Here is a 72089-nt window from a genome sequence, read left to right as displayed (position 1 = left end):
GGAGAGAGTGAATGGAGTGTTCAAGACATTTTATAAAAAATTATATGAAGCTCAACCCCCGGATGGGAGGGAGAGAATGATGGGCTTCTTGGATCGGCTGGAATTTCCCAAGGTGGAAGAGCAGGAAAGGGTGGGACTGGGAGCACAGATCGAGGTAGAAGAAGTGGTGAAAGGAATTAGGAGCATGCAGGCGGGAAAGGCCCCGGGACCGGATGGATTCCCAGTCGAATTCTATAGAAAATATGTGGACTTGCTCGCCCCGGTATTGACGAGGACCTTTAATGAGGCAAAGGAAAGGGGACAACTGCCCCCGACTATGTCTGAAGCAACGATATCGCTTCTCTTAAAGAAGGAAAAGGACCCGCTACAATGCGGGTCCTATAGACCTATTTCCCTCCTAAATGTAGATGCCAAGATCCTGGCCAAGGTAATGGCAATGAGAATAGAGGAATGTGTCCCGGGGGTGGTCCACGAGGACCAAACTGGGTTTGTGAAGGGGAGACAGCTCAACACGAATATACGGAGGCTGTTAGGGGTAATGATGATGGCCCCACCAGAGGGGGAAACGGAGATAGTAGTGGCGATGGATGCCGAGAAAGCATTTGATAGAGTGGAGTGGGATTATTTGTGGGAGGTGTTGAGGAGATTTGGTTTTGGAGAGGGGTATGTTAGATGGGTGCAGCTGTTGTATAGGGCCCCAATGGCGAGCGTGGTCACGAATGGACGGGGATCTGCATATTTTCGGCTCCATAGAGGGACAAGGCAGGGATGCCCTCTGTCCCCATTATTGTTTGCACTGGCGATTGAGCCCCTGGCGATAGCGTTGAGGGGTTCCAAGAAGTGGAGGGGTAACTTAGAGGAGGAGAAGAACACCGGGTATCTTTGTATGCGGACGATTTGCTACTATACGTGGCAGACCCGGCGGAGGGGATGCCAGAAATAATGCGGATACTTGGGGAGTTTGGGGATTTTTCAGGGTATAAATTGAACATGGGGAAAAGTGAGTTGTTTGTGGTGCATCCAGGGGAGCAGAGTAGAGAAATAGAGGACCTACCGTTGAGGAAGGTAACAAGGTTACCTGGGGATCCAGTTAGCCAAGAATTGGGGCACATTGCATAGATTAAATTTAATGCGGTTGGTGGAACAAATGGAGGAGGATTTCAAGAGATGGGATATGGTATCCCTGTCACTGGCAGGGAGGGTGCAGGCGGTTAAGATGGTGGCCCTCCCGAGATTCCTCTTTGTGTTTCAGTGCCTCCTGGTGGTGATCACGAAGGCTTTTTTTAAAAGGATTGAAAAGAGCATCATGGGTTTTGTGTGGGCCGGGAAGACCCCGAGAGTTAGGAAGGGATTCTTGCAGCGTAGCAGGGATAGGGGGGGGGGGGGGGGGCTGGCACTACCGAGCCTAAGTGAGTATTATTGGGCCTCTAATATTTCAATGGTGAGTAAGTGGATGGGAGAGGAGGAGGGAGCGGCGTGGAAGAGATTAGAGAGGGCGTCCTGTAGGGGGACTAGCCTACAGGCTATGGTGACAGCCCCATTGCCGTTCTCACCGAGGAACTACACCATAAGCCCGGTGGTGGTGGCTACACTGAAGATTTGGGGACAGGGGAGACGGCATAGGGGAAAGACTGGAGCCTTGGGGGGGGGGGGGGGGGTCCCCGATAAGAAACAACCATAGGTTTGCCCCGGGGGGAATGGATGGGGGATATGGAATGTGGCAAAGAGCAGGAATAACGCAACTGAAAGATCTGTTTGTGGATGGGAAGTTCGCGAGTCTGGGAGCGCTGACCAAGAAATATGGGTTGCCCCAAGGGAATGCATTCAGGTATATGCAACTGAGGGCTTTTGCGAGGCAACAGGTGAGGGAGTTCCCGCAGCTCCCGACACAAGAGGTGCAGGACAGAGTGAACTCAAAGACATGGGTGGGGGATGGTAAGGTGTCAGATATATATAGGGAAATGAGGGACGAAGGGGAGACTATGGTAGATGAACTAAAAGGGAAATGGGAAGAAGAGCTGGGGGAGGAGATCGAGGAGGGGCTGTGGGCAGATGCCCTGAGCAGGGTAAACTCGTCGTCCTCGTGTGTCAGGCTAAGCCTGATTCAGTTTAAGGTATTACACAGGGCGCATATGACTGGAGCACGGCTCAGTAAATTTTTGGGGGTGGAGGATAGGTGTGCGAGGTGCTCGAGAAGCCCAGCGAATCATACCCATATGTTTTGGTCATGCCCGACACTACAGGGGTTTTGGATGGGGGTGACAAAGGTGCTTTCAAAAGTAGTAGGGGTCCGGGTCGAACCAAGCTGGGGGTTGGCTATATTTGGGGTTGCACAAGAGCCGGGAGTGCAGGAGGCGAGAGAGGCCGATGTTTTGGCCTTTGCGTCCCTAGTAGCCCGGCGCAGGATATTGCTAATGTGGAAAGAAGCCAAGCCCCCGGGGGTGGAGACCTGGATAAATGACATGGCGGGGTTTATAAAGCTAGAGCGGATTAAGTTCGTCCTAAGGGGGTCGGCTCAAGGGTTCACCAGGCGGTGGCAACCGTTCGTCGAATACCTCGCAGAAAGATAGATGGAATGGAAAAAAGAAGGCAGCAGCAGCAGCCCAGGATCGGGGGGGTGGGGGGGTGGGGGGGAGGGGGGGGGAGGAGGAACCAGAAAAGGGCTCTCAGGGTTGTTAATATATACTGTATAATATGTATAGGTCGTTGCTACAGATAATTATATATTGGACTGTTAAATTATATTTTTGGAGAGTGTTACTTGTGATAAGGCAGTTGCCAATTAGGGTTAGTTTTCATTTTTGTTATTTATTATTGATTCATTCATTTTTTGTTTATAAAATAGGTCATTGTTATTTGTGTTGTTATAATATTGTGTAAAGGATGCACAATGTACTGTGTTGGTTGACCAAAAATTTTCAATAAAATATTTACAAAAAAAAAAACTGTGGAAATGAAATTCACGATGGCGCTGATTATGTTTTCAAATATCCTTTCAACATGGCACTAGTAACATATGTGACCTTTCACAGAATGTTGCGAGGACCTGCATTTGCCAGCTACTGAATTCAATTGATCCTGGGCATCAGAGCTTATTCATTTTGACAAATCCCTCGAAAAGGTGGGAGAGGTCCATTAGATTCTATAGGTTTAGTGGTTTCCCAAAAATGATAGGGCTGCCGTTGGAACACATATTACATTAAAGGCAGCAGGAAGTGACACTGTTTAATTCAGCAATAGGAAGGGCATTCATTCTTTAGATGTGATGATCGTGTGAGATGCACAAATATGTATCCTCAACGTAAATGCAATCAGCCGGGGAAGTGTCAGACTAATTTGTCCTTGAAATCTCAATGTTACAACAGTCCATGACAACACCACCAGTAATTAAAGGCGATAAGGGATACCCATTGAGACGATGGCTTATGGCGCTATTCCATAGGACCAACAATGAAGCCCTTGAGCGACACCATATGCTCATGTAGCAACCATAAAGTGGTGGAAAGGACAATTCGTGCTTTGAAATCATGTTATCCATGCCTGGACAGGATGGGGGTCACGTTATAGCATGTATTGGTGATGGAATATAGGACCTGGGAGCATAAGTAAGCCATCTGGCCTCTCTACCCTGCTCCACCATTCAATAAGATAGTGGCTGGTATTTTTGTGTGGACTCAGCTGCATTTACCTACCAGTTCACCATAACCCTTAATTCCTTTACTGTTCAAAACTCTACCCATCTTTGCTTTTAATACATTCAACAACGTAGCCTCAACTACTTCATGGGCAAGGAATTACACAGATTCACAAACCTTTGGGTGAAGACGTTCGTCCTCAGCTCAGTCCGAAATATGCTTCCCCTTATTTTGGGGCTATGCCCCCTAGTTCTGGTTTCAACCACCAATGGAAACAACCTCCCTGCTCCTAGCTCATCCATTCCCTTCACTGTTTCTTTAATACCCCCGTCTCTCGTTCTTCTAAATTCCAATGCGTGTGATCCGAGTCTATTCAGTCTTTCCTCATAAAGCAATCCGATCTACTCCGGAATAAACCTAGCAAATGTCCTCTGAACCCTTTCCAGCACCGGTGCATCCTTTCTTAAGTAAGGAGACTATAGCTGCACAGAGCATTACAGGTGTGGCCTCACCATCACCCTATCAAGCTGCAACATAACCTCCCTATTTTCAAACTCCATCCCTCTAGCAATGAAGGACAAAAGCCTGTTTGTCTTCTTAATTACCTGCAAACCAACTTAATGGGAATAATGTACAAGAATACCCAGGACCTTCTGCACAGCAGCCTGCTACATTTTGTGCCATTTAAATAACAGTCCACTTTGCTGTCATTCCTACCAAAACGGATGACCTTACATTTACCAACATTGTACTCCAGCTGCCAGACCTTTGTCCACTCTAAGTATGTATTCCATCCGCAGACTTCTAGCGTCGGCTGTACACTTTATTCTGCCACTCATCAGAATGTCATCTGCGAACTTTGATACATTTCACTTGGGCCCTAATTCCAAATCATCACTGCAAATTGTAAAAAAAAAAAAGTGTGGTCCCAACACTGATCCCTAAAGCACACCACTAGCCACTGATCGCAAACCAGGAAAACACCAATTTTCCCCCACGATTTGCCTTCTATAAGTTAATCAGTCCTCGATCCATGCCAATCCATTACCTGTAACGGCATGCACCCTTATCCTATGAACTTGTCTTGTGTGCAGCACCTTGTCAAATCCAGTAAATTAGCAAAAAATGACTTGCCTTTCATGAATCCATGCTGTGTCTGCCCAATGGGACAATGTCTATCCAAATGTCTCGCTATTTCTTCCTTGATGATAGGTTCAAGCACTTTCCCCACTACAGAACTTGGATTAACCAGTCTATAGATTCGCACCTTTTGTCCATCTCCTTTCTTAAACAGTTGTGTCACATTTGCTGTTTTCCAGAACCACCCCAGAGTCCACGGATTTGGTCCAGCAAAATTACAACGTGATCATTTGCTATTTCCCCGCCATCTCATTTCCTACTCTGGGATGCATTCAATCAGAACCCGGAGACGTATCTACCTTTGGCCCCCTTAGCTTGCCCAAAACTACCTCCTTAGTGATGAATAGTTTCTTGGTCCTCACCTGCCATAGTCTCCTTGCCATCAATTAATGGCATGTTATTTGTGTCTTCCATTGAGAACACCGACGCAAAATACCTTTTCATTGTCACGGTCATTTCCTCTTTTCCAATTCTTAAATCCCCCTTCTCATCCTCTAAACGACCAACGTTTACCTTAGTCACTGTTTATTGTTTTATATATTTTTCGACGTTTTTGCTATCTATTGTTATATTCTGAGCTAGTTTACTCTCATAATCTATCCTCCTTTTCATGGCATTCTGTTGACCTGTAAAGATTTCCCAATCCTCTAGTTTCCCACTCATCTTTGCCACCTTGTATGCGTTTTATTTGAATTTGATACTCTCCTTTAATTCCCTACATATCGATAGCTGATTATCCCTTTCCTACAGTCCTTCCATTTTACTGGTATATACTTTTGCTGAGCACTGTAAAGAATCGTTTCGAAAGTCCTCCACTGTTCCTCAATTGTCCCACCATAAAGATTTTGCTCCCAGTCTCTCTTTGCTAACTTCTCCCTCATTCCATTGTAGGATCAATTGTTTAATCACAAGACACTGGTATTGAATTTTAACTTCTCACCCTCCATCAGTATTTTAAATGCAACCATACTGTGATCGCTCCGTCCGAGAGGATCCCTAACTATGAGATCATAAATTATTGCTGTCTCATTATACAGGACCAGATCTCGGATAGCTTGCTCCCTCGTTGGTTCTATTACATACTGTTCGAGGGAACTATCACGAATACGTTCTGTGAACTCCTCCTCAATGCTGCCTTGACCAACTTGGTTTGACAAAATCGATATGTAGGTTAAATTGCCTATGATGATTTCAGTCCCATTTTTCTAGGCATCACTTACTTCTTTGTTTATTGCCCGTACTGCCGTTTTGTTATTTGGGGTGCCTATAGTTTCTGCCTATCAGTCAGCGTCAATTGGGAGAAGGCAGGAGAATGGGGATGAGAAAAATATGAGCCATGATTGAATGGCGGAGAAGACGTGATGAGCCGAGTGGCCTAATATTGCTGCTATGTCTTATTGTGTTGTGTACTTATAGCTGCACTACCTCCCTTACATTTCTGTCTTTTCTCCCGAAAATTCTGATACCCGGGATATTTCACTCGCAGTCGTGACCAAACATATGTCACATAGATTGTTGATATGCGTTTTGCATTGATTGATGATATGTGTTCTACATTGCATAACTTTGCTCTTCGGCATGGACTCAGAATTCACCTGAAAGATACCTTGCCACCTGAAATGGATGAGCTGAAGGAAAGTAATATGAAGCCCGATGCAGGCATACCTCTTGATGCAAGTGTGCAAGCCTAGGCTCCAGATGATACAAGGGCCATTTGAGATATCCTAGCAGCAGCTGCTTTTGGGCATTGGGCTTGCAAAATTAACAATTGGCGTCGAAGCCCTCCCTTCGTCCACATCCCACGCTCCCTCCCCTTTCCCCTCTTCCCTTCTCCCCTCCCTCCCCTGCCCTTCCTCCTCCGTCATCCCTCACTCACTCTCCCTTGTTCTACTTCCTCCTCTTCACTGCTCCATCCCATCCCCTTGAAAGATGGACAGAGCCGTTGTGTTTATGGATAAAATATATTTTATTGCGTTGAGTTCAAGTGATAAAATATATTTTGTTGCAAGAAATTTGTAAAAGTTGAGGTAATTATTAAACAACAAGTTATTGTTCAGCTGTTAAGTGGTAGCTCGGTTACTAGAGGCATGTGCAAAACTTGGACTGGGTTTTGGAATGCAAGCCGCTAATGGAAAGCATGATTATGAGAGAAGATTTTAAAGCGCGTTTTGGGCATTCGAGTTTGAAGACTCTTACGTGACAATTAACTGGAGGATTCTGAGTCGTCTTTTACAGACAGTCACGGGATTCAATGTGGGGAATGTATTTGGCCATCGTCATTTCGAGTTTTAAAGAGCTTTTTGATGTTACTGAGACCGTTGTAGCTCAATATATGCATTGCGATCCATGTTAATGTAAAACTCAATGTATTTGTTAAACTAAGTGAGGAGTACAGTAGTATTGAATGATAATCCATTTTTAAAAAGTAATTACTGGATATACTTTCCGTGTTCTTAAAATAATTGACAGTCCTGTAACTCTGTTGGTCCACGTCTGATTTAAAAAGTTAAATGTTACAGTCCTTTGAGCCAGGGGTCCAGTTCGGGATCTTCACGTCCGCTTTCAACAGCAACTGAGATCTTTATATCCTGCAATTGATAGGAACAATTTAAATCTCCAACATACACATGCCCTCCAATTCATACTGGCACCCCAGATTATCGACAGATTATCGCATTCAGACAGATCCTCCAATGGGTACATACCCTTAAACTGGTGAAGACTTGCTCAACGGATGCAACATTTCCATCGAGATAGATCCTGAGCCAAACATATTTCCTCCCACGTATCCAGCCTTTCATTGTGAAACACAATCGCAAACTAATACATGCCAAAATGATGGGTCACCTGATGCTGAGAGAGTCCTCCGATTAATGAATACAGACCCGCAAACTGATAAAGCTGCTCGAAGCGACTTGCAGACATGCTGAGAAGAGTTAATGTTCGCCAGTCAGTGCTATACTGTTCGCAAAGACGGTGATTTTCTCCACATCAGCTATAGTTGGCTATGTAAGAGTTGGGAACAGGAAGAGACCATTTTGTCTTCGAACTGTTCATGCTGTCGAAACCGCGCAAAGTAGATTTCAGATCCATTATTCAACCCTATTTTCTTTTGGCAATTCTCTCAGGATCCAAATAGCTATCCTGATCTCTCCATTTTGCTCAAGAAATGCGCTTGCACAACTCTCTGGGATAGAGATTACAAAGAGGCCACACCCTCTGTGAATAGATTTCTCCTCAGCGCAGTTTGAAATCGGCGAGTCCTTATCCTGGGCGGCGACACGATGGCTTGTACGCTCCACCAGGCGGAAAGCTCCTCTCAGAATCAATCATGTCAAAGCTTTCTGAGCCTTCTGAAACTACAATATTGGTCAAATTTTAGGGAACGGTTAAATAGAGCATGTGAATTGGCTAGAAAACATTTAAAAGTTGCAGAGCAATGTGAGGAAACAGGAAACAAACAAGAAAGCAAAAGTTCGTTGTTATGCCAGTGGAGATAAAGTTTTAGCATTGTTACCATGGTAGGAGAACTTTTAAAAGCAAGGTTTTGTGGACCTTATCAGATTGAAAGAAAATTGAGTGAGGTGAATTATTTTGTATGAATACTAGATAGAAGGAAAACTCATCGAGTGTGTCATGTTAATTTGCTTAAAATGTATATTGAAAGAGATGCAGAGTAAAAGGAGGAACTTTCAGTGATTATGACTCAAAATGAAGAACCGAATCCAGATGACTCTGAATTTGGCATTCCGCAAATTGAATTGGCTAACGAGGATGATCTTAAAAATTGGGATTAATTATTGAGTTACCTTCCAGATGGAAAACGAACTGACCTGAAAGAATTATTAATATCAGAAGGGCAAGTTTGTGGAAATAAGTTGGGAAATACGAAAATGGTTGTAAATGATGTAGATGTGAGAAATGCTGTTCCAATTAAATAACATCCATATAGAGACTTCTCGTTCTAAACTTGGCACAGGCTCAAAATGAAATTGAAAGTATAATTGAAAGAGGCACAATTGAAGTGGATTGCAGCGAGTGGAGCTCACCCATAGTGGTGGTGCCGAAAACGGACGGTACCCAACGGTTGTGGGTGGACTATAGAAATGTTTATGCAGTTACAAAAACAGTCTCTTATCCTAACCCACGGCTGGAGGGCTGCATTGAGCAGGTGGGCCAATCATCTTTTGTCTCCAAACTGGATTTACTCAAAGGTTACTTACTGGCAGGTACCTTTTTCCGAAAGGGCGAAGGAGATTTCATCTTGTGTGACTCTTATGCCGGTTCAAAGTAATGCCATTTGGCATGAAAAACGTCCAGCCACATTTCAACGGTTAACTAACAAACTTATTTCAGGAGTACCCAATTGTGCGGTGTACACAGATGATCTGGTGAATTTCATTCAGACATGGTAAGACCATTTGAAGCAGGAGTTATTCGATCGACTTCAGGGCACGGGTTTGGTGGTAAACCTAGACAAAAGTGAGTTTGGAAAAGTCCAAGTCACGTTCCTTGGCCATACAATTGGACATGGCCGAATGGGCCCACGTGATGTGAAAACAAAAGTTATGGGGGAGTTCCCAATACCTTCGACACAAAAGGAAATAATGAAATGTCTTGGCCTGAGTGTTTTTAAGTAAATGTACGCCACATTTTAGCAGCGTGGTTGCTCCACTGCCGGACGTGCTGAAGAAGTGTCGCAAATTTCAGTGGATGGCGGAGTGTTAACGGGTATTTGATGGCCTGAAGGCTGTGTTAACCACTGCTCCTGCGTTTGCCACCCCAACTTGCACAAAACCATTCAAGGTGGCTATCGATGCGAGTGATGTGGGCATAGGTGCCGTGCTCTTCGAAGAAGACAATGAAGGAATAGGGCGGCCTATTGGGTATTTTTCAAAAAATCAAATGATTACCAGAGGAAATATTCGGCAATTGAAAATGATACTTTGAGCTTGGTGCTGGCTTTGCAATATATTAACAATTATGTTGCCAGCAATTCGTCTGAAACAATTATATATACTGACCATAATCTGTTGACGTTTTGGGAGAAGTTCAAGAATGAAATTACCAGACTGTTTCGATGGAGTCATTTATTATAGACATTTAATATAAGACGTATTCATGTCGCAGGATGGGAAAACGTGATAGCCGATGCTTTGTCACGAATGTGATGAAGAGAAAAAGGTTCCATGGTAGATGACAAGTAACTGAAATGTGCTGTATTACTGTAAATTTTTGCCTGTTTTGATTTTATAAAATGTATGTATGTTTATTGTCAAGTGTTAGTAATGGGCGAGTGAAATGGTTTGAAACATGCAACCATCTTTGAAGTTTACCGCTTTAAAAACTTTAAAAACTTACCAAGAAGAGTGACATCACAGCAAAGCAGTGACCTGATTGGCTGGTAAGGAAAGTGCTCCAATTAGTAGTAGCTGGGAGAAAGTTAACTCTTGGTGTGTTGGTAAGTATTGTGATTGGTAAGTTAAATCTTTATTCCTATACTTATTCACATATTGATATTATATTTGTAATCAGTTAAGGTAAAGTGTAAAAATTGCAGGAGATCCCAGACCCGTGTTATGCTCCTCGTGCTCAATGTGGGAGTTCAGGGACGTGGCCGATGCCCCTGACTCCTTCATGGGTGGGAACTGTGTCCAGCTGCAGATCCTGTTAGACCGCATGACGGCTCTGGAGCTGCGGATGGACTCACTTTGGAGCATCCGCGATGCTGAGGAGGTTGTGGATAGCATGTTCAGTGAGTTGGTCACACCGCAGATTAGGGTTGATGAGGGAGACAGGGAATGGGTGACCAAAATGCAGAGAAAGAGCAGGAAGGCAATGCAGGTGTCCCCTGGATACTGTTGGGGGAGATGACTCACCAGGGAAAGGCAGTAGTAGCCAGGCTCATGGCTCCGTGGCTGGCTCTGCTGCACAGAAGGGCGGGAAACAGACTGACAGGGCTATAGTCATAGGGGATTCAATCGTAAGGGGAGTAGATAGGCGTTTATGTGGTCGAAAACGAGACTCCCAATGGTATGTTGCCTCCCGGGTGCACAGGTCAGGGATGTCTCAGATCGGCTGCAGGACATACTGAAGGGGGAGGGTGAACAGCCAGTTGTCGTGGTGCATATAGGCACCAACGATATAGGTAAAAAACGGGATGAGGTCCTACAATCAAAATTTAGGGAGTTAGGAGATAAGTTAAAAAGTAGGACCTCAAAGGTAGTAATCTCAGGATTGCTACCAGTGCCACGAGACAGTCAGAGTAGAAATTCAAGAATAGTCAGAATGAATACGTGGCTTGAGAGATGGTGCAGGAGGGAGGGGTTCAGATTTTTGGGACATTGGAACCGGTTCTGGGGGCGGTTGGACCATTACAAATCGGATGGTCTACACCTGGGCAGGACTGGAACCAATGTCCTAGGGGTTGCTTTTGCTATCTCTGTTGGGGAGGTTTTAAACTTATGTGGCAGGGGGATGGGAACCAGATTAGGAAGTTAGAGGTCAGTAAAGAGGCAGCAACAAAAGCCAGTAAGGTACGAGATAATAAACTCAGTGTGACTAAGGGGAATAGTAGACAGGGAAGAGATGATGAACGCAAAGGGACAGGTGGTCTGAGGCGCATTTTTTTCAATGCGAGAAGTGTAGTAGGTAAGGCAGGTGAATTTACGGCTTGGATTAGTACCTGGGGATATGATGTTATTGGTATTACGGAGAGTTGGTTGAGGGAACGGCAAGAATGGCAACTAAGTATCCCAGGGTATATATGCTTCAGGAGGGATAGAGAGGGAGGTAAAAGGGGAGGGAGGAGTTGCATTACTGGTCAGAGATTATATCACAGCTGGAGGCAGCCGCACATTGGAGGGCTCCCGTTCGGGAACGGCATTTTCGCGGAGTAACGCCCGGTCCTAGGGCCAGCGACGGCAGTAAAAGTCGGGGGATAGCGCAAGGAGAAGAAGGATGTCGAAAATCACCAAAAAAACCGGCCGGGAAAAAAGCGGCTGAAAGTCCGTTGGAGAGGGGAAAGGACACCGCGGGGTCAACAAAGAAAATGGAGGCTGGAGCACAAGGGGAGGCCGCAGTGCTTACGGCTGAAGAACTAACTAAGGTGATGGCTGCGGAATTCCAAAAGCAGTTGGCGCAGATTGAGAAATGTCTGGAGATGGTGAGGAAGGAGATGAGGGAGGTTTTGAATGTGCTGGTGGAGGAGGCGGTTTCCCCGGTGAAGACGGCGGTGGCGAGCGCAGTGGTGGAGGTGCGAGAGCAAGGGGAGGCGCTGAAGGAAGTGGAGGAGATGGTATTGCAGCACGGTGATCAACTTGCCTCAATGGGGAAGGAGATGCGGAAGGTGATGGACACAAACAAGAATCTGCGAGGAAAAATGGAAGATCTGGAAAACAGATCCAGGCGACAGAATTTGAGGGTTGTGGGGCTGCCCAAAGGAGTTGAAGGACCGAAGCCGACTGAGCATTTTGCCGCAATGCTGGCAAAACCACTGGGGGAAGGGGAGGAATGCTCCCGATATGAACTGGATCGGGCTCATCAGTCGTGGAGGCCTGCACCAAAGGCGAGTGAGCCGCCAAGGGCAGTGACTCTGTGCTTCCGTAGGTACAGTGTGAAGGAGAAGGTCCTGAGCTGGGCCAAGCAGAAGTGGGTGGTGCAGTGGGCTGGAGCTGGTATACGTGTATACCAGGACTTTACGATGGAGCTGGCGAGGAGGAGGGTTGCCCTCAACCGGGTGAAGAGGGCACTGTACACTGGCAAGGTGCAGTGTGGCATTGTATATCCAGCGAAGCTGAGGGTGACTTACAAGCTCAGGGACTTTTATTTTGGAATGGTGGAAGCAGCGGAGGAGTTTGCAAAGGCAGAAGGACTGTGCCAGAACTGACAAATTGAGGAATGGTCATGTGCCGATGTAACCTCATGACTGTATTTTCTTCGTTTTTTTTGTATCACTGTGCGCGGGTGTAGAGGCTAAAGGAGCCAATGTTGCATATATTTGGACAAGGGAAGGGACGGGACTTTCACTCGAAAGGAGGGCTCTTTGGGATGTAGGGGGATATGCGGGGTTTGTGTGCTAAAAGGGGATCTTTGGGATTTCCTAGAGCCGGGCAAGGGGAAAGGGGCCTGGGCGGGGGCCTCCACGCTGGCCGGTGTAAGCCGGCCAGTGAACGGGAGTGAGGTGGGGGGAGGGGCTGCGGCCATCGGAGCCTGACAGAACAGGGTCCGAGTGGTCTAGCCAGGGTGGTAAGTTGGGGGGAGGGAACCGAGGTTGGGGGAGGGAACCGAGGTTGGGAGGAGGAATTTTACAAGAGGCATTGGACGGGAGGAGCTGGAGAATTGGGGGGGGGGGGGGTACAAATTTGGGGTATCATGTACGGTACTCTCTTAGAGGCTGGATGGCGTTGGTTGGGGAGGTGGGGGTAGGGGGTGGAGAGCCGTGTAGATTAAGGGTGACTACGGGTAATCCCTGATTCCTTTTTGTCATTTGTTTATGTAAACTGGCGGGTTGAGGTTTGGGGGTTGGTGGGTGGATGGGATCGTTGTTATTATGGGGATTGACATATCCTGTTGATTATTGTTTATTGCTGATGGGTGTAAATGTGGGAGAAAACGTGAAAAAGGGGGAGAATTTTTTTTTTTAAATTTTTTAAAGAGAGATTATATCACAGTTATGATTAAGGAGGGCACGACGGAGGATTCGAGCACTGAGGCAATATGGGTAGAGCTAAGAAATAGGAAGGGTGTTGGGAATTTACAACAGGCCTCCCAAAAGCGAGTGTGAAGTAGAGGTACAAATATGTAGACAGATTATAGAAAAATGTAGGAGCAATAGGGTGGTCGTGATGGGAGATTGTAACTTCCCCAACATTGAATGGGACTCATGTAGTGTTGGGGGCGTAGATGGACCAGAATTTGTAAGGAGCATCCAGGTGAGTTTTTTAGAGCAGCATGGAAATAGTCCAAATCGGGAAGGGGCCATACTGGACCTGGTATTGGGGAATGATCCCGGCCAGGTGGTTGAAGTTTCAGTCGGTGATTACTTTGGGAATAGCGATCACAATTCCGTAAGTTTTAGAATACACATGGACAAAGACGAGAGTGGTCCTAAAGAAAAGTGCTAAATTGGGGAAAGCCCAAGTATAACAAAATTCGGCAGGAGCTAGGGAATGTGGATTGGGAGCAGCTCTTTAAGGGTAAATCCGCATTTGAAATGTGGGAGTCTTTTAAGGAAAGGTTGATTAGAGTGCAGGATAGACATGTCCCTGTGATAATGAGGGATAGAAATGGCAAGATTAGGGAACCATGGATGACGGGTGGAATTGTGAGACTAGCTAAAATGAAAAAGGAAGCATACTTCCTTTTTCTAGGTGACTTAAATCTGATGAAGCTTTGGAGGAATATCAGGACAGTAGGACAAATCTCAAACGTGCAATAAAGAGGGCTAAAAGGGATCATGAAATATCTTTGGCTAACAAGGTTAAAGAAAATCCCAAAGCCTTTTGTCGTATATAAGGAGCAAGTGGGTACCTAGAGAAAGGATTGGCCCACTCAAAGACAAAAGAGGGAATTTATGCGTGGAGTCAAAGCAAATGGGTGAGATTCTTAATGAGTACTTTGCATCGGTATTCACCAAGGAGAGGGAAATGACGGATGTTGAATCTAAGGATGGATGTTTAAAAACTCTAGGTCAAGTCGGAATAAGGAAGGGGGAAGTTTTGGGTATTCTAAAAGGCATTAAGGTGGACAAGTCCCCAGGTCCGGATGGGATCTATCCCAGGTTACTGAGGGAAGCGAGGGAAGAAAAAGCTGGGGCCTTAACAGATATCTTTGCAGCATCCTTGGGAACGGGTGAGGTCCCGGAGGACTGGAGAATTGCTAATGTTGTCCCTTTGTTTAAGAAGGGTAGCAGGGATAATCCAGGGAATTATAGACCTGTGAGCTTGACGTCAGTGGTAGGCACACCGTTGGACAAGATACTGAGGGATAGGATCTATTCACATTTGGAAGAAAATAGACTTATCAGTGATAGGCAGCATGGTTTTGTGCAGGGAAGGTCATGTCTTACAAACCTAATAGAATCCTTTGAGGAAGTGACAACGTTAATTACTTAATGAGGGAAGGGCTGTAGATGTCATATACATGGACTTCAGTAAGGCGTTTGATAAAGTTTCCCATGGCAGGTTGATGGAAAAAGTGAAGTTGTATAGGGTTCAGGGTGCACTGGCTAGATGGATAAAGAACTGGCTGGGCAACAGGAGACAGAGAGTAGTGGTGGAAGGGAGTGTCGCAAAATGGAGAAAGGTGACTAGCGGTGTTCCACAGGGATCCGTGCCCGGACCACTGTTGTTTGTGATATACATAAATGATCTGGACGAAGGTATAGGTGGCCTGATTAGCAAGTTTGCAGATGATAATGAGATTGGTGGAGTTGCAGATAGCGAGGAGGATTGTCAGAGAATACAGCAAAATATAAATAGATTGGAGAGTTGGGCAAAGAAATGGCAGATGGAGTTCAATCCAGGCAAATGCGAGGTGATGCATTTTGGAAGATCTAATTCAAGAGCGGACTATACGGTCAATGGAAGAGCCCTGGGGAAAATTGATGAACAGAGAGATCTGGGAGTTAAGGTCCATTGTATCCTGAAGGTGGCAACGCAGGCCGATAGAGTGGTCAAGAAGGCACACATCATGCTTGCCTTTATCGGACGGGGTATTGAGTACAAGAGACGGCAGGTCATGTTACAGTTGTATAGGACTTTGGTTAGGCCACATTTGGAATACTGCGTACAGTTCTGGATGCCACATTACCAGAAGGATGTGGATGCTTTAGAGAGGGAGCAGAGGAGGTTCACCAGGATGTTGCCTGGTATGGAGGGTGCTAGCTATGAATAAAGGTTGAGTAGATTAGGAATGTTTTGTTGGAATGACGGAGGTTGAGGTGGGACATGATTGCGGTCTACAAATTTATGAGAGGTATGGACAGGGTGGCTAGCAACAAGCTTTTTCCAAGAGTGGGGGTGTCAATTACAAGTGGTCACGATTTCAAGATGAGAGGGGGAAAGTTTAAGGGAGATGTGCGTAGAAAGTTTTTTACGCAGAGGGTGGTGGGTGCCTGGAACGCTTTGCCAGCAGAGGTGGTAGAGGCGGGCACAATAGCATCATTTAAGATGCATCTAGACAGATATATGAAAGGGCGGGGAACAGGGGTAAGTAGATCCTTGGAAAATAGGTGACAGGTTTAGATAAAGGATCTGGATCGGCGCAGGCTGGGAAGGCCGAAGGGCCTGTTCCTGTGCTGTAATTTCGTTGTTCTTTGTTCTTTGTTCACTGCGCCACATGTCGTCCTCTGAATGTCTTCTTCACCACTCTGTCCACCTGCGGCTCCACCTCCAAGGAGCTATGAACCTGTACCCCTAGATCTCTTTGTTATGTAAATCTCGCCAACTCCCTAACATTTACTGAGTAGGTCCTGCCTTGATTTGACCTACCAACATGCATCACCTCACATTTATCCAAATTAAATTCCATCTGCCATTCAGTGGCCCAATTGGTCAAGATCCTGTTGCAATTTTAGATAACCTTCTTCACTATCCACTATTTCACCAATCTTGGTGTCATCTGCAAACTTACTAACCATGCTTCCTACATTCTCATCGAATCATTAATATATATAACAAATTTCAGTGGATGAAGCACCGATCCCTGAGGCACACCGCTGGTCACAGGCCTCCAGTTTGAAAACCAACCCTCCACGACCACCCTTTGCCTTCGGTCGCCAAGCCAATTTTATATGCAATTGGCTACCTCATCCTGGATTCCGTGAGATTTAACCTGTTGCAACAACCTACCATGCGGCACCTTGTCAAATGCCTTGCTGAAGTCGATGCAGCAACGTCGACTGCACTGCCCTCATCTACCTTCTTGGTTACCCCTTCAAAAACCTCAATCAAATTCGTGAGACATGATTTTCCCCTTACAAAGCCATTCTGACTTTCCCTAATTAGCCCTTGCCTGTCTAAATGTCTGTAGATCCTGTCTCTCAGAATACCTTCTAACAATGTACCCACTACAGAAGTAAGGCTTACCGGGCAGAAGATCCCAGGCTTATCCCTACAGCCCTTCTTAAACAAGGGCACAACATTTGCTGCCCTCCAACCTGCAGGCACCTATCCTTTGACTGTCGATGATTCAAATATGTCAGCCAGGGGCACGGCAATTTCCTCCCTAGCCTCCCACAACGTCCTGGGATAAATTTCACCATGTCCCGGGGATGTATCTATCTCGATGTGCTTTAATACCTCCAGCACCTCCTTCTCTGTAATATGTAACTCCTCAAGTCATCACTTTTTATTTCCCCAATTTCCCTAACATTCGTGCCTTTCTAGACAGTAAATACTGACGAGAAATATTAATTTTGGACCTGTCCCATCCCTTGCAGACCTGCACATAGATGACCTTCTTTATCCTTAAGGGCCCTACACTAGTCACCCTTTTACCCTTTAAGTACCTGTAAATGCTTTTGGATTTCCCTTTGTCTTATATGCCAAGAAAATCTCATGTCCCCTTTTTGCCTTCCTGATTTATCTCTTAACTCTACACCGACAATCCCTATACTCTTCAAGGGACCCACTTGATCCGAGCTGCCTATGCATGCCATATGCCTTCTTCTTCCTTTTCACCATGGCCTCAATATCACTCAATATTCCCTCTAAGAGGAATGAGCTCACCCTGAATCCTAGTTAACATCTTATTGAAAGTCTCCCAATTATCAGCGGTCACCTTGCCTACAAATAGGCACCCTGAATCAACTTTTGAAAGTTCCCACCTAATGCCCTCGAAATTGGCCTTGCCCCAATTTAGAATTTTAACTTTTGGGCCAGAACTATCATTCTCCATCGCTAACTTAAAACTAATGGAACTGTGGTGACTGGCCCCTAAGTGATCCCTCACTCACTTCTGTCTCCTGCCCTTCCTTATTGCCCAAGAGGAGGTCAGATTTTGCCCCCTCCCTAGTAGGCCATCCACATATTGAATGAGGAATTCTTCCTGACAGCGCTCGACAAATTTCGCTCCATCCAAACCCCTAGTGCTATGGCTGTCCCAGGTAATTGTACGTTTCTCATTTTCACTTCAGCCATGGTGGGTTGCTTTGTCATTTCAGAGAGAAGTTAGGAGATGGCTACCAGCCTTACCATTCACTCTAAAACGAATGTGCTCACCCTGAACCCTCGTTAACACCTTTTTGAAAGTCTCCCAGTTACCAGCTGTCCACTTGCCTAAAAATAGGCAATCAACTCAATCAACTTTTGAAAGTTTCCGTCTCATACCCTCGAAATTGGCCTTGCCCCAATTTAGAATTTTAACTGTTGGGCCAGAACTATCATTCGTGTTAGCTATCTTAAAATTAATGGAATTATGGTCACTGGTTCCTAAGTGGTCCCTCACTAACACTTCTGTCACCTTCCTTTCCTTATTTTCCAAGAGCAGGTCAAGTTTTGCCCCCTCGCTAGTCGGGCCATCCACATAATGAATGAGGAATTCTTCCTGAATACACTCGACAAAGTTCTCTCCACCCAAACCCCTGGTGCCATGACTGTCCCAGTTAATTGTCCGTTCCTTATTTTCCCTTCAACCAGGATGGCTTGCCTTGTCATTTCAGGAGCAGTTAAGAGATGGCTAGCTTGGTGGCATTACACCCGTGCTAGCGCCTCCTCTTCGAAAAGACAATTTATATTCTCTTGTGAGAATAACTATTACTGACGCTTGGTGTCAAGTTTTGTTCGGAATCTATCATGTGAAACGTCTTGAGACACAATACGCCATCAATGACTATGATGAACTGGGAAATATCACTGAAATATTACTGAATGGAAGGACAATGGACAGGCAAGAGGTAACCACGTTCTTCTGGTGCCTGAGTCACATGGTAAAAGCAAGTAATAATGATGGATTTCCTTCGCCAAATGATAGTAGAAGACGACAGGTTTTAACATAACTGTCGACGGATTTATTGTCATTATCACCAAGCCAACTTTCCCCCCTCCCCCCAGCATGGTGCACTTGTGAAGGAATCCCTGCCCGCACACAACAAAGAACAAAGAACAAAGAAATGTACAGCACAGGAACAGGCCCTTCGGCCCTCCAAGCCCGTGCCGACCATACTGCCCGACTAAACTACAATTTTCTACACTTCCTGGGTCCGTATCCTTCTATTCGCATCCTATTCATATATTTGTCAAGATGCCCCTTAAATGTCCCTATCGTCCCTGCTTCCACTACCTCCTCCGGTAGTGAGTTCCAGGCACCCAATACCCTCTGCGTAAAAAACTTGCCTCGTACATCTACTCTAAACTTTGCCCCTCTCACCTTAAACCTATGCCCCCTAGTAATTGACCCCTCTACCCTGGGGAAAAGCCTCTGACTATCCACACGTTAGACAAGCATCTAGATGGCTATCTTGGTGGCACTATCCCTGTGTTAGCGCCTCCTCTTCATTGAGGAAATCTGTAATCTCTTGTGAGAACCGCAATTACTTACGCTTGGTGTCAAGTTTTTTTTCGCAATCTACCCTGTGAAACACTTTGAGACAAAATACGCCATTAATTACTATGATTAACAGGGAAACATAACTGAAACATTACTGAAAGGAAGGACAGTGGTCAGGCAATGGCAGGCATTCAGGGAACTAATAGGTGAACTGCAAAAGTAGTTTATTCCAATTTGGCGCAAGATGTGATAGGGTACAGTGGCAAAACCATGTCTTACAACGGAAATAGCAGCAGATTCAAAGAAGAGGCATATGCTTTGGCAAGAAAAAACGATGGACCTGAGGATTGAGAACAGCTTAAAATTTAGCAAGGACGGGCGAAAGGATTGATAAAGAAGCAGAAAATACAACATGAAAGAATACTAGCGGGGAACATAAAAACTGACTTTAAAAGTTTCCATTGGTATGTAAATAGAAAACAGTTGATAAAAACGAATGTAGACCGCTCAAAGACAGAAACCGGGGTTGGGGGGGGGGTCAAAACCGGGAGCAAAGAAATTGATGAGGGATTAAATTCATACTTTGTTTCTGTCTTCACAAAGAAAGACATGAATAATGTACCCTAAGTTCTGAGAAACGCAAGTTTTAGTGAGGAGCTGAATAAAATTAGTATTAGTGAGAAATGTTTTGGGGAAAATTAATGGGATTGAAGGTGGATAAATCTCCAGGGCCTCATAATCTTCAACCCAAAGTACTTAACGAAGTGGCCCGAGAAATAGTACATCCATTGACGGTCATTTTCCAAAATTCTTTGGACTCAGGGATGGTTGCTACAGATTAGATGGCATCTAATATATCCCTGCTATTCAAAAATGGGGGTAGAGAGGAAACAGGGAACTATTGACCACTGGGCCTAACATCGAGAGTAGGGACGTTTCTAGAGTCCATTATCAAGGATTTCGTAGCACAACATTTGGAAATCATTGGTACAAAGTCAGCATGGATTTACAAAAGAGAAATCATGTTTGACAAACCAACTGTAATTATTTGAAGATATAACTGGTAGAGTTAACCAAGGAGGACCGGTGAATGTGGTTTAGTTAGACTTTCAGAAGGCTTTTTTCAAGGTCTCACATAGCAGATTACTATGTAAAGTTAAAGGAAAGCTGGTGAGCAGACAGGAAACAAACGGTTTAAATAAATGGGTATTTTGCCGATTGGCAAGAAGTGGCTCGTGGGATACTGAAGAGATCTGCGCTAGGTCCCCAACTGTTCACATTATATATTAATGATTGGACGAGGGAAATAAATGTATTATATCCAGATTTGCAGATGATACAAAGGTGGGTGGAGACCTCGGAATGAAAAGAAACATAGTTTCTGACTCTTCCTGCCGCTGGCACATACGTTTTTATCTACCCTCTCTCCCCTACTTATCAGCCATTTTCAGACTATATATCCAAATTCATGGATTGTCTTTCATTGCAGTGTCGAATGTCCTCGACATGGAATCGAATCCCGGTCTCCTTCCTAAAGGAAAGAGACATTAACCACTTGCCAAGCGAGGAAAGCTTCAACTGGCAACAACAGTAGAGAAATCCGGGGAGTACGTCAGAACAAATTCATAGGAAAATGAAGGGATCTCCCAATCTATTCCGGAATTAATTGCTAACAAAGGGACTTGAGGGGGTGTGGGCTTCCTTCAATTATTTAGGAGTGAGATTAGAATGATGGCAGGTTGCTTTCTCTAAGTGAGTTGATTGTTTCAATTCCAGGCCGCAAATCATGCTGCTTATTAACATGCACATTCGCACATTTGTTGTATTAGTGTTGAAATTAAATTGCCCCACAACCAGAACAGCACGCATCCCCCCTTCAGCTACCATTTTCTTGATTAAATAAACGTCGTACTTTTCCTGTAACACGAGAATTGGCCTTAATAAATATTGAGCCTGTGAATCCTTTTCTGCAACAGGATCGTGCATTTCTTGTGACTTTCTGGCATTTTAATTCCCTGCTGGGGATCTTCTGAAACCTTAGTTCCTACAAAATTCGTACTTTTTGTCCGGAATGGATTGAAAACGGATATGGAAAATGCAAAAAGTGTTACCCAGTTCCTGCGATTCTCAACCTGACACTCTGATAGGTACCGATTGGATGGTGCATTGTAGATATTTCGTGAAACATGATCATTTCAGAAAGATTCCCACTGAAAAGTACTGACGTATGATATGAAGAGTGTGGCTTCATGCAAACAGGAGTCATATTTTAATGTTTATAATTTCTAAAATAGAACGATCTCAATGAATGTCAGATATGATAGAGGACTCTTATCATTTAATCCTACTACATGTTCTAATGGTTCTTTCGACATTAAATGGTTAAGACGTGTGGGCAATATTCTGTGTAGTGCCTGCCAACTTAAACTGTACAGAATGAAGTGAAGAGTATACAGCAGGAACATCGCCAGGCAGCCAATGGCCTTGAACTACTTTCCTTCCTTTAAGTTCTTTCTGTTGTTTTGATTCTCCCAGTAATTAAAGGCAGATCAGAAAAATGGAGGTAGTACATAGAATACTATAATCATAGAATGTCCAGTGCAGAAGGTCATTCGGTCAATTTAGTCTGCACGGGCCCTTGGAAAGAGCACACTACTTAAGCCTATGCCTCCAACCTATCCCATAACCCAGTAACCCCACCTAACCATTTGGACTCTGAGGGGCAATTTAGCATGGCCAATCCACTTAACCTGCACATCTTTGGACTGTGGGAGGAAACCGGAGCACCGGAGCAAACCCACACAGATACGGGGAGGAAGCGCAAACTCCGCACATGCTGTCACCCGAGGCCGAAATTGAACCTGGGTCGCTGGAGCTGTGAAGGTTCACTGCTAACTACTGTGCCACCGCGGCGCCCCAAATAGCTAGTGACGTAGAATATGTGGTGGTAGATATAGAATTACAGCAAAAGCAATGTTGTATAAAGTCTCTATGAAGGCACAATGGTGGGGTGAAACTGCGTCCGCTTCAATGCAAGGAGTATAAAAAAACAAGGTAGATAAGTTAAGGACACAGGTAGACACATGATAACATGATGTCATTGCCCCCAACGGACACGCAGCTAAAGGAGGGGGAGTAGCATTAATGGTAAAGGAATCAATTCCAGTTGTAAAAGGGGTGATATACTAAACGGGTCAACAATGAGGCTTTATGGGTTGAGTTTAGAAATAAAAAAGGGACAGTCACACTACAGAGAGTTTATTACAGACCGCCAAATAATGAAGGGGAGATAGATCAAATTTGTAGGGGAGCACGGTAGCACAGTAGGGGTTAGCACAGTTGCTTCATAACTCCAGGGTCCAAGGTTCGATTCCCGGCTTGGGTCACTTTCTGTGTGGAATCTCCACGTTCTCCCCGTAAATGCGTGGGTTTCCTCCGGGTGCTCCGGTTTCCTCCCACAGTCAAAAGATGTGTTGTTAGGTGAACTGGACATGCTAAATTGCCCTTAGTGTCCAAAATTGCCCTTAGTGTTGTTTGAATGGGGTTACTGGGTTATGGGGATAGGGTGGTGTGGGTCTGGGTAGGGTGCTCTTTCCAAGAGCCGGTGCAAACCCGATGGGCCGAATGGCCTCCTTCTGCACTGTAAATTCTATGAGTGGAGGACAGTGTAGAGGATAGTTATAAACTCAAAAATGATACTGATGGGCTGGTGAAGTGGGCGATAAAGTGACAGATGAAACACTGATGAAGACACAACTGGAGTGTTGTGTGCAATTCTCATCACCACAATACAGGAAGGACATAATTGACCTGGAGAGAGCGCAGAAGACGTTTCCAAGAATGTTTCCAGGGCTAGAAATGCGTATCTATTAAGAGAGATTGGATAGGTTGGGGTTATTTTCCTTAGAACTCAGAAGGCTGAGGGCTGATTTAATTGAGGCGTTAAATAATCATGAGAGAAGAGACATAGTGGACAGAATAAAATTGTTTCTTTTGGTGAAGGATTCAAGAACCAGGGGACAAAGATTCAAATTAAGTGGCAAAAGTTGTTGAGGGGACATGAGGAATAACTTATTTGTTAAGTGCGTAATAGGAGTTTGGAATTATCTGCCCGGGCTAGTGGTGGAGGCAGAGGCACTAAACTGTTTTAAACAATTTTAGCGTGGCCAACCCGTCTGCCCTGCACATCCTTCAGTTGTGGGGGTGAGACGTATGCATACACGGGGAGAATGTGCAAATTCCACATGGACAAGTGACCCAGGGCCTGTATTGGACCCGGGTCCTCGCCGCTGAGGCAGCAGTACAAACCATTGCGCCATCGTGCCAGTCTAAAGGCCCCCTCTCTGTGCTATAAATCTCTATATCTTTATGACCCTGACCACGATAAGCATTCCTCCAGTTTAATTCACCTGGTGAAGGAACTACACTCAAAAAGCTCCTGATTCCAAATAAACCTGTTGGACTTTAACCTGGTGTTGTAAACCGTCTTACTATCTCCACCCCAGTCCAACGCTGGTATATCCACATCCAGTCTAAATGTAACGGTTAACCACTACGCTTTGCTTCCTGACACACAGCCAATGTCTTATACACGTTGGTCTTGGCGCTTTAATTCCATGGGCTCTAATGTTTCTCACAGATCTACTATAAGGCATTGTATCAAATGCCTTTTGGAAGTTTATGGACATTACATCAACATAATTGCCCTGATGAACCTTCACTATTACTTAACTAAAAAAATACTCAAGCAAGCTAGTGAATCAGATTTCCCTTTAAAACCCCGTGTTAAATTTCCTTGGTTAACATTCTATTCACCCTCTTTTCCCCAGACACATCGTTTTTCAAAACATCCCGATCACTGAGGCGTATCTAACATGTCCAGCGTTGTGGGATTAATCTTTACGCAATTTTGTGAACAAAGGCATTGCATTTGTGATTATTCTGTCCCTAGCACGACACGCTGAGTCTAAATCTGATTGGAAATTATGGCCTCCACATCTCCCCCCCCCCCCCCACTCTCTCTCTCTCTCTCTCCCCCCCCCCCCCCCCCCCCAACAATCCAGGTCCTCACTTCCCTTAGTATTCTTGGATGAATATCAACAGGCCAACTGCAGGATATAAATAAATTACAGGTAGAAAAAAAGAATTACGTACCAAATATATGCGATTAAATATTCCATTGTTATTCCTTCGTCACTGACACTTTTAACATGGAATGGGAAATGTCTTTATTTCGGATGAACATACTTGCGTGTCCCTGGTGTTTTACGTGAACCAGCTTTATGTAGCTCCAAGGAAGGAGAATGTCAGTATGCTGCAATATAGGTTAAAATGAATTCTACTCTCTCACCTAGAGCTTGATGTTGCATCTCTTTCATTATTGATAAACCGCAGTATCAGTGTGCAAGGAAATTTCAGCAACTTCTTCAGCTCATCTCGGAATTTCCTTTGTGTCGCTGCATAAATACACGTGTTTTGACAGGAACTCAAAAACTTCAGCATAGTTCCTGTTTCTGTGGTGATATATCCGGTGTTTAAGGGGTCACCTTTGTAAGAATTGATGTTGACCAGTCGAGACGTTATAACACCAATGATAGACGGCAACCAGAAGAGTAAAAAAGTGCCCGACACAGTGAACAGTAAGATGATGGATTTCCTCCGATTCTCTATCTCTGGATCAGACTTGTTCTCAGTTGTGTGAGATCGGAGTTTCCTTCGGACTCTGCTTGCCATAATAATACGTCTGATTGTCAAACAATTAAACAAAACAATTAAAGTAAACGGAAGCCACAATATCCAAACAATGCTAAACCAGAAAAATGCCATACCAAAGGGTGAAGAAAGAAACGTTGCACTTGTCTGGCAGCCCCACTGCACGTTGTTAATTATCTGCTGATGTTCAAATACAAAGAAGAATGGGATATTCCTGAGGAAGATCAGAACAGAGAATATCTCGAGAACTAGGGCTACTGATCTCTCGGTGCAACGCTTTGCTTTAAACTTCGGGCAGCAGATAATTGCAAATCGGTCAAAGGTGAAGAAGACAGTGAACCCAATGGACAAATCGAGCGTAACAGCTGTCATGTATATAATGGACTTACACACGGGGGTGTGGTGCAGAAATGAAAGTGTGAAATTATAGCTGAAAATATGATACAACATTACATTGATAATCATGACCAGTAGATCTGCTATTGCCATGGCCAACATTATTAAAGATATGCATTTGGAAAGGCCACACTTTTCTCGGCAAATAATCCCAATAGTCACCAAGTTCGCTGAAAAAAAGAAAAGATATTGTCCCAACATTAAATTTCCATACAGGTGGACTTATTTTATCCAACAGGATATAAGAAAAAGGATACAGTTTAAACTGGTTAAAAATAAGAAAGTTACAACGGCTTACCAGGAACACCAATAGCTGCCAGAGTTGGATAGTAAATCTCCTTTATCAACAGAATAACAGGTTTTCCCATCTTCTTAGAACGATGAATGACCTAGATGCTTAAAAGCTCTAAGTGACATATTGTTGAGGCATGGGAACGAATAGTGTATTTATATACTAATTAATTCCCGTGGCAATCAATCAGGTGAAGTCATCATTCATATTATTTACAGTCATTTCATAAATAGACATAGCTATGTTGTTTTTTTTATTAGTTTGCTCTGCCAGATTAAGGCGATGTAACATTTCTCTTCGGCATTTGAAAAACCATGGACAATCAGTGGTTGATTTTTATTTACCTTAGTGTGCTAGATTAAGGTAGTACGTTAGAATTTTCATTGGACATTTAGAAAGGCAGGGAGAAATGTCTTTTTATTTGGCTTGTTGTGTTAGATAAATAGAGGAAGTTAACCTTATTTATTCTCTCGTTAATATTGCACTTTCTTCGGGGGTAGGGGCAGGGGTGGGGGGGGCTGCCATTCCGTCGGGCAGGGACTCACTAGATATGGGGGTGCAGGTTGCTCGGGATTGGGGGGGTGGGGCTCCGTAGGTTCAGATATGGGGGTGCAGGTTGCTCGGGATTGGGGGGGTGGGGCTCCGTAGGTTCAAGATTTCTAGTTTGGTGGGGATGGTGAAATCTGATCTGACAAGATGGGATGGTCTCCCTCTGTCACTGACTGATCAGGTACAGACGGTTAAAATCAACGTGTCGCTGCGATTTCTGTTTATTTTCCAATGCCTGCCGATTTTCTGCCAAAGGCATTCTTTAGAGAGATTGAAGGGATGATTACCTCGTTCATATGGGGAGGGAGGTTGGCCAGGATTAGAAAGGGGCTACTACAGAGAGGAAGGAAGGCAGGTGGTTTGGGTCTTCCGAACCAGATGTATTATTACTGGGGGCGAATGTAGAAAAGGTACCGAGCTGGGTCAGTGGGGTTGACTCCCAGTGGGTCAGAATGGAGGACGTTTGTGCAGGGGGTCGGGATTGAAGGCGTTAGAAACAGCGCTGCTCCCGACGGCCCCGGGGAACTAATCAGAGAGTCCGGGAGTAACAGCTTCGTTGAGAATTTGGAGGCAGTTTCGCCAGCACTTCAGGTTGGGGACAGGGTCAAGGGAGATGCTGATTCAGCAGAACCACAGATTTGGGCGAGGGAAGTGGGATGGAAATTTTCGGAGATGAGAGGAGAAAGGAATTAGGACACTGAAAGATTTGTTTCTTGGGGGTCGGTTTGCGGGATTGAAGGAGCTGGGAGCGCATACAGGCTGGAGCAGGGGGAAATATTTAGATACATGCAGGTTCGAGACTTTGCCAATCAGGAGATATAGAGCTTCCCAGTAGAGCAGGCCTCCTAATGGCTGACGACAGGCGGACTGGAGAAGGGGATTATTACAGGGTTATTTTGGAAGAGAAGAAGGTACCACGGGAAGGGATCAAGACAAAGTGGGAGGAAGAGTTGGGAGAGAATACGGAGAAGAGGTTCTGGTACGAGGTGCTGTGGAGAGTGAATGCCTTCACCTTGTGCACGAAAATGGGGCTGACACAGCTGAAGGTGATACATAGAGCACACCTCACAAGGGCGAGGCTGAGCCGGCTCTTTGAGGGGGTAGAAGATGTTTGTGAACATTGCGGAGGAGGGGGGGACACAAACTACGTTCATTTGTTTTGGTCCTGTTCAAAGCTGGAGGATTACTGGAAGGAGGTTTTTAGGGTCATCTCTAAAGTGGTGCACGTGAATCTGGACCTGGGCCCTCGGGAGGCCATATTCGGGGTGTTGAACCAACCAGGATTGGAAACGGGTGCGGAGGCAGATGTTGTAGCCTTCGCCTCATTGATCACCTGAATGCGGATGCTGTTGGGATGGAGATCAACCTCTCCACCTGTGGCCTGGCGTAGCGTGGGGGAGCTCCTGGAATTCCTAACTCTTGAGAAGTTCAAATTTGAACTGAGGGGAATGATGGAGGGGTTCTACAATCCATGGGCATTATTCATTATGCACTTTCGAAAATTGGATTACATGGAACATTGGGGGGTGGGGTTGGGAGTGTTGGGGGGAGTAGACTGTATGTGTTAATGGTGACTATGGATGATTCCTGATTTCCTTTCGTTATTTGTTTAATTTAATATGCGGGCTGTTATTTGGGGTTTGATGGGATTGGTATTATTGATATGGGGATTGACATTGCATTCGTTACTGATTATTGTTTATTGTTGGTGGGTGTAAATTTGGGGGCAAATCTGAAAAAGCAGGAGAAAAAAATACTTTCTTTTGCAAAGAATATACCTTTTATAATATTTGTAGAAGTACCGCCTGAAACATTACAACATCAAAATTACAGACAGTGCCATAAAACACGACTAGTCTCCATGCATTGTGATCCGCTCTTGAGTGTATAAATACTTGTAATTCTTTGAGGAATTTTCCCATATACTTTCCTCGTCAGGTATTGCATTCTATATTTTTTTCATAAATTTAGTGTACCCAATTCATTGTTTCCAGTTAAGGTGCAATTTTGTGTGGCCTATCCACCTAGCCTGCACATCTTTGGGTTGTGGAGGCAAACACGGCGGGGGGGGTGGAGAATGTGCAAACTCCACACGGACAGTGACCCAGAGCCGGGATCGAATCTGGGACCTCGGTGCCATGGCTGCAGGGCTAACCCACTTCGCCACAGTCCTGCCCCCGGTATTGCATTCTCGGGGCAAAAAGATCAGATTGATAAATCAAAGAGTACACTAGAATTCACCTTTCCTTCAGGCAATGTGTTCTCTCCCCGTGTTCCGACAGGTATGTTGAAGTTAGTTTCTCTTCCACTAACCGTCCCTCTCCTACCCTTAACGCAATCCTATTGCGTCCAATCCTCCAGATCAGGTAGCAAAATAAATCTTGCAATATTGTAATGGGCACACTCCTACAGATTTAGATGTTAATGTATTTCTTTAAACCACTTTTGTGAGGACCACGATGAATCCAGCACGAGTTTATAGAGTCGAACAGAACGTAATTCATAGCAATACGTACACAGTAGCAGTAGTTCACTATTGATTCCTTCTCTAGCCGGTACCACACTGGCCAGCTCTGTTTACGCATTTGCAACTACCAGTGATGCCCCCGCCCCCCTTATTGGGGGAGCTTACATTCCCCAAGAAACATGGAGTGACCAATTGTCCCCAGCAAATAGGATCTGGGCAAGTTATGACAATCCTTCCCGCCAAAGTCCGAGGAATCCGCTGAGGATCCTGGCAAAGTAGGGTGTCAGAGTCATTTTACAGCAGGCTGCGTGCCAAGCGCATGAGGCGTCACATCGGGTGGCTTGTAACCAGAAGGTGAACAGCGCTTGCGAGACGTACGTCATAACGGCTGCAAGTACGTGGCCGGAGAAGCAAGGGCTGACACTGAGGCATCCTGCATGTCGACCTCGGAGTCGAGAACCTCCATTATCTCCGCGTCCCTGTATGCATGAGATTCCGCGAGCATGGTGCAGAGGGAGATCTCGAGGATGAGCATCCATTGCATCTGAATCCGGCTGCTGTAACTGGAAAAGCGATTTCAGGGGACGATCAATCTGCGGGAGATACGGTCTTCTGGATCGAATGTGATCTAATTGCTTGCACTAAATAAGACACTGGGCTTGCACCTGGTAAGAGATTGGGTCTGTTTTTGATGGATATCGGCAGAGACCCACTGAGCACCACAGGTAAAATTGCGAACAAACACCAGGTCTCCAGGGCCAAACTATCAGACCGGGCGGTGTCGAAAATGGCCTCTGCCATTCCTTATTTCGGTGTAATTTCGTGCTAATGTCAATCAAAACTATGCTGAGGCGGGCAGGAGGTCTGGACCCATTAGGAATGCCAGCCACCGCGAAGTGGTCCTTTAACAAAACAACGAGCCAGTCTAGTGTCAATAGATCCAGAAGACTGCTTCTTGATGCCCCGCTTTAACGTCTGTACTGCGCGCTCCACCAACCCATTGGGAGTCGGGTGGTACGAAGCGGTGCAAATATGCTGCATACCAAACAGCTTCATGAAAACCGTAAGCATCTCACTTGTGAAAGGGTGTCATTGTCAGTGACCAGCGACTCCGGAAAGCCACGTGTGCTAAAAGATAAACACATCTCCTCTATGGTTGCATGGGACCTTGTTCCCGCCATCATATGTACCTCGAGCAACTTCGATTGGGGATCAATCAATAAGGAGAACATGGAATCTTAAAAAGAGCCAGCGAAATCGGCATGTCGTCGCACCCAAGGCCGGTCTGGCCATTCCCAGTGGCCATTCCCAGTGATGTAGGGGCGTGGCTTCCTGATGGTAAATGGAGCAGTGTTGGGATATAGAACATAGAAAATACAGTGCAGAAGGAGGCCATTCGGCCCATCGAGTCTGCACCGACCCAGTTAAGCCCTCACTTCCACCCTATCCCCGTAACCCAATAAGCCTTTTGGTCACTAAGGGCAATTTATCATGGCCAATCCACCTAACCTGGTGGGAGGAAACCGGAGCACCCGGAGGAAACCCACACAGACACGGGGAGAACGTACAGACTCCGCACAGACTGTGGCCCAGCGGGGAATCGAACCTGGGACCCTGGGCTGTGAAGCCACAGTGCTAATCACTTGTGCTACCGTGCTGCCATCTTCTCAATGTCGGCGCCGGGACCTGAACACCGGACCTAAATCCGTGCTAACAGTTTCATTTTGGTCACGCCTGAATGACCATTGTGGACACCCTTTAGTTTCAGCCCCTGCATTTTATCTGGGACTACCACATGTGTCCCCAACAGGGTACCACCGGTTCCATTTTATGTTCCGTCTGGAACTCGATAAATGTATTAATTTCGGTACGGATTTGCACCCCTATGTTACCTTCATATGGTTCATCTCTGACACTTCAAAAGTAAGAAATTGTGCAACATTGGGAAAACCAATGTCAAGTTGAAAATTTAAGCACAGCATAATTGGGGCATCTTCTGAAACACGTGATAAAATGTGCGTGATTAGACAGCACAAGATAAAAGAGATCTGCTTGTCTCTGAAAATCTGTTACGTAGAACAGAATATATTCCCGTTCACCTCGCAATTAATTGAACTCACAGTTTTAAATCCCATTCACCACAGGCCAAACCGACAATTGGTTACTTTGCAGAGGACAATGCACAGAGGCAGGTCCAATAATGCAGTAAGTGCTAAAACCTCTGAAAATGGTGCCATAATGTGTCGCGATAGGCCCTTTTGGGGTCTTAATGAGGTTCGCTGCCATTCCCTGCACGAGAGGCGGTGGGGAGGTGGTGACTGCGGCGTAGTGGTATTTTCACTGGGCTAGTAAACCAAAGACGCAGAACCAGAATAATGTTCCGGAAACCCTGGTTCAAATCCCGCCACTGGTGAAATTTGAAATCAAGAAAAATCTGGAATTAAAGAAATCGAATGACCGTGGAACCACTGCGAGTATCGGGAAAACCACATCTGGTTCACTAATGCCCTTAGGAAAGGAAATCTGCTATCCTTACCTGGTCTGGCCTACATATGACTCCAGATTCACAGCAATTTGGTTGACTCCTAACTGCCCCCTCAGGGGCAATTGGGGATGATGATGCAATAAATGCTGGCACAGCCTGCGAGACCACGTTCCATGAACGAATAACAAAAAACGAATGGGCCAGTATGACAAGTCATGCACCAAAACGACAACTGTATTGAATTACGATGATAATACAAAAGAGAAAGGAAATAATCTGATTGAAAGGAGAGCGTGCTTTATATATAGATAAAATCTATATACAAAAAAGAAGCACTGATTTTTATTTAAGCCCAAAAAACAAAATCAATTTGCACTCTTCCACAACAGTTCCGCAAAATGGAACATGAGTTCCCAAGTCACTGAGGAACATTGGCGGGGGTCTGGGGGTGAGGGAGGGCACGACAATCAGTCAATCCGTTCCTGGCTCTTCCGCCATCTTCACTCGGATTATTCACTATGTCTGCAGTATTGAGACCTCGAAGCAGCGCCCCTCTTGAACAAAATATTTTGACCCTATTTCAGCATTTTGAGGCCTGACAATAAGTACTCCAAACAAAACTCAATTATTATCTAACCTGCCCACATATATAAAAGGCCATGCTGGCTTTGCAATATGTAAGTTGTTTATGCATCTCCTGGTGGTCTTTTCATCTGGCATTAATCCGGTGTTATGTCTATCAATCAAACTTCAACCTTCCGACGCTTCATACGAAGGAACCAGCATATTCGAGCCTATTCGCCGTCCTGGCTTGCAGTCCAAGGGTAAGTGTAAAACAAAAGCATTCTGATAAACGATATACAACTCGTGTTAGTATTGCAGCTTGAAAACTGAAGAACTTTGGACAAAACTGGCGCCTCAGCTTCGTTATCAGATTGATTCGTCGAGGTATAGCTACCTTCGACATCCTGATGTTATGAAACAAACTTGCGTCAGAAAGGGAATGTATTGCGTCATGTCCTTTTTTCGTTTTCAACCTTCTCTTTATTCTATCACGTCACTCATCTTGTATTTCATTCTCGATCTGCCACAGTGTTACGTGATTTGAAGTATCCCTCGATTTTCTATGTCTGGGGAAAATTCATTCTGCAATCTCATCGCCATTCCTTCTCATAATCTATCCGGAAACGTCTTTTTCGTTCATTTCCCTGCCAGCTACATCTTTTATTCAAACCCAGAGTTCCCAAAGGCTGTGATCTGCCTGCAGAGGAGAAGAGCGCAGGTTTTTCCAGCTGTATCGCTGAGTGAAGGAAGCTGATTTGACAGAGGGGTGGGACAACCGCCAGCAGCTAAGTCTGACTCAGTCTGAAAACAAATGGCGTAAGTCTTAAAATATTTAATTGTGTGCAACAAAACAAGTCCCCCTGCCCCCGTTTCTGCTCAGTTAATAAAGTCAGTACCGATGTTAAAATAACACAATCCTATTTCTGGGTAACCATTGCTCCAAGAGACTGGAAATAAATGAATAATTATCGTTAATCATTGCTTACTGGAAGGAGGAAATACTTCCGTTAGAGATATGCCAACGAGGTTTCAATCAACTCATGCAAAAACAAAATAATCCGTAGATGTTGGAAGTCTGAAGTAAAATTACAAAATGCCAGAATACGCATCAGGTAATGAAGTGGAAAGGTGCAGATTTTTTTAAATATCCAATTACTTTTTTCAAATTAAGGGGCAATTTAGCCTGGCCAATCCACCTAACCGCACAAGGGCATTAATATCAATCGTTCCTGGCACTGGTTTCATTGAGAATGATGAAGAGTCAGTGAACAGAGCAGATGTTACAGTTGTTCTGCTCCTGACTTTCTAGCTCCCAGTCTTAGTGAGGACTCGGTCTCTCAGGAGATGTGCTGTCTCTAATTCCGCCAGATTCCCGGATCTTCTAATTTCAGTCCTATTTTCTCACCAAAGCATTGTTTCCCACAGGCTGCTCACAATGTATTTGCTTTTTAATTTTAAAAAAATATTGATATTTTCAATTTCGACACAGTTGCACTTTATGTTTAATAGATACAGCACGTATGGTTCTTATATATATCTTGTTATCTTCTATCTTCTTGCGCATTCCTCCCGACCACTTCCTTCTCTGCATGAGGCTGAGCCTTGCGCAGGAGGAGGTGGAGTTGGCCCTGCTCAGCGAATCGCTCCAGAGTCCCCAGCCCACTTCTGTCCCCTGTTCGTCTGCCCCATTCCCGTCTGGCGTCGTCCAGTGGCAGTCTCGTCCTGTCCAGTAGCTGTCTGTACATTTTCCCGCAGTTTACCTCTTCCTTACTGTCCGTGTTTATCAGGTCCTCTAGTCGTGTAGTATCAGGATCCCCCGGGGTGCCTACTGTCTCCTTGTGGAGAAAGTATTTTACTTGTAGGTGCCTATGTTCCTGCCCTGTCGGTAGTTCCAACTCCTCTGTCATTTTCTCAATGTCGCTAGCCTGTTTCCTAAATAAACGCCCCTGACTCACAATGACACTCCGTCCTGTCTCCATTTCTTGAAAGTGGTGTCTCGCATGGCTTATGGGAATTTGTGGTTTCCGCAGATCGGGGCCATGGGGTACATGTCAGTCAGACCGAAATGTGGCCTCATTTGATTCCACATCCTTAGTGTGGCTAACACCACTGGGCAGGATGTGTACTTCTTCGGGGGCAATGAGAATGCTGCCGTGGCGAGGGCACGGAGGGTCGTCTGCTTGCAAGAGGCCTCATCCATCCGCACCCATTCCATATTGGGTTCACGTATCCATCCCCACGCTCTCTGCCGCAGCTGCCCAATGGTAGTATTGCAGGTTGGTAAGGCCAGGCCACCCCTAATGTTTCACCTTTGCTGTGTTAATTTGAGGACTCTCGGGTTCTCATCTAACAATCAAACCCCCCCACCACTTCCCCCCTCCCCCCCCCACCCACCCCCCCCCAACCCCCCCACCCCCCACCCCCACCCCCCACCCCCAACCCCCCCACACACACACAAATGCCATGATCATTCTGTCCATGATTTGGGGGAAAAGGCGTTGGGGATGAAGATTGGTATTGAACTAAACAGGAAGAGGAACCTCGGAGTTGAACACATGGCTACAGGGATGGTGCAGGAGGGAGGGTTTCAGATTTCTGGATAATTGGGGCTCATTCTGGGGTCGGTGGAACCTCTACAAACGGGATGGTCTTCACCTGGACCAGAGGGGTACCAATATCCTGGGGGGGGGGGGGGGGATTTGCTAATGCTCTTCGGGAGGGTTTAAACTAGTTCGGCACGGGCTTGGGAACCTTAATTGCAGCTCCAGTACACAGGAGGTTGAGAGTAGTGAGGTCATGAGTAAGGTTTCAAAGTTGCAGGAGTGTACCGGCAGGCAGGAAGGTGGTTTAAAGTGTGTCTTCTTCAATGCCAGGAGCATCCGGAATAAGGTGGGTGAACTTGCGGCATGGGTTGGTACCTGGGACTTCGATGTTGTGGCCATTTCGGAGACATGGATAGAGCAGGGACAGGAATGGTTGTTGCAGGTGCCGGGGTTTATATATTTCAGTAAGCTCAGGGAAGGTGGTAAAAGAGAGGGAGGGGTGGCATTGTTAGTCAAGGACAGAATTACGGTGGCAGAAAGGACGTTTGATGAGGACTCGTCTACTGAGGTAGTATGGGCTGATGTTAGAAACAGGAAATGAGAGGTCACCCTGTTAGGGGTTTTCTTTAGGCCTCCGAAAAGTTCCAGAGATGTAGAGAAAAGGATTGCAAAGATGATTCTGGAGAGGAGCGAAAGCAACAGGGTAGTTGTTATGGGGGACTTTAACTTTCCAAATATTGACTGGAAACGCTATAGTCCTAGTACTTTAGATGCGTCCGTTTTTGTCCAATGTGTGCAGGAAGGTTTCCTGACACAGTATGTAGATAGGCCAACGAGAGGCGAGGCCATATTGGATTTGGTACTGGGTAACGAACAGTACCAAGTACTGTTAGATTTGGAGGTAGTACTTTGGTGAGAGTGACCACAATTCGATTATGTTTACTTTAGTGATGGAAAGGGATAGGTATATACCGCAGGGCAAGAGTTATATCTGGGGGAAAGGCAATTATGATGCGATGAGGCAAGACTTAGGATGCATCGGATAGAGAGGAAAATTGCAGGGGATGGGCAAATGGAAATGTGGAGCTTGTTCAAGGAACAGCTACTGCGTGTTCTTGATACGTATGTACCTATCAGGCAGGGAGGAAGTGGTCCTGCAAGGGAACTGTGGTTTACTAAAGCAGTCGAAACACTTGTCAAGAGGAAGAAGGAGGCTTATGTAAAGATGAGGCATGAAGGTTCAGTTAGGGCGCTCGAGGGTTACAAGTTAGCTAGGAAGGACCTAAAGAGAGAGCTAAGAAGAGCCAGGAGGGGACATGAGAAGTCTTTGGCAGGTAGGATCAAGGATAACCCAAAAGCGTTCTATAGATATGTCAGGAATAAAAGAATGACTAGGGTAAGAGTAGGGCCAGTCAAGGACAGTAGTGGGACGTTGTGAGTGGAGTCCGAGGAGATAGGAGAGGTGCTAAATGAATATTTCTCGTCAGTATTCACACAGGAAAAAGACAATGTTGTCGAGGAGAATACTGGGATTCAGGCGACTAGACTAGAAGGGCTTGAGGTTCATAAGGAGGAGGTGTTAGCAATTCTAGAAAGTGTGAAAATAGATAAGTCCCCTGGGCCGGATGGGATTTATCCTAGGATTCTCTGGGAAGCTAGGGAGGAGATTGCTGAGCTTTTGGCTTTGATCTTTAAGTCATCTTTGTCTACAGGAATAGTGCCAGAAGACTGGAGGATAGCAAATGTTGTCCCCTTGTTCAAGAAGGGGAGTAGAGACAACCCCGGTAACTATAGACCAGTGCGCCTTACATCTGTTGTGGGCAAAATCTTGGAAAGGTTTATAAGAGATAGGATGTATGATCATCTGGAAAGGAATAATTTGATTGGAGATAGTCAATACGGTTTTGTGATGGGTAGGTCGTGCCTCACAAACCTTACTGAGTTCTTTGAGAAGGTGACCAAAAAGGTGGATGAGGGTAAAGCAGTTGAAGTGGTGTATATGGACTTCAGTAAAGCTTTTGATAAGGTTCCCCACGGTAGGCTACTGCAGAAAATACGGAGGCATAGGATTCAGGGTGATTAAGCAGTTTGGATCAGAAATTGGCTAGCTGGAAGAAGACAAAGGGTGGTGGTTGATGGTAAATCTTCAGGCTGGAGTCCAGTTACTAGTGGTGTACCACAAGGATCTGTTTTGGGGCCACTGCTGTTTGTCATTTTCCTAAATGACCTGGAGGAGGGCGTAGAAGGATGGGTGAGTAAATCTGCAGATGACACTAAAGTCGGTGGAGTTGTGGACAGTGCGGAACGATGTTACAAGGTACAGAGGGACATAGATAAGCTGCAGCGCTGGGCTGAGAGGTGGCAAATGGAGTTTAATGCAGAAAAATGTGAGGTGATTCATTTTTGAAGGGATAACAGGAAGACAGAGTACTGGGATAATGTTAAGGTTTTTGTCAGTGTGGATGAGCAGAGCGATCTCCGTGTCCATGGACACAGATCCCAGAAAGTTGCCACCCAGGTTGAGAGGGTTGTTAAGAAGCTGTACGGTGTGTTAGCTTTTATTGGTAGAGGGATTGAGTTTCGGAGCCATGAGGTCATGTTGCAGCTGTACAAAACTCTGGTGCGGCTGCATTTGGAGTATTGCGTGCAATTCTGGTCGCCGCATTATAGGAAGGATGTCGAAGCATTGGAAAGGGTGCAGAGGAGATTTACTATAATGTTACCTGGTATGGAGGGAAGATCTTATGAGGAAATGCTGAGTGACTTGAGGCTGTTTTCGTTAGAGAGAAGAAGGTTAAGAGGTGACTTAATTGAGGCATACAAGATGATCAGAGGATTGGATAGGGTGGACAGTGAGAGCCTTTTTCCTCAGATGGTGATGTCTAGCACGAGGGGACATAGCTTTAAATTGAGGGGAGATAGATATAGGACCGATGTCAGAGATACGTTCTTTACTCAGAGAGTAGTAAGGGCGTGGAATGCCCTGCCTGCAACAGTAGTGGACTTGCCAACACTAAGGGCATTCAAATGGTCATTGGATAGACATATGGACAATAAGAGAATAGTGTAGTTGGGCTTTAGAGTGGTTTCACAGGTCGGCGCAACATCGAGGGTCGAAGGGCCTGTATTACACTGTAATGTTCTATGTTCTATGTAAGTTCATGTTGGTTTCCTCCCACAGTACAATGATGTGCAGGTTAGGTGGATTGGCCATGCTAATTTGTCCTTAGTGTCCAAAAAAAGTTGCGGGATTACTGGGTTGTGGAGATAGGGTGGAGGTGTGGACTTAGGTAGGGTGCTCTTTCCAAGGACTGGTGCAGACCCGATCGACCAAATGACCTCCTTCTGCACTGTAAGTTCTATGATTCTATGTTGATCGTCTGTGCCCTTCCCGTCAGGGAGAGATGGAGCACGTCTGATCTTTGCAGGTCCTTTTTGGATTCTTCCGCCAGGCTGGTCAGATTCCACTTGTGAATCTGTGTCCAGTTCCTCGCTATTTGTATCCCCAGGTATGGGAATATGTTTCGGGCTACTTTGAATGGGAGTCCAGCTCTGTCCCGTCCCCATTTGGGGTCACTGGGACTTTCTCGCTCTTGCCCATGTTAGGTTTGTAACCCGAGAAGGTTCCAAACTCTTTCAGGATCTGCATGATTGCTGTCAGTCTTTCCTGCGTTTCTGATATGTAGAGGAGGAGGTCATCCGCATAGATTTGGGCTCTGTGCCCTCTGCCTCCCCTTTGGATGCCCTTCCAACTGTTCATGTCTTGCAGGACGATCGCCAGAGGTTCAATTACTAGGGTCAACTAGAGTGGGGACAAGGGGCAGCCCTGCCTTGTGTCTCTGTGCAGCTGAAAGTATTCAGAGCTGGTGGTGTTGGTTCAAACGCTCGCCTTAGGGCCACTGTACAGGAGTTTCACCAGGAGGTGAATGTTGCTCCGAGCCCAAACTGCTCAAGTGCCTCGAGAAGGGACTTCCATTCGACTCTGTCGAAGGACTTTTCTGCATCCAGACAGACGATCACCTGAGGTGTTCTCTCCCCCGGGGTGGGGGGGCGGGGGGTCACTATTACATTCATCCACCGCCCGATATTCACAGTGAGTTGCCTGCCCTTCACAAAGCCCCTCTGGCCTTCTGCGACCACGGTTCTCCAATCTCTTGGACAAGACCTTCACGAGTATCTTGGCGTCTACATTCAGCAGTGAAATTGGTCTGTACGAGCCGCATTCTATTGGATCTTTGTCCTTTTGGGGTATCAACGAAATCATGCTCACGTCATCGCCACCGAGTCTGCGAACATGACCCTTAGATGTGGGGCCAGGGCCAGCGAAAATTGTTTACAGAAGTGAGCCTGGAACCGGTCCCGCCGGGGTCTTCCCCGCCTGCATGGAGCTGATGCTCTCCATGATTTCTCCTCGATCTATTGGTGCTTCCATTTCCCTCCACCTGTCCTCCACCACAACTGGCATAATCCGTCCGTCCAGGAACTGTTTCATCCCCGGATCCCCGTCGGGGAGGTTCTGAGGTACATCCCCCGGTAGAAGGTCTCGAATGACCAATTAACCTCTTTTGATTACATTACCAGCATGCCTCTGCTATACTTTACCTGCGCTATTTCCCCCGTAGCTGCCTGCTTTCTCAGCTGGTGCGCCAGTACGCAATCAGCCTTTTCTCCGTGTTCGTAGAAGGTCCCCACAATGTATTTGCTTTTATAGTCATTGTCCCTGGATTGTATCCTATTTGCAAAGGCGAAACACGGCGGAACATGTGTTATTAGTCAGTGATTGCAAAAGTATGGACAGCTTTGGGAATACGAGTTTCATAATAGGGAATGTGTTATTGATCTGTGATTGGAGAAGTAAAAGTCCTGGATCTCAATATTTTCAACTACAATTTCAATTATATTTTAACTCGACTTAGGAAAACCCTTTTAATGCTCATCAACTGCTGCGGGTATCAAACTACTGAGTCCAAGACCAAGTGAATCAGTACTAGGTGTTATGCAGCATGAGTATATTGCATGTGGTTTAATACAAAAAAGAGAAGCCAACAGGTAACGGTTCAGTGCCAAAACCTAGAGATGTATTCCAATGTTCCCTCACAGTCAGTATTTGCTAGTATAGTGGTGCGCATTGCTGCTTCTCAAGCAGTTGACTCGATTGCTGGTAATCGCGATCATTGACTTCGAAACAAGGCACCTCAGAAGTTCCAAGGGTTAAGTTGTCAAGCAGTGTAGCTGCCCGTCATTTTCGTTCCAAAACATATGTGTGTGCAGTTCAAATCGAAATACGTTCCATCGTCACTCATTTCCCTGCGAAAAGTTAACTCAGGTTTGTTCCTCACGATTTATAATTCCTGTTTTCCAGAAACAGTATTATGGATCCTCACTGAGCATTACTGAGAGAAAAAATAGGACGTGATGCAAAGATAAAGCATCTACCTGTGGAGAGAGAAACGGAGCTAAGGGTCTCCAGCCGTTGCGATTCACTTTTCCCACCGGCAACTCACCCCTTACCGGCAGGTTTCCTGGCGGTGTCGCATGGCTTCAATGGGAAACCCTATTGACAATCGGCGGGGTGAGGGAATCCTGCCGACAACGAACTGCGTGCCGCTGAGTAACGCGAAGCTGGGAGACATGAGAATCCAGCCCAAGGATTCGAGTCCAATTTGACTCTTCGCTACAAACAGCAACAGGTAAAAGGGTGATGTGGTTACTGCTGTTGAATAAAGGGGCAGAGGCGGGTAGAATAGAATAGAATCACATAAGTGTTAGGCCACAAAAGAAAGCTGTTTGGCTGACGTGTCTGCACCGCCTCGAGGTTAGGGAAGTGTGTTTCTCAGATCAGATTTGTTCCTTTTCAAAACTGTTTTAAATCCACGCCCGTTCGTTCCCGATCCCTCCGCGAACGGGGACAAATTCTTCCTTTCTACTCTGTCCAGCCACGTCAATTTTTAGAACATCTCTGTCAAATCTTCTCTTAAATCTTCTTTCCAAGCACAGCAGTCTTAGCTTTTCTAATCTATCATCATAACTGAATTTTCTCATCCTTGGAGCCACTCTTGTATACCTCTTCTGCACTCCCTCCAAAGCATTCACATAATTCCTATAGTGTGGCGCCCAGACCTGTACACAATACTGCAACTTAGGTCTAACTAGTTAGTGTCTTATAATAGTCCAGCATTATCTCCTTGGTCGTGCACTCTATGCCGCTATTAATAAAGCCCAGAAAGTTGTATGTTTTATCAATTATTCTTTCCACGTTTGCTTCCATCTTCATTTGCATATGCACATATACTCAGGTATCTCTGCTCATGTACACCGTTAAGAGTCTGCCCCTTGTGCCACATTGTGTCTCCATGTTCTTCCTAACAAACTGAATCCCCCACTGCCCCCGTATTGAAATTCATTTTCCACCTATCGGCCCATTCCAGCAAATCATTTGAAGTTCTACACTGTCCTGTTCACAGTTTAAATGCTTCCAAGTTTCGGATCATCAGCAAACTTTGAAATTGTTCCCGGGCAGCAATGTACCAATCATTAATGTATGTCAGTAAAAGCAATCGACTCTTGCGAAATACCGCTACAAACCTTTAGCCAGTCTGAACAATATCCATTGTCCTAAACTCTGTGCTTCTTGTCATGCAGCCAGTTTGGTACTCATGTCGCTACAGTCCCATTGATTCAATTAACTGTGACTTTTTTCAGAGGTCTGTTGCGTTGAATTGTACTGAATGGAAGTTGTGCACACCACATCAACGGCATTATCCTAACGCCCCATTATCCGGGAGCACTTCAAAGAAACTCCGCCAAATTCAATAAACAGGATTTTTCTTTAGGAAATCCATATTGGCACTTCCTGATCCACCCACAGTTTTCCCAGTTGCAATTAATTCTATCCAGAATATATTTGTTTCGAAAAGCTTCCCGACCACCGAAGTTAAATTTAATCATCTGTAACTTATCTGCTATTCGTTTCAACTTGTTTCAAACAGGGGCGTATTTGTTGTAACTCTTCAGAACTCTTGACACCCCCTGATTCTGGAGGGCTAAACGATTCTGGCCAGTACCTAAGCAATTCCCAATCTCACTTCCTTCAATGTCTATCTCATGTACCTCTAGTGCCTTGACAACATTAATTACCGACAGTTTATCCTCCTCTGCGACCATGGCCTGTGTAAAATACACCTCATTGGTAAAGACAGAGGCAACATACTCACTCAATACCACAGCCTTGCTCCGTACATCCATCTGCCAATTCCCTTTGTGGTCCCGAATCAGCCCGTACTATTTATGTGCCTAGAGAATGCTTTGGGATTACGTTTTACGCTGGCTGCCAGTTTTTAATCAGAATCCCTCTTCACTTCTCGGATTCGTTTTTCCAACTCCACTCTTATCCTTCTATATTCAGCTTGGTTCTCACAAAATACACCACCCGCAAGATATTCGACCAAACGCAGAACACAAAATTTAAGTCTAATTGTCGATGAATTTCTGACAATGGTTTATTTTCACAAATGCACTGCGTGAATTTTAACAGTTAATGCATTTCTGGAAAGTCATTCGTTTTTTCAATCCTTCACCATTTGGTTTGGGAGACGGTTTGAGGCTGACTATCAGTAATATTACTCAAGACACTTTCAACGGCAGCACAGAGCAAGAGCAGAGTGTTGCCTACAAAATAGTACGATACATCAATTCTATTACAATTGAGATTATAGATCAGTAAATGGGACATTAAAGCTAAAATATCACTTCAGTCGGTTGAATTCTGATTGTTTCCTCTGTTCGAAAAATGATTACGTGACCAGATTTGTCAATAATGATTGTAGTGTTACCTACAGGGATCAAATCAAAGTTTCAGGAAAGACACCGCATTCTTAATTAATTCTTAATTAAGCGACATGTTATTCATTTTGACTGGCATCGACCAATATATTCACGGTAGTTGGTTAACTGACAGTGGTAGCAGTTTGTGCAGTTTAAGACGGAGTTCTCTGGTGTCCATATTTTCGGAGATTCTCCTGAGCTGCAGCATTGTTATCATTGATTCGAACTTAAAGAGTCATAAATGTATGTGTTATTCAAAATTCATATTGATGTAGCTCACCTTCGCACAAAAACGACTGGACGCATTTTATTCTCATTTTCTCAGGATTAATATCCACGGGGATTTCAACACATTTTTAAGTTCTTCTCTAAACTTCCTCTGGGTCGCTGCATAAATACACGGATTTTGTAAACAGCTCAAAAACTTCAGAAAAGTTCCGGCTTCAGTGGCAATATATGCAGGATCGGTGCGATCGCCTCGATAATAAGCGATGTTTGTCATCCTGGTAGTTACAAAGTTCAGGGCAGCTGTGAACCACAACAATATAAACATGCCTGATATAGAAAAAAGTAAAATAATGGATTTCCTTCGGCTCTCCATCTCTATGTCATTGTGATCCTCTCTTTTGTGACCTTTTAGCTTTTCGCGGACAAGATTGGCCATTAAAATACTTCGGACGGTTAAAACATTTAAAAACGTAATGAGAATAAAAGGAATCCACACAACCCAGGCGCTGTGAAACCAGACGGACACTGTGCCCAGTGGTGAGGAAAAAAACGCCACACTTGACCGGCAGCCCCAATGCACATTGTTAATTATTTGCTCAGTTTGATATGCAAACAAGAAGAGAACGTCCTTCAAAAAGCCCAAGAGAGCGAATACTGTGATAACTATTGCCGCAGTTCTCTGGGTGCAATATCTTGAATTAAACCTCCGACAGCAGAGAGCTACAAAACGGTCAAACGTGAAAGAGACAGTGAACCAAATAGACAAGTCGAATGTGACAGCAGTCATGTATAGAACGAACTTGCAGACTGGAGTGTGAGAGAGGAAAGAAAGTGGAAAGCGATAGCTGAAAACGTGATATATTATTACATTGATGATCATGACCAGTAGATCTGCAGTTGCCATGGCCACCATGTAAACCGTGATGCATTTGGAAAGGCCGCAGTTTCCTCGGCTGAGAATCACAATTGTCAGCAGGTTCACTGGAAGGAAGAGAAGCAATAAGTGCTGTAGCAGTGTCCGATTCAAGTTTACACGGGGATGTGAGCACATTTAACTCCATTCTTGCTTTCTCGGTTGAACTATCAATGTAAAACAATATGAGAACAGTAATAACATTGAAGCCATTATCAGGGAATTCTGCTAACGATTTTATGAGTGGTTGAAGAGCGCACATTGATCAAAATGACATTGATCAGATAAGCCGTTAAAACCATTGGGCTGGATATTTAAAGAACGTTGAAACATCAGTAAAGTAACCGGATTAAAGGAAACGAGTAAAATTAGTACACATAGCTCAAAGGTTTGCTTAACTGACGAACAACTCTTCAATGCTGATACTAGCGAATCATGTTGCCTTATCCACCATGCAATTTACGACTGATTAACAGCAAGGAGATTGCAATATCTTACGTGAGACACCAAAGACGGCGAGAATTGGATAGTAAAACTCCTTTACCACCAAAACCGTTGGTCGTCCCATTTCCTTCATGAAGGTGCAACGTCTAAAGGAAAGCTGAAAGACTGGCGCATTGATGGCCAATGAAGGGAACTTACATTTGTACACATATCAATCCTCCAGGGAATCAATCAGATGAAATCATAATTAACATTGATGTGGAGATGCCGGCATTGGACTGGGGTGAGCACAGTAAGAAGTCTTACAACACCTGGTGTTGTAAGACTTCTTACGATAATTAATATTAGTTACAGTCATTAAACAAGTATGTGATTCAGGTGTATTGCCAGGAAAAGGAAGTATCAGGTGAAGTTAGTGGTGAGAGCAGCAGTGTCCCACAATGTAAGGTATGGTTAGAGAGTCCGGTGAAAAGTTGTGAAGTGGTAGTCAGAGAAAAATACCTTTTCCAGGAGTACAATTTATCCGAGGTAATGCTATAGCTGGATCACAGGTACGCGTGTGGCCTGCTGTGGTTAAAAAGCCAGTGGAAATGCAAGCAACAGGCATATTGCAAGAAGTATATCCAGGACTGTTTCGTGATTATGTAGTAACCAGATCACAAAGCCGCCGATTGAGGCAGGAGGAAGAAAACCTGAGGAGTGCCGATAGGGAGGCTAAAGTTCAGTTGGCAGAAACCATGCTTGATCAGGTGGTTAGTAAAGAACAAGATCAGCTGGTTGATGAAACGGATATCTGAGTTCAAGAAAGGGGGTTGAATTACAACAGAAAGGTTCAGAGATAAAGCAGCTGTTTCAGAAAGCAGAAACGAAAATGAAATCTGAGTGCATACATGAGTGTAATTACATGAGGAATAAATATTCATGAGAAAGTGGAGCCATTTACATATTCCAGCAGATGATAAATGGGCAGATGTTCATCTAGTGGTATTACCGGTGGATTATTGAAAGGTGTTTCCAGTAGGGGGTCATTTAGCAGTAAGGAAAACTCAAGCAAAAATACGGAAAAGATTTATTGACCTGGACTGTATAAGGCTGTAATTTAATGTTGCCGTACACGTCACCCGTGTCAGATAGTTAGGAAACCTCAGATGGTAATAAAACCAGCATATTTATTATCTTTTCCACCATTTTATTAACCTTTATTATTGTCCTAATTGATTTCGTGGGGCCCTACCTAAAACCAAAAGTGGGGACGGGATTTGTTAAGGGACGACACCTGACGTCCAACATTAGGCGGCTCCTTAACGTAATAGTGATGCCTGCGGAGGGGTGCGAGGTTGAGGTGGTGGTGGCCCGGGATGCAGAAAAGGCCTTTGGTCGGGTGGAGTGGAAGCATTTGTAGGAGGTCCTGGGAAGGTTTAGGTTTGGGCAGGGATTTGTGGATTGGGTCCGGTTGCTATATCAGGCACCGGTGGCAAATGTAAGGACAAACTGCATTCGATCAGAATATTTTAGTCTGTGTCGGGGGACAGTACTGTGTGCCCTGGTTGTAGAGCAATGTCTATGCGAGCATCGAACATTTGGCGGGGGATCGTGAGAGGGGGGGTGAAACATAGGATCTTGCTCTATGCGGACGATTTGCTCCTTTATATAACAGACCCGTTGGGGGATTGCAGGAATTATGGGAATCCTGGAGGACTTTGGCCGGTTCTCAGGGTATAAATTGAACATGGGCAAGAGTAAGGTGTTTACGATCCAGGCAAGGGAGCAGGAAAGGAGACAGAGGGGGATGCCGTTCAAGCTGGTGGAAGGGAGATTTAGGTACCTGGGGATTCAAGTGGCAAGGGACTGGGGTCGGCTTCATAAATCAAATTTGGCCAGGTTGATAGGGCAAATGAAAGGGGCTTTCCGAAGTTGGGACATGCTCCCGCTGTCATTGGCGGGGAGGGTACAGACTGTGAAAATGACAGTCCTCCCAAGATTACTGTTCGTGTTTCAGTGTCTCCCAATCTTTATCCCGAAGGCATTTTGTCGGAAGATGAATGTGGCGATGTCGGGTTTTATATGGGCCGGGAAAGCCCCGAGGGTGATGAAGATCCTTCTTGAACAGGAGCACGGGGAGGGGGGCTTGGCCCTTCCGAACTTTATTAATTACTACTGGCCGGCTAATATATCGATGATTAGGAAGTGGGTAGTGGGGAGGGGTCGGTGTGGGAGTGAGTGGAGGAGGCATCTTGCAAGGGCTCGAGTTTGAAGACTTTGTTAACGGCAGCTCTGCCATTCGTGCTGGCTCAGTCCTCCACAAGCCCAGTGGTAGTGGCAGCCCTGAGAGTGTAGGGCAATGGAAGCAGCACATGGGACTGGAAGGAGCGTCGGTCTGGTCACCGATCTGCGACAACCGCCGGTTCACTCCGCGGTGGCTGGTCGGGGGTTTCAGGGGGTGGCAGCGGGTAGGGATTGAGAGATTTGGGGATCTCTTCATTGAGGAGGATATCCCGAGCTTGCAGAAGCTAGAGGAGTTTGAGTTGCCAGGGGCGAATGGGTTCCGGTACTTACAAATGCGAGATTTTGTCCTGGGCTTCCCTCGCCTCCCACTAAGGGGGCTACAGTGTAAGGTGATGTCAAACACAGGGGTTGGGGAGTGGAAGGTCTCGGAAATATACAAGGAACTGCTGGAGTGGGAAGGGGTTCCAATAGGAAGAGTAAATGGGAAGAAGGGTTGGGAGAGGAGTTGGAAGTTGGGTTATGGGAGAAGGCCCTGAGGAGAGTCAATACATCCTCGTCGTGTGACATGCTTAGCCTGATCCAATTCAAGATGGTCCATAGGGCTCATATGACTGGGGCCCGGATGAGCAGGTTTTTTGAGGAGGTGGAGGACAGGTGAGAGCGCTGTGGGGGAGGTCCTACTAATCATGTGCATATGTTCTGGGCGTGTCCGAAGCTGAGGGGATTTTGGCAGGGATTTTCAGATATCTTCTCAGAGGTCCTGGGAGGGAGCGTGGTTCTGAGTCTAGAGGTGGCAATATTTGTAGTGTCGGAAGACACAAGAGCGCAGGGGTGGGGAGCGGCCGACGTTTTGTCCTTTGCCTCCCTGGTGGCCCGGAGACAGATATTGTTGGGATGGAGGGACTTGGAGGTTCCAAAGTCTTGTGTTTGGTCAGGGATATGGCAGGGTTTCTTAGGCTAGAGAAAATTAAGTTTGCCTTAAGGGGTTCACTACAGGGGTTCGCTCGGGGGTGGCAGCCGTTCATCGACTTCTTGAAGGAAAATTGACCGTCAGCAGGGGGGGGGGGGGGGGGAGGGGATGCATGGAAGTGATGAATAAGGGTGGTAATCTAATGTAAACTTGAGATGATTGTAATGACTAAGGAGGCAGTTTGGGCAAGCTAATGGGGCTAAAGGTAGACAAATCTCCTGGCCCTGATGGGATGCATCCCAGAGTGTTAAAAGAGATGGCATGGGAAATTGTAAACGCACTAGTGATAATTTATCAAACTTCACTAGACTCTGGGGTGGTCCCAGAGGATTGGAAAGTAGCAAACGTGACACCACTGTTTAAAAAAGGAGGTTGGCAGAAAGCGGGTAATTATAGGCCGGTAAGCGTAACTTCGGTTGTAGGGAAAATAATGGAATCTATCATTAAGGAGGAAATAGCGGGGCACCTGGAGGGAAATTGTCCCAATGGGCAGACGCAGCATGGGTTCACAAAGGGTAGGTCGTGTCTGACTAATTTGGTAGAATTTTTTGAGGAAGTTACCAGTGCATTAAATAACGGGGAGCCAATGGATGTGGTATATCTGGATTTCCAGAAAGCTTTTGACAAGGTGCCACACAAACGGTTGCTGCATAAACTAAAGATGCATGGCATTGAGGGTAAAGTGGTAGCATGGGTAGAGGATTGGTTAACTAACAGAAAGCAGAGAGTGGGGATAAATGGGTGTTTCTCTGGTTGGCAACCTGTAACTAGTGGGGTCCATCAAGGATCAGTGTTGGGCCCGCAGTTGTTCACAATTTACAGAGACGATTTAGAGTTCGGGACCAAGTGCAATGTGTCAAAGTTTGCAGACGACACTAAGATGAGTGATAAAGCAAAAAGTGCAGAGGATACCGGAAGTCTGCGGAAGGATTTGGATAGGTTAGGTGACTGGTCTAGGGTCTGGCAGATGGAATTCAATGTTGCCAAGTGTGAGGCTATCCATTTTGGGTGGAATAACAGCAGAATGGATTATTATTTAAACGGTAAGATGTTAAAACATGCTACTGTGCAGAGGGACCTGGGTGTGCTGGTGCACGAGTTGCAAAAAGTTGGTGTGCAGGTGCAACAGGTGATTAAGAAGGCAAATCGAGTTTTGTCTTTCGTTGCTAGAGGGATGGAGTTCAAGACTAGGGAGGTTATGCTGCAATTGTATAGGGTGTTGGTGAGGCCGCATCTGAAGTATTGTGTTCAGTTTTGGTCTCCTTACCTGAGAAAGGACATATTAGCACTGAAGGGAGTAGAGAGGAAATTCACTAGGTTAATCCCAGAGTTGAGGGGATTAGATTATGACGAGAGGTTGAGTAGACTGGGACTGTACTCATTGAAGTTTAGAAGGATGCGGGCGATCTTATTGAAACATGTAAAATTATGAAGGGAAGAGATAGGATAGATGCGGGCAGGTTGTTTCCACTGTTCGGGGAAAGCAGAACTAGGGGGTATAGCCACAAAATAAGGGGAAGTAGATTTAGGACGGAGTGTAGGAGGAACCTCTTTACCCAAAGGGTTGTGAATCTCTGGAATTCCTTGCCCAGTGAAGCAGTTGAGGCTCCTTCTTTAAACGTTTTTAAGGAAAAGATAGACACCTTTCTAAAGAATAAAGGGATTCGGGGATATGGTGTACGGGCCGGAGAGTGGAGCTGATTCCACAAAGATCAGCCATGATCTCATTAAATGGCGGAGCAGGCTCGAGGGGCCAGATGGCCTACTCCTGTTCCTAGTTCTTATGTTCTTATGTTCTTATGTATGGGTAGTTAGGGTCTATGGCTGGGGAGAGTGGGTTGGGTGTGTTCTTGTGGGGGATTTGTGTGCGTTGGATCTCTTTGCTGTTTAAAATGTTAAAACTATGAATGCCTCAATAAAATATTTTCTAAGAACAAACCAAATATCTGTTGACTGTAAGTATTTGTTTACTAGATTTCCGGAGACAATTCCATAAGAAACATTACATCTAAGAAGGTTGTAGAGCCTTCTTAAAAAACAAATTTTTTAATCGATATGGACTACCAAAATAAATTCAATAATTTCAGGGATTCAATTTAATTGTTCAAGGTAATTATTGTAGGCTCGGAATAAAGCAATTGAACTCACCGGGTAATGTGTGAGAAGATGGAAATGCATTATGTATGGGCAGTACGGTGGCACGGTGGGTTAGCCCTGCTGCCTCACGGCACCGAGATCCCAGGTTCAATACCGGTACTGGGTCACTGTCCATGTGGAGCTTGCACATTCTCCCCGTGTTTGCGGGGGTTTCCCCCCCCCCCCCACCCCCCCCCCCCCACCCCAACCCAAAAATGTGCAGTGTAGGTGGATTGGCCACGCTAAATTGCCCCTTAATTGGGAAAAAATAATTGAGCACTCTAAATTTATTTTTAAAAAAGCAAATGCATTATATTCATGTTTGCCTGTATAAAATGTAAAATGATATGTCTTATAGAGCATAAATTGCATGCAATCTTAAGAAATGTTTAAACTTCCAACGATTTAGAAAATGAAGCCATGTGCTTACATTGCTGGTTCATTTTCTAAGGGGAGTTGTAGCAAATGGAGAATTTTAGTAATATCGGCTTCTAAATATTGGGACAATTTAAGGGTTAAAAGCCTGTGGTTATAGTGTGTTTGACTGCAGTAGTCATGTTTTAAAAAATTGTTTTGTTTTGTGCAGATCTGGGAACTTCTAGCAAACAGCAGGTGCAATTGACCAGAGAGCGGCTCGGTGGCACAGTGGTTAGTACTGCTGCCACACAGTGCCAGGGACCAGAGTTCAATTCCGGCCTCTGTGGAGTTTGCATTTTCTCCTTGTGTCTGCGTGGGTTTCCTCCTGGTGCTCCAGTTTCCTCCCACAGCCCAATGAAGTGCAGGTTAGTTGGATTGGTGATGCTAAATTAAAACCTTTGATATTGTATTCATGATAAAGTTTTGTTTTAGGAATACCAAAGCCTTATTTTTCATGCAATCACTCCTGGAGTGAATCATTCTTTCTGCACTGTCTTACAATTAATCTAAAATAATGGGGATTCGGTCCAGGATCCTAGCCAATGCTGGGTCTGTCCTTAGATAGTGACATGGTACACAAAAGATACAATAAACTGCCCCCATTTGTGGGAATAGTTGAGAACCCAAAGCAATGGATTCACGGCGATCGACAAAGAAACACAAATAACATGAGAGACACCTTGTCACCCAGAGAGGTGATAGGATCTCAATTTCCGGCATTGACGAGTGATGAGGGCAAATGCAATCGTGCTATTGAATAGTGAATTGGATAAGAATTGACTTGGGAAACATTGCAGGTTTAAGGAGAAATGAGGGAAGGTGGGAATAGTAGAGTGGGCATTTGAAGAACTGTCATGAGTAAGATGGGCTGAATGGCTTCCTTCTGTGCTGTAACCATTAAATGAATGTTTAAATCTTCCAGGTGCTAACACTTCCTGGAGTGGAACAGGAGCGTCACGCAAACCTGATGCCTATGATCCGATGTTAGAACAGGAGATGGCGCAGATTCCGATTGAGATGCGTACAGCTGCACTCCGGTTTGGACATGAGGTTGGTGCGTTCAAAACTGAAAGACAGAACATTGCAGAAACTATCCATACAAATAGTTCAGTGACGTTTATGAAATAAAATCATCCACTCCCACAATGGATCAGCGTTCACGTCGCGCCCTCCACCCATACGCAGGCTTGCCGGGGAAGCTAAAGATTCTACCAACAGAGTAAATTACAAAGGAAGCTTCATGAGAAGAGGCTGACGAATGTGATATAAAATAGTTACTTTAGAGATACTAGTTAATGTAATGTAGAAATAAGCCACTTTGATTCTGGCAGTTAGGGACAAAGGGATTTGAGACCGCATGGAAAAAGCAGGAAGAGGTGTGTCTATGAGAGTGATGCTGCATTGATAGGGGCCAGAGAAAGGGATTGGAAGTGAGCCAATCAGAATAGATCAAACAGGTCAGGAGGGACATAGGCTGACCTATGTCCACCGAGTATGTGAAACTTGATACCATTTGAATTGATTTTACAGAGATCCCTTTGTCTTTTAGTTCAGTCGTTTTTCTGGAGCTTAAGAGGCTGGATGTCTCTTATGTTTCTGTAAGATGAATTAAGCTTGCAAGCTAAATAAATAACTTCTTTTTACGTGCGAATCCATCTCAACTTTTATTGAGGCCAGACTGACAGAGAAAGAAATTTGGGGATCAACATTTGGTGCCGAAAACCGGGATTTCTCAGGGCGATCCTGATCCAACTGCGAAATCAGAATTAGACTGATTATGAACAGGAGGATGGGGAACAAAGGGCCCTCAATGTAGAACTGGAAAACGACCGTGCATTGATTGTTCCCCTCTTCTTATCGTCTGATTAGTCTGGTCACTCGCGGTTGGCACAGAAAGACCGCCTCGACGAAATCACAGGTCAGTCTGGGGATAAGCATTTTAATTGATGGGATTTCATAGAGTTAATTCGGCTGGGGTAGGCTGTACTGTTGATGTAACATTTAAAATATAAATGGTTCAACTTTATTTGTGAGTTAATTCGGTTGGGTTACGTTATGAGAGGTAGATGTAACATTTGAAATTGAAAAAATGGTTCACCTCTATATGTTTGTGTGTTAAAAATATAGTTGATTAAGCTAAAAAAAATTCTTTGGACTGTAGTGGCGAAAAAACGCAGTTCCAAGGACTAGTTGAGATTATGGGAAATTCCTTGGATAGCACAAATGATCCAGGCATGCCACTGCAAATATTATGTGATAAGTATCCGGACAAAGCGAAGGACTTTAGAAAATTGTCAGCACAGTTAAGAACTAAAATGGGAGATGAATGGCCACTAGGGGGAACCAAAGACCTAGAAATGGTTAAGAAAATCCAGGGACAAATATGGAAAAAAAATCAAGGTATGAAAACTAAAGAATTAATTGGATTATGGAGGCAATATTGTCAAGAGGAAAAAGATAAGATTATGTTGTCCAGCTGGCAGGATAACGCCCTTAAAATGGGGATTTCAATTAGTGAACAGGGTAACCTAAAAACATTACAGATCTTGAAAAAGGAATGTGCATTTAAAATAAGAGCAAATAGAGACAGGAAGGACCCGGGTCACACAAGAGATGAACTACGTAGTTCAATGGCTGGCCTTGAATTGACAGAAGAAGAAAAATTCAATAATTCGGAAAAGTCAGTAAAAATTCCGTCTGCACCCATAGTATGGTCTGCGCTCATTCCAGAACCACCAGAGTACAATAATATATACCCAGCCATTGCTCCCCAGATTTCAAATATGCCAGAAACTCAAGCCCTTTTGGGTGATAGTGTGGGTCCTGATTTACCAACTTCACAACCGAAAGAGCAAAAGGAACTTTGTCCCACAAGCCCAGTTAGCTCTAGGACAAGATCTCGGACAGCGAGAGAGGGGCTTGAAGCTCACCAGAAACAATTAAGCATATCACCTAAGTCTCCCCAAACTAAGGAGAAATCACAAGATTTGGGAACAAAGAAAGCTGAAACAACTTCGGTTGAAGAGAAAGAACTCCCCCTAGTGACAGGGAGAGACGTTGAAGTCTTGGAACAACCAGGGGAAATAGTTAGAGTGCCCCCTGGTGACATTCGGAGACAGTTACCGATTAGGAAGATGCGAAACCCCGATCCAGGGACTGCGGCAGCGAACCCCACAATAGACGTTTACTTCCCATGGACACCCAGTGAGATGATGGCTATTATGGCTACAATCCCAGATAGAAAAAAATCTCCTGCTGCCTTCGTGGATTCATTGAGAACTACCATCTCAATTTATCAAGCTGATTCAAGGGACCTCTGGGCCCTAGTCCAGCAGATTTTAACCCCAGCAGAGTACCGCAATTATCTTAACCACCTGAATTATGCTAGTCATGCCGCACTCCAGCAGGCCTATGCGTAAGACGACGATAGAAGGACACAGATCTTGAATGCGTTGAATAGCGCATTTCAAAGGCCCATAAATCTTTCTGTTATCTTAGACCTAAAACCTAAGAAGACTGAAGAGCCAGAGGAATTTCTGGAGCGTTTTAATGAAATCTACCGGGGGCAGTCAGGCGATTTGCTGTATCAAAATGGTCAGAATTCCCCTCAATACTGTGCTATGTTAATGCATTGCCTACCACCTTCTGTGGTTACTGCTGTGAAATGTAATAACATGAATTGGACAGAGAACGACCCTTCCCAGATGGCAAGGGCAGTCAGATTTTACTGGAAGGAGGGTGTAGGCCAAGAAGGAGGCTCAGTTACAAAGGTTAAGACTGAGTATGTAATGAAAAAGGATGATCTGCGACCCCAACAAGCGGCAGAAATGGTAGTTTACCAGCAGGAGCCCCAATATAGTGACTTTGGGTGGGTGGATCAGCGAAGAGGAGGATACCAAACCCACCCAAAGGGACCCTCATCCCATTTTTATGGCCCACCGAACGAATCAACAGCTCTACAACCGCAGCCCCCTCTGAGGGGCCATTGGTCTACTGGAAGACGAGGCCGGGGCAGAAATAGAGGGAGCAATGCATGTTTTAATTGCGGCCGTGTAGATCACTGGCAACAGGAATGCCCCTTTAAAAGACAGACAGTAGAAGGAGATTATTCGACCCAAAGGAGAGGGTACCCACCAAGAGGAGGACAGATGAGATACACTGACTTCTCCCAGGAAAACCCTTTCCCAACACAGGATTGACTAGCTAATTTAGCCATAAGGACTCTCCAATCCGACAGGGAACCTATTATCTCTCTGCAGATAGGAGATCAACATCACTCATTTGTAATCGACACAGGGGCAGCTATGTCTTCTGTGCAATCAACACTTAAATTACCAATATCCGACCACACGCAGCAATTATCAGGGTTCCAAGGACAGGTGTGTGAGTATCCTATTTCTGAACCTGTGACAGTCACTTATGAGAATACGTCTGCAGAACATCAGTTTGTAGTGACTACTGGATTGGACTGTAACTTGTTGGCCCGGGATTTACTGTGTATCTTCCAGCTACAGCTAGAATGCAGAGATGAGGGGGTAACGGTTGCATCATGGAGGATGAGACAACAGTGCTATATTTCTATCACCCCCCAGTGGTGGACGTTAGACGTTGAACAGTCACTGCATCACGTTACCCTGGCCTATGACAGAACTGGACGAAACAGGGAGTTGGAGGACAAATACCGGCCATTACTTGAGACCGAATGGCCAGTCAAGGTTACAGCCACAGTCATGGGAAAAGAAGGTACAGCCGATTTTGTTACAATATCACCACATTTATGGCCACAGTCAGCTTCGGTAAGCCCTCATATTACACGTCAGGTCCATGACCAGTACCATGCCAGGGATATGGGGCGAATGGTCAGGAGGGCAGTGGATCATTCAGATCCAACAGACTACGCACTTCAAGTCATGCCAGACGGCACTACCATAAAATATTTTGAGGTCCCTGAAACGATTAACACTCGACTGCAGCATCACAGGGGACATGATGTGTTGGAATATGTCAATCCACAGGCCTGGGCGGAATACCCATCACAAGTGGGAAATACAAATGTTACACCTATCAAGGTAATGATTAAGGATCATGCAAAGCTACCTTCCATTCGGCAATACCCCATGAAATCTCAAGCTGCTCCATCAATAGATAAATTAATTCAAGAACTGTTGAAACAGGGTATTTTGGTCCCTTGCCAATCAGAATGCAATACCCCAATACTTGCTGTGCCTAAACCAGCAAAACCAGACCAGTACCAATTAGTACAGGATTTACGTTCAATTAATGCCATCGCACAGCCATTACATGCTCTCGTCCCTAACCCTGCCCACATACTGGCTCAAATTCCAGCTCAAGCCCGGGTCTTCGCCGTAATTGACCTTCAGCACGCCTTCTTTGCCCTCCCACTTGCGACTGAAAGTCAATATTTGTTTGCCTTCACTTACAATGGACAGCAGTATACCTGGACCCGACTGCCACAGGGGTTCGTCAATTCACCTACACTCTTCTCCAGATGTCTGCAGACCCAACTCCAGGCCTTGACATTGGAGCATGGTTCCACTCCAGTGCAGTATGTAGATGACATATTGGTGGCAAGTCCTGACGAGCCCAGTAATAGGGATGATGTGATCCAATTATTGAACCACCTATCCTCGTTGGGTTATGTTGTTTCACAAGCAAAGGTCTTGGTGGCTCAGAGAAAAGTTAAGTTCTTAGGAGTTTTACTTACAGCCACAGAAAGAAGTCTCGAACCCAGTAGGATTGAACCAATATGCCAATTCCCCGCCCCTATAATAGCCAAGGAGGTTCGTCATTGGCTGGGTATGGTGAATTATTGTCGGCAGTGGATACCAAACATCGCTGTCTATACAAAGCTGCTGACACCTTACACGAGTAAAGAGGGAAACTTTACTCTCACCACCGAGGCACTCGAGGCCTTCCGTTGCCTGAAGCAGGCCTTGCTACAAGCACCGGCCCTTGGTAGGCCCCTATACGACTGACCATTCCAGATATACTGTACTGTTCTGGAAGGATGTTCAACAGCGGTACTCACCCAGCAACATGGGGACAAGCACCGGCCCGTAGCATATTACTCTTCCAAACTCGACCCAGTGGCGTTGGGCCACCCTGTTTGCACCCAGATCTTGGCAGCGATATACAATAGTTTGCAGGCTGCTGCCAACATCACTCTCCAACAGGATATTACGGTGTATAGCTCCCACTCGGTAATCGCACTATTGGGGCAACTGCAGACTCAGCATCTTACCGCAGCTCGTCAGAATAGGTATGAGATATACCTTTTGAACAATCCACGTCTGACATTTAAATACTGTACCACTATCAATCCAGCCTGTTTTCTTAGCGGTCCCCCTGTCCATGAGGATGCGCCTGGTCACGACTGTTTAGCCTTGATTCAGGAAACTACAACAATAAGGGACGATCTGAGTGATATTCCGTTAGAACAACCTGACATGATTATGTATGTTGATGGCAGTGCATTAGTAAGCCCCACTGGCCGGAGACTGTCCGGTTATGCAATCATAGATCAGGATGGTCTGATTCTAGAAGCGGCAGCTTTCCAGACCCCTTACTCAGCACAACAAGCCAAACTTTTTGCCCTCACCCATGCATGTATACTTGGGGGAGATCGCCGGGTAAATATCTACACTGACTCCCGATATGCTTTCGGGGTAGTTCATGACTTCGGACAACTCTGGAAGAATAGGGGATTCCTTACCTCGGCAGGCACAGAAATATCCAACCGGGGTTTAGTTAATAACCTACTGCAGGCCCTCCTTCTGCCAGCGCAGATTTCCGTTATTAAATGCGCTGCCCACACGAATGGTACAACCCCAGTTGACGTTGGGAATGAACGAGCAGATCATGCAGCGCGCACAGCCGCACAAATTCAGCAAGTGATGGTGCCTAAAATGTTAAGTCAGACTAAACGATCTACTATAAATATGTCTGCTTCTGACAAGTCAATGCCAACCATCCAAGACATCATAAGGTTACAGGAGGACGCTCCTGAGAGTGATAAACAAATGTGGAAACGGTTAGGTTGTACATATGATTCTGTTTCCTCTTTATGGACCACGCCTGCACATCAGACTTGTATGTCTGATGCGCTGGCTTTATGGGTCATTGAATGTGTACACTTTGCAACTCATTGTGGGGCTCGAGGGACTAGTGATTTGTTGCTGGACACTTGGTGGCACCCTAAAATGCAGGGGTTGGCCCAAAGTATCAGTAATCGGTGTTTGATTTGTCAGCAATATAACACCGGAAAAGGTATCCCTTGTGGGAAGGGGCAAACCCCGTTGCCCAGTGGTCCCTTTGAGACGCTCCAAATGGATTACATTGAGTTGGAAAGGTGTCAATGTTACAAATATGTTTTGGTCATTGTGGATGTGTTCAGCAGATGGGTCGAGGCGTATCCGACTATCGATAATAAAGCTGCTACTGTGGTTAAAGTCTTGATGAGGGAAATCATTCCCCGGTACGGTATACCAGCTCAGTTAAGTTCTGATAATGGGCCTCATTTTATTGGACAAATTAACAAGGAGTTTTGCTCCCAGTTGGGCATACGCCAGCAGTTACACTGTGCTTACAGACCACAGGCGGCCGGGTTGGTTGAGAGACACAATCAGACCCTCAAAACTAAATTGGCTAAATTAAGAGCAGACACGGGACTGACATGGCTTAAGTTGCTCCCTGTTGCCCTCTTCCAGCTGCGGGTTACACCTGCGGGACCAGCCCGGCTCTCTCCCGCAGAGATTCTTTATGGCAGGCCTCTTAGAACTCCTTGGAGCCTGCAGGTTCCCAGACGGGTTCAGTTTCATCAGATGACTGAAGAAATGACTGAAGAAATAAGGGCTATGTTCTAGCCCTTACGCAAGTGCTCAAGGAACTCCATGGCCAAGTCCGCGCGGCTCACCAGCCATTGCCCCCAGTACCTAGCTCACTTTCAGTCCAGCCCGGTAGTTATGTCATGGTCAAAAATTGGACTAGGAAGGGGTCGGAGCCGCGATGGGACGGGCCCTTCCAAGTTCTCCTTACCATCCCCACAGCAGTTAAAGTGGAGGGGCGAAGTGCTTGGGTCCACCTACATCACTGTAAATTGAGTCCATCTCCACTCCTGTAAAAGGTCGGATACTAACCTGCCTCACTTCTCCAGTGCTATTTTACAGGTGTGGAGCATGATGGAGTGGCTACGCATCATCTGTCTGATATTTGGCCTCACTTCGCTTGGCGTGTTATTGGCGATGGACATGGAAAAGGGGAATATTATGTATCTGTGTAGCCCCAACCAATCTACAAGGATACATCACCTATGCAAAGGTGATGTTCTTCGCTGCCCCCATATACGAGGACATGGTATCGACTCATGGAAGGTCATCAAAGTTAAGGAGAATGCAGGAGTCATGAAGCAGCTGCACCGGTCCCGGCGATGGGAAGGGAACATTATATGGACATTGCCTTGTTTTTGGAATACATGTAAATTTGATTTTGGATGTGTTAAAAGTGGTACAATAAAGGTAACATCAGGCTGTCAGAAGAGTGTAGGAAGAGGCTATGAGAAAGAGAAAGGGACTAGAGAGAGGACGGGGCGTATGAGAAGGGAAGTACAGCTAGAACGTAGGTTACCGGGAGATACACTTAAGTTAATTGAAGGCCAAACTGAGGAAAACCCGGGTAGTATGAATCTCTTCTACCAGATTTACCACCGTCTGTATTACCAGGGACGGGTTGTCTGCTACACAAACCCCGCAGCGGTGTCTAGGTTATTTTCTGTTTCACCGCTTTGGGGCACTCCCCAAACGGTGGTTCATTGTCAGCATTCCGAGCCATTGCCCGAGCAAGTCACTCTTCCTTACGATCCGGATTCAGCACCACCGGCTATTTGCCTTCCCCTTCCTCGGGATAATTCCCATTCACAGTACGATAGGCTGCGACGGTGGAGGGCGTACATACCTAGCCACTTCACTCCCAATAGGGATTCCCGGTCGTACGAGAATTGCTTCAGCAGTGAAGGTTATGGCTGTTTGCTGGTAGAGGTGGACACAAATATAACATGTCTGTTTCCCACCTGTACGAACAGGAGGTGCCATATCACCCAGGCGTCTGGCCAATGCGTTTGTTACAACACCACTTGCGTTCCATTGAACGCCGGCCTCCAGCTCCTCTGTGGCTGGGCGAATGTCTCTCATATCACTGTTGGGACTAGGGCTTTCCGCATTGCTGGGCGGCCCGAATGGGCATTTCAAAGTTGGATAAACTGGGCTACTGGGAGGTCCTTATGCAACCGATATGCTGATTGTGATGCTAGTCTCCACACGGAACAAGGATACTACTTTTTATTTAATGGCACAGCGACCAACGTTTTGTCACCCCCATTTCCCCGCCGAATTGCTATAGGGACTCTGGTCCATACCACAGTCCCCTGCCCTTCGGCGTGGAACCTGCATAATCAGTTAGCACGCCGGGCAGTCTCTGCTGAATTTTGCGAGAACTGGAAAAAACCTCAGGTTCTTGCACCCAACCGGGGCCACTCAGCCGGGTGGGGCATTCTGAGCGTATTGACACTGGGAGGTGTGGGGGGTTCCTTGGCTGTCAGTGATCGGAATTATTTTATTTGCGGCCTTACCATCTTGGGAAATGAAACCTTGGGAGCCCTCGGGGCAATAACTAAGGAGTTGTCTCAGCTACGGTTGTTTGCAATGCAGAACCGGTATGCTCTTGACTATCTTCTGGCCCGTGAGGGTGGGGTATGCGCCATAGTACAGGGCAAGTGTATCATGGGAGTTCAGGACTTGACCGCTGACATCACTAAATTTATGGATCGCATACGGGATCACTTGGACGGGATGCAGGATCCTGGCTCTTGTGGTAACTGGGGATTTGGAGGATGGAAGGACTGGTTGATAAATATGGCCATGTATCTAGTGGTAGCTATCGGCTGCATCTTTGTGGGCCTGGCCATCCTTAAATGTGTGATGGGTAGAATGCGGGGTGCACTGGATCAGATCACCGCCCCAGTCACCGAGAAAAAAAATTTAACTGTTAAAATCCATGAGGGTGAGGCAGATGAAGGGGGGCTAAGACAGGAATTGGAAATGCAGCGACGGATCTTTTTAGATGAGGAACCGTAGCTATGGATTGGATAGTTCGGTTATCATGAAATGATAAAAGGAGGGAATGACGAATGTGATATAAAATAGTTACTTTAGAGATACTAGTTAATGTAATGTAGAAATAAGCCACTTTGATTCTGGCAGTTAGGGACAAAGGGATTTGAGACCGCATGGAAAAAGCAGGAAGAAGTGTGTCTATGAGAGTGATGCTGCATTGATAGGGGCCAGAGAAAGGGATTGGAAGTGAGCCAATCAGAATAGATCAAACAGGTCAGGAGGGACATAGGCTGACCTATGTCCGTCGAGTATGTGAAACTTGATACCATTTGAATTGATTTTACAGAGATCCCTTTGTCGTTTAGTTCAGTCGTTTATCTGGAGCTTAAGAGGCTGGATGTCTCTTATGTTTCTGTAAGATGAATTAAGCTTGCAAGCTAAATAAATAACTTCTTTTTACGTGCGAATCCATCTCAACTTTTATTGAGGCCAGACTGACAGAGAAAGAAATTTGGGGATCAACAAGCCCACATAAGGAATCCTGGTCAAAATCCCTTTTGTGAGTCTGTAGTCAAACACAAAGTGACTTTCTTTACAAAAATATGTATAAAGTACCAGCAGCACACTGCCGGTTTCCTCTCTAGTCGGTACCACACTGGCCTGTTCTATTTATACAACTACACTATTAATGATTGCCCAGGCCCCCCTCCTCATTCGGGGAGCTCATGTTCCTCAAGGACCATGGGGTATCCCGTTGTCCCCAACCAATATAATGCAGGCAGGTTATAACTGCCCCAAAGCCGAAAGGAACAATAGAATTCCACCCCAAAGATTACATTGCAGTAGGGCCTGCTCTCCAAATGTTCCAATGCCACACTGAGGGCGGTCGTCAGCCAAGCGAAGCCTCATCTAAGTCTTTGCTGTTCAATATTAGTTGCCAGCAAGAAATTTACATCAGAACAGATGATATAGGCTGTTATTCTATCGAAGACACTGACATCCTTTGCCACCACCCTGATCTCAGATATGGCAGTGCCACATATGTCCGAACCGATGTTGCTCAAGCTCATCATCTGACATCGAAAACTTTCTCTGGCTCCCTAGCGATTGGTGGATTCCACTTAGCCAGTGTCTGCAAGCTCCCAAGAATCATCTGGGAGCAGAAAGTCCTGCCCACCCTCCCCGCACAACCATCTATGTGGGGGACGTTAGCAGTCATCATTAAGACTGGGACAATGAGTGGAGAGTGGACGTCCAAATTTGATCTGACACACGACCCGAAACAGAGAAGAACATTCCTTTCAGCTAGATGGCATCGGCGTCAATAAACCGACCTGTGCTGGCCCAGTTCTCATAATGGGACTTCCAAAATGCTCAGATCCTTGTCTTAGATGACTTGCCGCATAGCCAATGTCGTGCTCTAATAGTTCACATAGGCTTTCGTGTTTCAGTAGTCAACATCCCAAAAAAGATGCTATAGTACTTCTAGAAAGCCAACTGGAGACAATACATTGAATTCTTGCAACACAGAATCACAACAATGCTACGACGGAACATCATTGTTGACGAAGCGTACAACCGTTTCTGTGGTGCCATTTACAAAGCAGCATGCTGGGCTATTCCTCGAGGCTACCAGCCCATCTACGTCCTCTGCTTAAATGAAGAGAATGCTCCATCCTTAAGACAGATGAGGCATCAGGGGAGCCAGAAATAGGAGACCATGTGATCGAGTCCCTCAATGGCGCCCACCGCACCAAGTGGGAGGGAAACACAGCAGAACTAAACTTCAAACACATTAACATGGTGTGAAGCCTATGCTGTCGCCTTGGAGCATAGCAAAAAAAACCTAGTGAAAACTGCCTCACAGTTACTCCCAGCCATATCTCCAGTCATCTATTTGCCAGAGCTAAGGCACCCACTGGACAAATACAACAACATCATGATCCAGCGTGAGACAACTCAATCAGCAACACGGAGCGGACTTCAGCCCCTCCCCCGTTGAGGTTGCAGAACTAAAGAAAGTCCTCCAGCTTGAAGTGTGGCAATGCGGCAGGATGTGGCAGTGTTTATGAAACACAGGAAACCCCGAGCTCTCGCGTGGCAGACCCGGTTTTACCGGATGGTCATAAATTCCAACACCATTCCAAAGGAATGGCGGACAGCAAAAGTCATCGCCATACCAAAACCGGCAAAAGATCCCACACTTGCTGCTAGCTCCCGCACAATCTGTCTCCTGTTGGCCCCATATAATGTCTTGGACACTACATCCTTCAGCGCATAACTCCATTCGTAGATGGCCTGAGCGACGAACAAACTGGTTTGCACAAAGACCGCAGTACAGTGGAACAGATACTGGCCCTTACCGCCTACATTGAAAATGGCTTTCAAAACAAGTTGAGGATCGATGCTGTGTTGCAGAGCCTCACAGGTGCTTACGACAACATTTGACAAGCTGGTCCCCTCCTGAAGCTCTCACGCCACCTCCCCCCACCCCTTGCAACTAAAACCATTGGCACTATTGAACAATTGAAAGTCCTGAATTCACTTTGCAGAAGCAAAAAAGTGCATGGAACAGACAAAACATTTGACGCTTCCAATGTTTAGTTCTAGATCGCACCTTCGTCAACTTGTAAATAAACAATCTTCTGAAAACTACCACCCGGAAATTGATATATGCTGACGGCAGCTCAAGCCTCCGATTCCAACAAGTTGGACCGAATCCTAAACGAGGACTTGGCAAAACTTGGTCAGTGCTGCAACACATGGCGACTCAAGCCAAACACTGCAAAAACCGTATCAAACATATTGGCTCTTTCCAATTCAGAATCCAATGAACAGCTTACTACCCAAATAAATGATTACAAGTTGAAGCACCATTCAACTCCAACTTACATAAGGTTGACTTTAGATAGGACACTAACGTTCCAGAAACACCTAAAGCAACTGCAGCCACTGTCAAGTCCAGAAACAACTTGATTGCCAAACTATCTGGCTCAATGTAGGGTGCTGCTACCACCATCCTCCGAACCTCACCACTCGCACTCTCATACTCAGTAGCAGAATACTGTGCCCCAGTTTCGTCGTCAATATTAAAGAACAAAGAACAATACAACCCAGGAACAGACCCTTTGACCCTCCAAGCCAATACCGGTCATGATACCAACATTGGCCAAAACCCTCAGCACTTCCCTGTGTCACATCCCTCTATACCCATCCTATCCATGTGTTTGTCAAAATGCCTTTTGAACACTGTTAATGTATCTACTTCCACAACCTCCCCTGCAACGCGTTCCAGGCACTCACCGCCCTCTGTGTAAAAAGCTGCCTGTCTTATCTCCTCTGAACTTTGCTCCATGGCATCACAGAAACACATGGAGTTGACACCCAGCTCAACACTACCATACGCATCGTTACTGGAATACCATGCTAAACACCTCTGTCTTGGCTCTGTCCTGGCAAACATCAAGCATCCACATATCCACAGACTTGCAACAACCTACACAATGATTTTTAAAAGGTTCCCAATAAGCCTTACCTGCCACGTCTTGCTGATTTATTCAACCAACGCAAAGTCTGACTCATATCAAGAGGCAGATAAGGAAAACTCTCCCAAACATGAGTTGAATACAATTTCTACCTGGACAAATGATTGGCAAGCATTGAACATGGTAAACAAGTGCCTGGTCTCAATCCCAACCCAACATCTGCCTGGTTTCAATCTTCCAAAGAAGCAGTGGTCCAGTTTTAACAGGTGCAGTATGGGCCACGGCCCCTGCTTGGCCAACCTCCATAAATGGGCATTAGTGCCAGTCCCTTATGTGCCTGTGGGAGAGAGCAAACTATGCACCACATCAGAGAATAATTTACACTCCACAAACTCAGTGCAGTCAACGCCACAGGACTGGAAGAAACGGGTTGGCTGAGGGACTTTGCATTCCCTAAATAATCTGCAAAAATCAGTGCATACTGTCTGGATTTCAAAACAATGAGTGACCAGGAGACATTTGTTTAATCACACGATTAGGACATTTGGAGATTCGCTACCCCAAATGGTTGAAGCGCTCAATATATTCAAGATCCAGAGATTATTGAACACTGTGAAGATAATGGGATATGGGAACAGTCGTGGGTAAAGTCTCGTGCCAAGTTGGAAAAATCCTTTATTGCACAGAGAGATCAAGGAGAGGAAAACAGAGGACAACCAGACAGCCATTCAAAAAGTTTCAGCTGGAAAATACAGGACAAATATATGGCTCACGATTCTCTCTGTTCATTAGTTGAAAGTGACAAAGAGAAAAACTTCCAAAGAAACAAATATCAGCTCAGAAAGGAATCCAGAGAGTAAGACACACACATGATAATAACATATTTGTGATTAATATGACATTCACCATAGAATTCAGAATTAAAATAAAGACCCTTTTGAGAATCAGAAATTAATGCACAGTGACGCTATATCACTTTCCTTCTGACAGCTTCAGGGCAAAATGCTTAGAACGTTTAGGAATGCTCTTTGGAGGAAAGGAACATACTGAAGAGATGGATCTGTGTACAAGACTTGCACCTATTACATTTACCACTGAGCTAAATTAACTGCTTAGATAATGAAGTGTGAAGATGGGTGGAGTAAAATTAATGTCAAATGAATTTGAACTGCAGCAAGTTATCCATTATATATATTTCAGTGAACTCTCCTCATTGCAGTGAGGTGTCATGGATACTCTGGAGAGGAGATGAAGAGTTATCGTCAAGACATTGCCTCACTCTACCTCAGAATCAATAATCATGTGGCATATTCTTTCATTGCAGAATATTTCAAAATAGACCGGTTAGAAAGAGTGGTGAAGAGTTCAATTGTTTTTCTGTTTCCCAGTAATTTAAAATTGCAATGGAAGCATTAATTACTACTTCATCCTGGATTTCAACAAGCAAAAGAATGTATCAAATTCAACAATAAAATTAGCTCCCAAAGAGAAAATTGATTTGTATTTGCCCTATTAATATTGAGGTCTTACACCAGGTTAAAGTCCAACAGATTTGTTTCGAATCACAAGAATCACATATATAGACAAAGTCAATGATGCAAGATGATACTCTGAATGCGAGTCTTTGCAGGTAATTATGTATTTACAGGTCCAGGCGGAGCGACTGGAGAGAGGGATAATCACACATTAAAGAGGTGTGAATTGTCTCAAGCCAGGGCAGGTGGCACGCTTTCGCAAGCCCAGGCCAGATGGTGCGGGGGGGGGGGGGGGACGTAATAAGACATGAATCCAAGGTCCCGGCTGAGACATACTCATGCATGCAGACCTTTCTATCCATTTCTTCTCGGTGACTCTGCGTTGTTGCACGTCCTGAAGGCCGCCTTGGCGAATGCTTACTGAAGATCAGAGACTGAATGCCCTTGACTGTTGAAGTGTTCCCCGACAAAAAGGGAACATTCCTGCCTGGCAATTGTCGCGCGATGTCCGTTCATCCATTGTCGCAGCATCTGCATGATCTTGCATCTTCTTCGCAGTCTTCAACACATCATCAATGAAGATGAACATCTTGCCAAGGCCATCCCCACACCCCCACTTCTGGCCTTCAAACAACCACGCAACCTCCAGCAGACCATTGTTTGCAACAAACTACCTAGCCTTCAGGAGAACAGCGACCATGACATCACACAATCCTGCCATGGCATTCGCTGTAAGATGTGCCAGATCATCGACATGGATACTACCATTAAACATGAGAACACCACCCACCAGCTATGCGCTACATACTCGTGTGACTTGTTCAATGTTGTCTACCTCATACGCTGCAGGAAAGGATGTCCCCAAGCGTGGTACATTGGCGAGACCATGAAGATGCTGCAACAATGGATGAACAGACATCACGCAACAATCGCCAGGCAGGAATGTTCCCTTCCAGTTGGGGAACACTTCAGCAGTCAAGGGCATTCAGCCTCTGATCTTCGGGTAAGTGTTCTCCAAGGAGACTTTCAGGGCGCATGACCATGCAGAGTCGGCGAGCAGAAACTGATAGCGAAGGTACGCACACATGAGTACGGCCTCAACCGAGACCATGGATTCATGTCTCATTACATTCACCCCCTACCATCTGGCCTGGCCTTGCAAAATCCTACCAACTGACCTGGCTTGAAACAATTCACACCTCTTTACCCTATGATTTTCTCTCTTTCCAGTCGCACCATCTGGACCTGGAAAGACTTAATTACCTGCAAAGCTTCGCATTCAAAGTATGATCCTGCATCATTGACTTTGGCTATATATGTGGTTATGGAACCCACCTCTTCACTCACCTGATGAAGGAGGTAGTGATTTGAAACAAACCTATTGCACTTCAACCTGGTGTTGTAAGACTTCTTACTGTGCCTACCCCAGTCCAACGCCAGCATCTCTACTCGTGGCTATTCATATTGGACATAATATGCATCCCAGCTCTTGTATATTCTATAAAAAAACCGCATAAAAATGAAAAAGTGTTTCGAAGGAGTTGAACAGTGGTAAAACAGACTTCCGGGTGCGGCTATGCAGAGCTAGGTCGCATATTCGGTAGCTCCCGCTTGGAACGGACTTTTGGGCTCTTTTACAGGCCCCCCACGGCATTTGTTTGACATTTCCCGGTGTGGGAAAAAGGCTGCAGCATTCCCCTGACAGTGTCCCCCAGGAATGTTATGTCTTTTGGCTACCAGACCCGGCAGAAACAGTAAAAGATTTGGCTTGAGCTGCAGGAATAGACAAAAGCCTCTTCCAGCATGCAGGCGGGGGAAGGGCAAGCTTAAAGCTGCAATTTGACTTGAGGGCCTCTATCAAAGGTGAATTCTAGCAGCAGAGGGAACAACTGTGAAAAGATCTACCAAGGCCATTGAAGAAGCAGGGACGAGGCTTCCGGTGGCGGCCATGGAGGAGTAGGTCACGCATTCGGCAGCTCCCGTCTGGAACCGACTCTCAGACCTTTTTCAGGAGTTTCCATAGACTTTTTGGGGCAGACTGGTGAAGCGAACACTGCCAAAAGGATTCCCTCTCGACTTCCGGTTGCGGCTATGCAGAGCTAAGCCGCACGATTCGGCAGCTTCCGCTACCACTGACTTTCGGGCTTGTTAGAGGAGCCCCAATGGAACTTTTTTTTTTTTTTTGACGCAACCCATGGGGAAGGGAAGAGAGAGGTCCCCCTCCAACTTCTATGAAACGGACCAGAAGTGTAACGGCCAAAGGAGCGGCACTGGAGCAATGGGAGAAGCGAGGGAAAGAAAACAAAATGGCGGTGGCCAGGGTCAAAGGGGAGCTGCAGGAGTTCAGCAAGTGCTGCTTCGAGGAGCAGCGCGAGGAGATGCGCAAGGAGATGTTGGCGCCTATGCTTTTTGAAATTGAAGGACTCGGGATCACCCAGAAGGCCAACGAAGCTAAGATCCAGGAGGTACAGAAAAGAGTCAGTCAGAACGAGGACGAGCTTGTGGGCCTGGTGGTGAGAGTGGAGCAGAACGAGGCACTACACAAGAGGTGGGCGGGAAGACTCGAAGACCTGTAGAACAGGTCGAGGAGAAAGAATCTGCGAATCCTGGGTCTCCCTGAGGGAGTGGAGGGGGCTGATACCGGGGCATACACGAGCACGATGCTCGAGGCGATGATGGGCACGAAGGCCCCTTCGAGGCCGCTGGAGTTGGACGGGGCACATCGGGTGCTGGCGAAGAAGCCCCAGGCAAATGAGCCGCCAAGGGTGATGGTGGTGAGGTTCCACCGGTCCACGGACAGAGAGTGGGTCCTGAGATGGGCCAAGAAGGAGCGGAGCAGTAAGTGGGACAATGCAGAGATCCGAATATACCCGGACTGGAGCACGGAGGTTGCAAAGCGGAGAGCGGGTTTCAACCGGGCCAAAGCGGCGTTGTACCGGAAAGAAGTGAAATTCGGAATGCTGCAGCCAGCGCCACTGTGGGTCACATACAAGGGCCAACACTATGACTTTGAAACGCCTGAAGAGGCGTGGACCTTTGTACAAGCCGAAAAGTTGGACTCTGAGGGTTTGTGAGGGTGGGGGGATGTTTTGGGATTTGATGTGTGATGGTTGTTGTATATAGGGGGTCAATCACGCGCAGGAAATGTTAGATGGGCTGGGGGAGAGAGACAAGGCCGCGACAGGAGCTGTGCCAGAGGGGGCGGAGCGGGCTTTGGAAAGCGCGGGATGTTTTCCCGCGTGCGGGAAGAAAAACAAAGGAATGCATATGGATTGGGAGACTCCCATGCGGGGAGGTCAATGGGACGGCGGGGGAAGCCGGGGTCAGCAGGCATCAGCTGACTTATGGGAGTGACATGGGGGGAGCAAAAAAGCTAGACAGGGGTCAGGTGGGGGGGGGTGGTTGGGAGGGTGGAGGGGGGGGGGAAGGGTTGCTGCTGCACTGGCCGAAAGGGAATGGGACACAGAAGAGGTGGTCGGGACGGGGGTCCCCCCTCTGGGGGACTGGACGGTGAGGGAGGCGTGGACACGGGACGGACATTACTTGTTGGACAGGATTTGTATAATTTAAGAGAGCGCACAGAATTGTAAATCAACATAGAATTTGATTTTTGTAAAAATTACATTTATTTATTTACCTTATCTATAAACTCACCATAAACTTGGACACCTCTCGGAAACGTTTCATCAATCTCTTTTACCCTCGTTATATTTGCAGTTAGAGGAACTCAAAAGTTAACACTGTTTCTCTCTCCACAGATGCTGCCAGACCTGTTGATTTGTTCCAGCAGTTTCGATTTTACCTACTGTTTACTGGACGGGCACTTTCACCCATTAAGACACAGCGGTAATGAGCAGTTGAACTTTCTAATATAAAGTTTTGCATTGAATCCAATTATTTTGGGGCAAACATAATTGTTCATTGGTTATGAAGCTGAATGTGAGCCAATTGAGAACATTCATTTCAAACACCATCCGGGCAGCAACACAGTTTCTCAAAAACCAGAGATAACTGCCTTGATAGATTCGTACCAAATTTAGAAAAGTCAGAGGTTATCTGATTGAAGCTGATATTTTATGTGCCTTGATAGGGTAGATGTTGGAAATCTATTTCCAGAGGTGCGGGCTTCTAGTGCTAGTGGTCAGAGTCACGTAGCAAGGCAAGTGTGTGTGAGATGAAGGCGTGTGCGTGCATGAGAGGCCTGTCACCCTGTAGGTAGCAGCAACTCGAGCACAAATCCAGTGTTATCGATTAATAAGAGGATTTATTGATTAAAATGGGGGGTCAGAGGTTATGGGGAGAAAGCAAGATAATGGGGATAAGGAACATATCGGCCATAATTGAATGGCGGAGCGGACGGGATGGGCTGAATGGCCTAATTCTGCTCCTATACCTTATGGGCTTAAGGTTTATTAATCTAATACCTAGAAATGGGTGGGATGACTTATGAGGAAAGGTTAGACAGGCTGGGTTTGTATCTGTTGGATTGTAGAAGAGTAAGAAGCGACTTGATTGAAACATACAAGATCCCGAGGGATACTGACAGGGTGAATGTTGAGACAATGTTTCCTCGTGAGGACTCACCCATTTAAAACAGATGAGAGATCACGGAGATCAGTATCTCCTGGCTCCAGAATCAGTAAACCATTCTGAGGATTCTGTCACCTCTATCCAGGGAGATCAGCATTCCCTCCCTCCATCCATTTGTCCAATCGGACCAGTGAACTGTATGAAGCCATTCCTGGCCATGTGTCTTTTTCCTCATTTAGCTGATGTCTGATATCAAAATTGCTGCTTCTTAATAAAATACTTACAAATTACTGATGGATTTGAACCTCTGTGCTTCCTGCACTAAAATCTTACACTTGTCCACGGACTAACCATCGGTGTAAGAACTGATATAGTCCAGAGTAATGAGGTGTTAGTTGCGGATCACTGGTCACATTCCTATCTCTGTGTCAGGAGGTTGTAGGTTCAAATCCACACCCAGAAACATGAGTATAAAATCCAGGTTTTATTTTGATGCAGTACTGAGGGAGCCCTTCACTGTCACAGGTCCTGTCTCCCAGGTGAGATCTTCATCTATGGCTCCATCTGCCCCTCAGTTGGTTGTAAAAGTTCCCATGAGGTTATTGTAAAGAGCAGGGGAGTTCTCCCTGCTATCCGGTTTACTATTTATCCCTCAACGAACATCACTGAACAGATTCTCTGATCACAGTCACATTTCTATTGGTGGGAATTTGCTGCACAATTTGACGACTGCATTTCCTACCTTGCAACAGGGACAACTCTTAAAAAGAGCCTCACTGGCTGTGAAGCACTTTGGGACATTCTGAAGTTGTGAAAGGCTCCAAATAAATACAAATCTTCCATTAACAAAGGAGAAAAGACCCAAAAATGGAACAGTCAGTAACAGGACATCAATCAGTCTTCTCTTGGACTCAATGATTTCATCAACCGTCAGAATGAACATGGTTCAGTCCTGTATGTGATTAACAACAGCAAAATCAGCACAACAAAAATGTGCAGTCACTGGTGTCTCAGCAGGGCGAACATTACGTTAAATCACTTTCCAGAGGGAACAGATAACCAGTCTCCCTCCAGTGAGTGTACACTGGTTACTCAGCAGATCAATTGTAGCTTGAAAGTTCTTCTCATAATCCAAACATTTAAGTTGACTCTTACCAATATGAACCAGCTGATGTTTACTGGGATGCAATGACTGAGCAAATCCCTTCCCCCCCACACAGAGATGAACAGTGTTTATCCAGTGTGAGTGCACTGGTGTCTCAACATGTCAGTCAGAACATTTAATCCCTGTTTATCAGTGTGAACAAGTTGATATGAAATGCAGACGCTTAAACAAGTGAATGCCTTGCCCCACACACAGCAGTTGAGCAGCCTTTTTTAATCCATTCAACAGATATGGGATTCGCTGGCTAGGCCAGAATTTATTGGCCATTCCAAATTGCCTTGGAATGGTGGTGTTGAGCTGCCTTCACGAGCCACTGCAGTCCATGTGGCTTAGGTACACCCTCTGTGCCAGCAGGGAGGGTGTTCCAGGATTTTGACCCAGTGACAATGAAGGAATGGTGATATGTTTCAAAGTCTGGATGGTGACTGGCTTGGAGGGGAACTTTCAGGTCGTGGTATTCCCATATGCCTTCTGCCCTTGTAGATAGTAGTGGCTGTGGGTTTGGAATGCGCCACCAAAGAAACCTCAGTGAGTTCTTACAGTGCATTCTTATAGTAGATGGTATATACAGCTGCAATTGTGTCAGTGGCGGAGTGAATGTTTGTAGATGGGATGTAAATTAATCAGTCCTGGGTGTCAAATATCTTGAGTGTTGTTGGAAGTGAACTCATCCAGACAAGGCGAGAGTATTCCATCACACTCCTGACTGGTGCCATTTAGATGGTGGACAAGCTTTGAGGAGTTAGGAGGGGAGTTACTCGCCACAGGATTCCTACCCTCTCACCTACTTTTGTAGCCACAGTTTTTATATGTTTAGTCCAGTTCAGTTTCTGGTCAATGGTAAACCAGGATGTTGATAGCCTCTCCCCAGTATGAGCTGATTTGTGTGTCAGCAGAATCCCTCTGATTTTAACATCTTCCCACAGTCACAGCACACATCTTCCCACAGTCACACTGTCCTTTCTCAGTGTGAACAAGTTGCTGTTTACTGTGCTGCGATGACTCAGTGAATCACTTCCACACACAAAGAGCCGGTGAATGGCTCTCTCCAGTGTGAATATGCTGGTGTTCACTGAGATGAGGTGAAGCAGTGAATCCTCTCCTGCACATCTTTGCCAAAGTAAACATCCTCGTCTTTCGTAAGGCCTGAATACTGCCAGAACATCTTCCCACACTCCAAGCAGTTGAATGATCTCCCCGGTGTTCTGTTCAGTGAGGTGCGAAGACCAAATGAATCCCTTCCCACACATAGGGCAAGTAAAGGGACTGGACCCAGTGGGAACACGCAGATATTTAGTGAGGTGAGGTAATTCCCTGAACAACTTCCCACACTGAGAGCAGCTGAACAGTCACTCCTCAGTGTGAACTTCTTCGTGTTGAATTAAACCCTCACAACTCTTAAAGCTCTTCCCACAGTCACAGCATTTAAAATGTCTCCCCTCAGTGAACTTGTTCATGTTGAATTAAACCCTCATTGCTCTTAAAACACTTCCCACAATCAGTGCATTTAAATGGTCTTTCCTCAGAGTGAACTTGTTTATGTTGAACTAAACCACCAGAGCTCTTAAAATACTTTTCACAGACAGAGCATTGAAAAGGTCTGTCCTCAGAGTGAACTTTCTGGTGTTGAATTAAACCCCCAAAATTCTTAAAACTTTTTTCACAGTCACAACATTCGAAAGGTCTCTCATCGGTGTGGACCTGCTGGTGTTGAATCAACCCCACATTGCTCTTAAAGCTTTTCTCACAGTCAGAGCATTCAAAAGGTCTCTCCTCGGTGTGAACCTGCTTGTGTGACACTAGATTAAATGCCCGAGCAAATCCTTTACCACACACAGAGCACGTGAATGGTTTCTCCCCTGTGTGAGTGCGTCGA

General features: G+C 45.6%; 3 long non-coding RNA genes across 3 annotated transcripts in view; 1 reads left to right on the top strand and 2 right to left on the bottom strand.

Annotated features, from left to right (window-relative positions):
• Positions 1-41747: 41747 nt before the first annotated feature.
• Positions 41748-43142, bottom strand: LOC140410275 (uncharacterized). Its single transcript, XR_011940604.1, has 2 exons — positions 42378-43142; positions 41748-42105 (listed from the first exon to the last, which is right to left on the bottom strand). It is a non-coding gene; the product is annotated as an uncharacterized lncRNA (long non-coding RNA).
• Positions 43016-58140, top strand: LOC140410272 (uncharacterized). Its single transcript, XR_011940601.1, has 5 exons — positions 43016-43965; positions 49601-49796; positions 50354-50481; positions 54024-54174; positions 57605-58140. It is a non-coding gene; the product is annotated as an uncharacterized lncRNA (long non-coding RNA).
• Positions 58141-68120: 9980 nt separating this feature from the next.
• The window catches only part of LOC140410271 (uncharacterized), an 11867-nt gene continuing 7898 nt past the window's right edge, over positions 68121-72089 (bottom strand). Inside the window, exon 2 of the long non-coding RNA XR_011940599.1 lies at positions 68121-72089. This exon is cut by the window's right edge and continues 373 nt beyond it. This is a non-coding gene — a long non-coding RNA (uncharacterized lncRNA).

Source organism: Scyliorhinus torazame, chromosome 4 (assembly GCF_047496885.1).
Source record: "Scyliorhinus torazame isolate Kashiwa2021f chromosome 4, sScyTor2.1, whole genome shotgun sequence".
Lineage (NCBI taxonomy): Eukaryota > Metazoa > Chordata > Chondrichthyes > Carcharhiniformes > Scyliorhinidae > Scyliorhinus > Scyliorhinus torazame.
This window is presented reverse-complemented; position numbering and strand designations above follow the sequence as displayed.